This window comes from Sciurus carolinensis, chromosome 1 (genome assembly GCF_902686445.1).
Source record: "Sciurus carolinensis chromosome 1, mSciCar1.2, whole genome shotgun sequence".
In the NCBI taxonomy this organism is placed as follows: domain Eukaryota; kingdom Metazoa; phylum Chordata; class Mammalia; order Rodentia; family Sciuridae; genus Sciurus; species Sciurus carolinensis.
This window is the reverse complement of record NC_062213.1, coordinates 18,379,716-18,451,804: the sequence shown is the minus strand read 5'-3', so window position 1 is coordinate 18,451,804 and position 72,089 is coordinate 18,379,716. Positions and strand designations below refer to the sequence as shown.

The following is a 72,089-nucleotide window of genomic DNA, read 5'->3' as shown; positions in this document are numbered from 1 at the left end:
AAGGAGCAGATGCTCATTTTGGCTCGCCTCTTGGCCACAGCAGGCATGCTGCCTCCCTTACTTCTGCATCCTGTGCATGCCCGGGCATTACGTCAGGGAACCCCAGGAGCTAAGGCAAACCCTGTTCAAGTCGACCAGACACAGCTGGCCCTCCCAAGAGTCAATCCTGACATTCTGCCACCTTCTGGTCTTCTCCACCCAGGAATCCCTGCTCTCATTCCATACTGCCCCCTCCAGTGCCCACAAATCCCTGACTCCACACTTGCTTTTCCCTCATAGCTGTGGGTAAATCCTGCCACCACCGCAACCCAGGGCCAAGGCATCTGTTCCCTCCTCTGCCAGGTTGACTCCTTGGAAAGGACAGGAGTACTAAGGGCAACAGCAAATGGGAAGCATCTCCATTCAGCAGTGGGCATGAGTTCCCTGCCTTGGGAGCCCCACACTCTTATATATAGTCCAGCTGCATCCTTCCTTCTCTAGCAGACACCCTGCCATGCCTTGGCCAAACTTTCAGTTCTCTCCTCCACTCCCAGTACTGTCTCTACTTCTCCAAATATCCAGGGCTGGTGTGATAATCCCTCCCCTGTTATTCCACAGTAGTTTCCATTTATGTCTTAACTGGGTTCCTTGATCAGAGTTTGAGGTGGAAATTCATGTGCAGGAAATTTATTGACAGGTGCTCCCAAGATCAACACCTAAAGGATTGAAGGAAGTAGAATTGGGCAGAGAGAAGCTAAACTGTGATACAGTCACATAAAAGTCCCAGCCTGGTCCTATGAGGAGTTGTGGAGCTGAGATGGCCACTTAGTGTTGCCCCACATTGAGACATGGGAGCCAGGCCTCTGTGTCTTGCACTGACAGTCACAGGTTATCATTGGGGTGGGGACATGATCTTGATGGAGACTTTATTCTACCAATAGCAATCCAGAAGAAAGACTCATCTGGAAGCCACCAGCAGCCAATGCCTCTAGCAACTGGAAGACAGAGCACCTGGGTCCTTAAAAGAGATCTGTACAACCCACCTCAGTGTCAGCTACACTCTTACACACAATAAGGCAGAGTTTCACTCTTTCTTTCAACAAATATTTATCAAGAGTGAAAAGTCCTGAGACTACATCAGCAGGCGATGCTCGCTGGAGAGCCCTTCAAGGGCAGAAACCATCTCTTTTCTCTCTGCTCCTGATACATGAGGATCATGCAGTAAATGCCTGCTGGAGAAAGTGATTGATGACAGGACTGAAGAGATATTCATAAATGGCACCTCTTTCCCTGCCCAGGTTCAAAATCATTTGAGAGAGAGACAAGACCATAGCTTTGGAGGCCAAAATACCATCTTTATTACTAGCAACAGGTGCTACTAGACAATGTGGATTCCATTTGGGGGGAAGTAGAGGAAACAACAAGGAGCCCCAGAGTTAGGCAGACTTTTCTGCCCAGTCCTAGGTGATACTGGAAAACCACAGCCCTGCTCTGGGAAGAAATTCCCAGGGGATTCCTGGGAAGATCAGAGAAGAGCTATCTTCTCTGGGATTCCAAGAAAAAGAAGAAGCTGAGCTGAGAACACCACCTCATCTGTTCTCCCACAATTTATGGTCAGAGATAAGTTGCCCTCCTTCCCTACAAAAGAAAAGAAAAGGAAAATCCAGAGTATTCATAAGGATCATCGGGATTAGGGAAAACTTTTCTTCTAATAAAACCAGCCTAAACACACGGAGAGTTATCAATACCTGATTCCAATTATCAGTGAGCTCAGTTCCACCATGACCTTGCCATTTGCCTGAGCCAGTAACGCCCTGGCTGTAAGCAAGTGCTATTAGGCTTTTCCTATGACTATGACTTCTTACCTAATACAAAGGCAATAGCTTTAAGAATTAAACATATTTATAGAAATTTACAGCATAAATAATTTAGGCTTAAATCCACAGGTAGCAAATTTGGAGCATATGTGGTTGCTATGGAAATAACTCTCTCCTAACCTCTGGTACTGGATATGAGAACCGTTTCCTTGGGACCCAAGTTAGTCCCTGGCATAAGGCCCATAGCCAAATGCCAGGGAAATCTACCTATGTGGTAAGGATAGGATGATGCTCTTGACTGGACTGCAAGATCAGGAATTGACAGGACCCAAATATGAAGTAAACAGAATGAAGTCCATCTGCAGGTTGGTAAAAACAAAATCAGATTTCTCCCAGCACTGAACTGGCAACAAAGATCACACAGAAAGTTAAGTTTGCATGGATACTGGGGCAGAGAGAGAAGGCGATGTGGTTTCTGATCAAGCTTCCAAGCCTGAGGAGAGTCCCCGTGGACATCCTCTGGACATGGCTGCTCTGCTTACAATTAAGGTTGGCAAAGCCACGGTCTCCTGCTTGGGGAGTGAAGGCTGGCTCACAGATTTCTCCAGCTACTGCTTCCCCTTCCCAGAGTCTGGAAGTGCTCACTCTCCTGTACTTTGAATTACAGCTGAAAGAAGAACTTCTAGGATCCAAATTGTTCCCTTGCCTCAAACCGAATCAAAACCAGGACTATACGAACTTCTAGTTCAAAAGCACCCACTGGCATACAGCTTTCTAGAGCAAAATAGGCAGAAGGAAAGGCTACATCCCCTACCTTTGGGCTGTGGGCAGAGAAAATTAATATAAGGCATATATGAATAAAATACAAATTGAGATTAATCAGATATTCCTGTCCTTGCACACCCAACCCTCTCTGGAACTTAATTCTAGCCCTGACTCTGTCTTATGTAAGTGCCAAGAGTTTCGAGTATATTATTCAACCTGTCTGGGTTTCTCTATTCCATCATTTGTAGAATCATTTGACAATGATAATTCAAGTCACTATTCTAAAATATCATGCCTATGATATAGAAATGTCTACTGCCGAGCATAACTACCTGTTAAATGAAGTAATGAATAGGCAAGAGAAAGAGTGATTCAGTGAGCAATACATTATAAATGGATGTTCAGGAATATCTCTGCTTATATATCCATTCTCAATCGGGTTTCTGAAGGAGAATTAACTTTAGAGCCCTAAGGCACCGACTGTATTGTAATGAATTAACTTCTCTCTATGCCTCTATAATGGCACTAGTTATGTACTAACTTTGGGAGGATTGAGAAGGTCACTTGCCTCGTCTGTATCTGTAGGCTAGTTGAAAAAGGCTGTGTGACTGTGGAAGAGACAGCAACCCACTCCCACAGCAGCCAGCAATCACTGAAATGTCTGGGAATGTTCTCACACTCTCCATCGCCAAGCCCTACTCATGCTGTGTGATCTGGAGACTGGTCTATCCACCAGCCCTCTGATTATGTCACATTATAAAACATCCAACTTCACATCCTGCTGAGAGAGACGCTCCTGCTGGCTTGAAGTAGTAAGCCACCATATTGTGAGAGGACCATGCAACAGGGCTGCAGGCAGTAGACCCCACTGACTCCCAGCCAAAAACAGTTCTATTACTGCAAAGAACTGAATTCTGCCAACTTCCACAGGAGAATGGAACAGGACCCAAATCCAGATGGGAACACACCCTGGTCAACCCTCTGGTTGCAGTCTTGTGATAGCCCCAGAGGACCCAATTAAGCCATGTCCAGACTCCTGGTCACCAGACACTGTGAAGTAATAACTGTATATTGTCTAACTGTTGCCAATTTCATGGTAATTTATTTATGCAGCAATAGGTAACTAATATAATATTTAAGGGAAGAAAACTCATCAACCAAAGGTGTTAGAGAGGAGGATCCAGGGGATTCCTCATTTACTAAAGTAGTAAAAATGGTGTCTGTGGAGCAGGGTATCAGCTTTGGTGGGATGCTGAGATGCAATCTTACTTTGTGGGTCACAGCTAATGCCATTACAGACCCTCTCAATGTGAGGGCTTATTGGGACTTGAAATAATAGAAACCATGTAGCAATGTTGAACTATCAAAAAGCAAAGTATAGTCATCCCTCAGTATCTGAGGGGTATTTGTTTCAGGAACACCCCCCCATGGATACCAAAATTTGTGGATACTCAAGTCCCTATATAAAATGGCACAGTATTTGCATATAACCTGCATACATCATCCCATATACTTTAAATCATCTCTAGATTACTTAATACAATATTAATGCTATGGAAACTTTATTATACCATATTATATAGAGATTGATAAGAAGAAAAATATCAGTATCTATTAAGCACAGGTGCAATTTCTTTTCCTGAACATTTTCCATCTGCAGTTGGTTGAATCCACAGCTGTAGAACTCATGATACAGAAGGTCAACTGTAGTCACAAGTGTCATCATAAGTGGTGAGATTGGAGTGTCAGCCAGGGCCTGATCCACAGAGAATGACTGATTAATTGGCCATGGTTCCTAGAAGCAGGAAAGATGGGCACAGGACAAGAGTACTAATGTGTACAGTCAAAGGAATCAGGATGGCAGATCAGAAGGCTGAGGGCAGGTGGTCTGTAAAATCACAAGTGCTTGCCCAGTTTCCAGGCAGAAGCAATTCTCATTCTCAGAACCCACCGACTCGATGAGAGGTAAGCATCTCATGAAGAAAGGCCCTGTGACCTCGCCGAGGTGTAAAATGATGACTTTAGCCCTATCTTCAAAGGGTCCTATGGCCATTTACTTGGGTAGCCATACAATGGGAAAAGAGGAATTCTCAGAAATTTTGAGCACAGTTGGAAAGAGAGCTCAACCTGTTATTGATGTACAGGGATCTGAAATGTCATTGTGGCCCATCGACTGGCATGAAGACCTACAGGGGCAGGCAGGTAATGGAGTCCTGCCCCAGCTCCAATCACAGAGGATCTCCAGCATCCATAGTCCCTCCCAGTGGTCAGGCCCTTGGTCTCCCAATGTTCAATTAAAAAGAACAAACTTGGTGGTTGGCTTGATTTTCAGATTAGTTCCTTGGTCTGTGAGTAAAAGCTATTGAATGTGAGAAAAACCAAATAGAAGCCTCCTGCCTCTCCCTGATTCACGCCACCCGAGATGGTAAATTAAAAACCATATCACCTTCTGGGGGAATAATTTGCGTTAGTGCCACCCTCGATATGCAAGGAAAACAGAGGTGGTACCCCTATCACATTACTACTTAATTTGCCCATCTGACCCCTACGAAAACACCATGTCAATCCTAGACAATTACCATGGTTTAGTAGTCTTAGGCCAGCACTGCTGTTTTGAACGTGGCACCCCTGCCAGAGCACAGCCTCGGGTACATAGTATGCAGCCACTGATCTAGCTAAAGGGCGCTTCTATCTTCCTTTTACACAAGGTGTTTCAAATGCAGTTTATATTTATGCAAGATGGGCAAGGATAAGTATTTATAGTCTAAGTTAATTCTCCCGCTCTTTGAATTAATACAAGTCTGGAGGAGTATGGAGCTTCTGAACATTCCTCAGAAAATCACATTGAATGAGCCTCCTAGTAATTGAACTGAATGAGCAAGGAGTGGCAATTGTGGCAATTGCATGGAAACCTGTAAGTAAAACATGCAATTCTGAAGGTGGGAAATAAATCCAAGAATATTCCGGAAGCCACATTGGTATACTTTTTAGGGGCACAGTATCACTGGAAGATCTTCCCCCCAAGTAAAGGACAAATCATGAGTCCCACAAGTACTCTCACTAGGAAGGAAATGCAACCTCAGTAGATCTCTCCAGGGTCCAAGGGAAGTCTGTTGCACGATGCAGAATATTTGTGTGGTCCATTGTTAAACTGCCGGCTTACATCTGTAGTAGCCCACCGTCGTTGTCTGGGATCTTTGTGGTTTTTGTAGGGGTCAGATGGGTGAATTACATGGAAATGTGATGGAAATACCAATTCTATATTCTTTGTATGCTGAAGGTGGTGCTCTGACTTATTGACATGGTTGACAAAGACAGCAGCCAGTTTAGAGTAAGATTTAGAGCCACAGGTCCAACATGGAAGGTATGAAGCTCTGCCACTGGAGCCATATCATAGAGCAGACCTCATGGTTCCAGAGATACTTGCAGAAGAAAAAGACATTGTGTAGTGTTTATGACAAGGACAAATACAAAAAAATTGCAGCACAGAACACCCAGTGTTCTGTGGCAGGTTTATTCTATTTACAGCAAAGAACAGCACACGGTTCCAAAAACAATTTCTCACACACTAGTAGGGATGGAGCATGCAACCATGGCTATCTACAATGGTGTAGCCAGTCTCATCCTGAGCTGGGTTCTATCATACCCGTAAAGCCATCAGGTCAGCTGGCCCAGCACCTATTGCAAGGTGAGAAAGGACACAGGGTGACTAGCGGGATCAGAGGGAACAAAGAAGCTATACAACCAGCTGGCCCAAGCCCCCACCACGGTTGCAATGAAACCCCACCCACATGGGGAAGGAGTTTACCTAATGACTAGTGATGGAACAGAAAAACACTAAGCTTGGTCTCACATGAGTTGGCTTGGCATGTTTGAGCCAAAAATGGAACCCATGGCTGAATCACAGTCCCATTCAGATGTTGTCCTGAAACATTAGTGAGAGGAAGTCTTCCCTGGTGGCCAGAGCTTCAGGCAGTCTACCTGGTCACCCACTTTGTGTGGGTAGAGAAACAGCCTAAAGCAAGAATATGGGCAGTGTGCCTAACTGGGGAGAAGCCTGAGAAGATTAATACTGGAAGGCTGAGAAAAAGGAGGTCTGAGGAAGAGGCATATAGATGGGCCTATGGGGATCAAATGAAGTTTAAATATCTTTATTTTATACCTCAGTGCCACCAAAGAGCATCCACCATGGAGGAGACATGAAACAGCCACGTAAACAAAATGGCACAGCCAGGTAACCTCCGTCAATCCCCAAATCAGCCACTGAGCTGGCACAACGGTAGCAGGGATGAAGAATGTGCATGGTCCCAACAGTTTGGACCCATTCCCCAAGGCAACTAGCTATAGCCATGACCAAATAATCAACTTGCCAGCAAAAACCAGTGCTGAACTTCCTGTATGGCGTCATCCTCCAAGGGCCCTAACCAGCCTCTTTTTGACAAGAAGACTACATGAGATCCCTTCCACCATGACAGGGCAGGAATTCACACTGAATGGAATCAACAGTTTCCAAGCACAGATTTGCCATCACAGCTATAAGGGCCTGGACCTGTGCCACTATTCAAGGGCTTAGAGAGTCTTAACGAGATCTTACAGTACATCACTCCAGTTCAAGGGCCCCCACTTTACAGCAAAGGAGATGCAGCAATGGACAGATGACTGTGGATCCTCTAGTTCCCATTCATACCACACAACCCAGAGACAACCAGTCTATCTGCAAGAAGAAGGTGCAACTCAGAGTTGATCCTCTGAAGAGTGCCCCCTTCAGGAGGTGGTATAATTCCCAAATTAAGGCCACTTCATGGTGTTCTGTGTTTATGAACCAAGAGCTGGTGTTAGGGGTGGCCCCCTTTATAGTCACTCCCAGTGAAACACTTGCTGTGAATTGATGAGAAGCAAATGGATCTTAGCGCAGAGCAAGGAGTAAACTTTGGTGAATATTATGGCACCATGTCCAGATCCCCAGTTTCCAGAGGAGCCAGCTGCTGGTCCCTTATAGCTACATGCCTCTTTGGGATTTACCTTCAGCGTAAAGAAGTCACCCAGCCAAGGTCATACCCGCTACAGGCAGGTCTGCACTCAGTGACTGTTCTTTGTGCCCCCTGCCTTGAGGCCAGAGCACCTGATATTAGCTGAAGCCTCTGTGTATTTCCATCAAAGTGGAACTTTCCCCCCTGCCCAGTGCTGGTGTTTTCATTTGCTCTATCGCTTCCTCTCACTTCTTTACAGCTGTGGTTGCAATATATGTTCTCCAGTAAACCTCCCACATACACATTTCCTCCTCAGTCTGTTCCAGAGGACCCAACCTAAAACACAGGGTAAAGATGTGGGAAAGGGAAAAAGTCCAATAAAGATGCATCAATGAGCAGTTTCAGTCATCCTATGTATCCCGTGAGGACCTCCACAGGATCCGTCTCAGATGAATCCCCATCAGGAGTAAAGAAACTGGGGCTTGCAGCACCAGCTCCCTGCCTTCTTCATTTGAATCTTGCTAGTGGGAGTTAATCTCTGCTTCTCACCTGCCTCCCACAGGGACTGGGCAGGCTGCCTCAGTCCGCAATCACCCTAGGGCAACAAGACAATGATGCCTGTCTCAGGACTCCCTGGCCATGGAAGGAGGCTGCCAAAGCTTCTGGCAACTTCTTGGATGCTGAGAGCTATGGATGGAGCACAGACATCATCTCGCTAGCCCTATCTGCTAGCCGGTGGTGATGGTGCCCATTTCACAGGATTACCATGAGAATTCAACAAGGTTCCATACGTCGGAGTTCTGACTACAATGTCCCAGGGAGGGCAGGGATTCAGCAAAGGGCATCACAACCTCCCTGACAATTCTGCATCCAAATTTGGTAGTTTTTCCAGGGGACATTAGACATAATGTTATTTTGAGATAATGCCTCAAATAATTGGAGAGGATAAATCCTTTAGAGCAAGGACTCAGTATTCATGTAAAAATGATAGAATCTCAAAATGAAATCCCTGGATGAGTGATTTAGACTTGACTTTGTAAAAACAACTTAATCTCACTAAATCTCAGTTCCCTTGTCTGTTGAAATAAGATAACAATAATAAATAATAAAGCAGACCTTATCTGCCTTGCTCCACAGTTAATAGTACGTATGGTGAAAAGTCCTTTTTCTTTTCCTCCCTACTTTTCCTGCTGGTGCAAAAAAAGAACTTCTATTCTCTTTAAAATGATTCATACTGTCCAACTTTTATATACCACATCAAGGTAGAGAATATTCCCTGAGTGGAGAGAAAAGACACGCACTGAATTTTCAAGGCAGAGGTCGGGGTGTGGTTCAGTGGTAAAGTGCTTGCCTAGCACACATGAAGCCCTGGGTTCAATTCTAAATACCAAAAAAAAATTTAATTTAAGAAAAATTAAGAAGAGGAGGAGAAGGAAAGCTTTACTAAAGTAATAATTTAAACCCAAAATTTCAAAGACTTAAACCAAAGGTTTATTTCTTACTCATAGCACAGTGTTATGTGTGTTGAGTGTGTCAAGCATCCCTGTTCTATTGTGTAACTATGTCACGTGAATCACATGATCCCTAAACTCACTACATGGTGAGAAGATGGTGACCCAAGGATCTCAAAACATTTTTCGAAGCCACGCTTGGAAATCGTCTTCACATTAGCCAGATCCAGTCTCATGTGCCCACTCTTGCTGCAGGGGAGTTCTTTGGTAAGCACGAACACACCCTGCCCCAATGCTGTCACTCATTCTGCAAACTTGCAGGTGGGATCTGCCTACATCCTACACTTAGGACTCTTAAGTACTCTCTCTTCCTGCTCCATGGGATTGGTCACCTTGATAGAACAGTGATTCTCTACTGCATGCCTGAGAGGGTGAGTCAGACCTCAGAGGCTGCAGAAGAAGTGTTGTGGGGCCTGGATCTAAGTTAGAGTCTCCAAGGCAGGTTTACCAGTGACAGAGCTGGTGTTTCCATCCCCGTTTACTCCCTTGTCCGCTGTCAGGTCATTTTTGGTCGGGGAAGACCAGGAGAACAGACAGGAAGACATACCACTGGTACCTCAAGAATCAATCCCAAAAGAGCATGTGAGAAGCTTTTGCCATGTGAGGGTAGTATGATGGAGACATAGACAGCTCAGACTCTGGAATCTGACCACTGTGGTTTAGAATCTTGTCCCACCACTGACCAGTGACATGACCTTAGCCAAGTGAGATCCTCAGATTCCTAGCCTATTGAAAAATAGGCATATTACTTACCACTAAGGATTTCTTGCCAAGAATATCATAAATACCTTATCTGTGTCTTCCTGGTGCCAGCATGGTGCCTAGGACCAATGAATGATATGTACTCTGAATCACTAAACTATTAAGTGCTGCGTGCAGATGCCAGCAGTGGATATGTGACCTTGGGACAATCTGATTAATCAAGTCCTTTGGACCCAATGACCCAAGGAGACACCAGGGGTCCTCATGGAGGGGCAGCAGAGAAGATTTGGATTCTTGGAACTCCATGAGGATTCTTGTGACAGTTTCTTCCTTCCACCAGGGAAGTAGATGCACGTACTTCTTTTCTCTCATATTTTGGAGGTGGTGATCACAGACAGGGGTGGCCCAGTAGTGAAGCAGTGTAGACACCATTACCACTAGGAGCCCAGGGCAGTCTTTGGTTCCCCAAGGATCAAAAATTACCTGTCTATTTTACTAATTTGAATTAGTGACTCTTAAGAATAAAACCAAAGCAATGAAATGGAGCAAGTTCCAGGGCAAACTTGAAGTTGGTTTCCAGGATGCAATTCCCAAACCAAGGCTTCAGGAAGGAGCAGAACTAAAGACAGAGCTCCTATGGTTTTCCCTGTCTCCCTACGTACATCAACCCCTTGTATGAGCATACAACCTAATACATCATCATGCATTAAAAAGGCAGTGACATTTAATCATTCTGCAACTTCAGAATGTTAAAATGCCTACTATGTGCTAAGCTTTATACTAGGTTCCACTGGGGATCCCTTTTGTCCTTATTACATTTCTTCACGTAAGAGTGTGAACCTGTCTTTGTTGACCCGTGAATATGGCTGAGACACCAAAGTGGGAGGCATGCCACTCTCCTGCTCTGGCCACTTTGGGTCCAATATCTTGACTTCAAGAGTGACTTGAGCCCAGCCATCACGTATAACTGTTTTGGCCCAACTTCAGAAATTCAAACTTCCACTTCATATAAACACAACTGTTTGAATTACGTACAATTTTATGAACTTGAATTTTAAAACAACACTGCCAATCAGTGGGAAAAATGCAAACTCTAGATTAACCCAAAAAACCCTCAGAGGTACAAACCTTCAGAGCAAGTGTCCAAGATCATGAGTCCCAGCCTACGTTAGGGTCACTCCAAGAGTTCCCAGGAATCAGAAGAGATATTTATAAAATTTTCCCCAAGTTCTAAGCCCATTTAATTTGAACACATTGGTGATAGATATATAGAGATAATTAGATGATTGGATAGGTAGGTAAGTACATAAGTAGATATTCCTCTGTGTTTTTCCCCCCTTCATCGAAGTCTCTAAGAACAGAGGGAAAGATTTTTAAATCAAATAGCAACAAGGTATCACAGGCACTTCAGGGTAAAATTTTTCAGCACATATACATAAATGCAAGTGACACAGCCTCCTCACAAATAGTAAAGAGGCATCTAGCAGATGATCCCCCAAGGCAGCGTTCCTTCTTCCTTACCCAGCATAAATAGCACGTGCCCTTGCTGCTGAGTGATCAGCTCTTTGTAAGATTGTATCATAGCAACATTCAGCTGGAGAACTTCCACAGGTCCGAAGCATCCTTTTGGGTGGCTACAGTTATCCTAGAAGCAAGATGAAGCAGAAAGGCAACTCCCAGCTCAGTGGGTTAGAGACTGGATCTTAGAGACCTGAATCATCCACAAACTGGATGTAATTTGAACTTCATTCATTCATTCATCCATTCATTCATCCATTCATTTAGCAAATATTTACTGAGCATCTCTAGGTGCCAAACTCAGAGTCACAGTGCAGAGGTCAATCTCCAAAGTCTTTTTCCAGTCTAGCTGGGGACTTGGAATGGCACAGCTGTAGAGGTGTGGGAGCATTTATCAAAATTGGCATCTCCCAGCTTGGACAACCCCTTGATCCTCTGGTTAATGACCCTCGTGCAAGAAAAGGAACACGCTTGTTCTCAGCCCTCCCCTTGATCTCTGGGAAAAGGTCACCATGGAAATGAGTGAGGAGGGACATGTCCTTGTCGGGGGCTGCTGAGTCAGCCAGACCCCTCCTGGCTCCAAGTCAGGGCAGCCTCCTCTCCTGCCTCCGCAGAGGCACCCCCCTGCCACTCTGCTGACTGCTGAAGCTGATTAGCATTTTGCACAGTCCAGCAAATTGAGCTTTGGAATCTCACTAGTCCCCTCAGCAAAATATCAGGTGGAAGTGGAACGGATTTGAATGCAAAGGACGATTACATAATTTGCCTAAGTCCCAGGACAGGAACTCCACGTGACTCTGCTAGTTCACTTCTTCCCTTTCGCTCTTTTCCCTGGCAAGTCCAGAAAAATATTCCCACAGCCTAGCAACGAATCCCACACATGACCTTTCAGCGACTACATCTGCTTTCTTACCATCCTGGGAAACTTCATCATGGTTCCCAACTAAAATTTCTTTAGCTTCTCATTACCATGTCAAGGGGTTTGAGATTGTGAAATGAGATTGTACTTCGATTATGAAACAAAGTAATTGTTTTATTTTTTATTTTCTATAGCTGATCTAAACTTCCTGAGCCCCATCCCACAAAGAGCAGGGTTAGGTGTGGACTCGCCTACTGGAGGCGTCTTGGCCTCTTCCGGTTTCAAACAGCCTCTTCCAAGCTGAATTGCTGAGCAGTAAATGCTCAGTCTGTCAGGGGCTTCCCCATCGCCTAGTGCAGAGGACAGCTTTTATCTCAGGTACCTGGGGACAGAACCTCAGAAGTAGGCTTCCTCAGAGGCCAGCAACTCCATGCTGGGTGGCAGCTGAGCTGACAGGTCCTGGAACCAAGCACAGGTATCTCCACCAGCACAAAGAGCCTCCCCATCCTTTTAGGGGGATAAGTTGACACCAGTGACAACTCTGTGGCTGGCCCTTTGTTGCCAATTGAGAAGTCTCCACGTAATCAGCCCTGACACAGTCCTCTGCTAACTGAGCAGTTAACTCAGGCTCCTTGACTCCTCGGCTGGATCAAGTTCCCAGGGCTATCATAACAAATTCCCACAAACTGAGCAGCTTAAAGCAACAGAAATGTATTCTTTCACTGTTCTGGAAGACAAAAGTCCAAACTCAAGATGTCACCAGGAGCCCCACGCAACGGTGCACACCTGTAATCCCAGCAGCTCGAAAGGCTGAGGCAGGAGGAGTGCAGGTTCGAAGCCAGCCTCAGCAACTTGGCAAGACACTGAGAAATGTAGTGGGACCCTGTCTCAAAATCAGATATAAAAAAGGGCTGGGGTTATGGCTCTGTGGTTAACCCCTGGGTTCAAGCCCTTGTACCAAAAAAAAAAAAAAAATGTCCTCCCTCTTCCACCTTGGGACAGCACCTGGGTTTCCTAGGCTGTGGCAACATCGTTCCAATGCCTGGTTCCGTCTTCACATGTCCTTCTCCCTGTTTCTGTGTCTCCAATCTCACACTCCCGTTGCTTTTAAGAATTCTATCCAGGATGATTCCATCTGGAGATCTTTCACTCACTGACACCCATTAAGGCCCTGTTTCCACATAAGGTCACATTCACAGGAATAGGGGGTTAGGAGCTGGTCATCTTTTGGAGGCCACACTCTCCAAGAGCCACATGGGAACTAGTGAATCCCTTACCTTACTTCCTCCTTCACAGGCTGCCTCAGTGCTCCAGAAGAGCCACCTCCTCTCCTGTTTCTGCCCCACTGCCTGGACATCTCTATACATGCTGGGAAGCTTGAACAAGAACTGCTTCTGCTAAAAAAAAAAAAAAAAAAGACTAAAATCTTAGGTGGAGTTTCTAGCAAGCCCTCTGACTCCCTATTTCTCTACATTCCTTAGCTGCTGCTATGGTCTGGATCTCTAAAGTCACCCCAAAATATTCATATTTTGAAAGAATGGTCTCCAATACAGCAAGGTTCAAGACTTTTAGGCAATGTTGAGATTGTGAAGGTTGTAACATCAGTGGATTAATCCATTTGATGGATTCATAATGTGAATGGACTACTAGGTGGTAACTGTAGGCAGGTGGGGCATGGCTGGAGAAGTAGGTCCTATGGACATGCCCTTGGACTATATCTTGTCCCTGGCTCTTTTCTTGCTCTCTCTACTTTCTGGCTGCTAAGAGCCGCTTTCTTCTACCACGACCTTTGGCCATGATGTTCTGCTTCCCCTTGGGCCTAGAGCAATGAAATCAGCCAACCATGGACTAAGCCTCTGAAACCATGAGACCAAAATAAACTTCCTCCTCTAAGTCATTCTTGTCAGATATTTCGGTCACAGCAACAAAAAATTGACTAACACAGCCACCTTCTTTCCTGCACTCAGACCCATCTTGCCTCCTTCAGAAGAGTAAGGTAAAAATGAAATGAATTCAAATTCAGAAAACCTGAAGTCCAGATATGACATTTACTAATTATGTGTCCTTTGACAAACCATTGCTCCTATTCTGAGCTCTTCCATGCCACACTCCATCCATGAGGGAGTCACCCAGGCCTTCCATCTCCTCAGTCAAGTTGACAAGGCCCTTTCCACCAAGGAGAACCTGCTGCCCCACAATTTTCACTGAGCCACTGCTCCCAGCTGCTCTGATGCCCCAGCTAAGATACAGACAGGCCATTCCCAAGTCCTGCCCACAAGTACCACAGCTTGTGGGCTACGTACCTACCAGTGTCCTCTACCCATTTCTCATCCCAACCCTGTGAGCCACAGGACTGAGGAGCTCTGTGGTGGCCCCAGCTAAACATCAGTTCATACTCTTATATGATGATTACCCTCTTCAGAAGGATACCCAGGGTCAGCTCTGCAGAGACATGTTTGGGTAGCCCTAGGATGGCGGCTGGCATTGAGCTAAGAGGTGGCGCATAATTAGTGTTAACACAGCGTGATCTACTTTTGCCTGATTAATTAATGTCTCCTTTGTGCTAGTGATCAACAGATGTTCCTCATTCTTTCTTGATTGGTACCGTGGCGCATGCTCCAACCATGCTACTTAATCCTAAGCTGATTGGCTGCCTCAGGTATATAAGACACGCACCTATAGGAAGCACCTCTGATAAGCAGCACCTCTGATAGATCACAGAATGAAAGTTGCAGTTCGCAGAACACGGGACTAAAGAGACACCTCTAGATCACAGATCGCAGGACAGAGGACTAAAGCCACACCTCTAGATCGCAGATGGCAGAACACGGAACTGAGAACACACCTCTAGGTCACAGGTTGTAGGACGCAGGCCGCATGCCGCACCCCGCACCTCTAAGAAGCGACCCAACTTTAAGAAGCAGTAGAACTTTGATAAGCATAACCTCTCTGAAAGAGTAGCACTTCTAAAATTAAGCAAAGTCTCTCTTCCTCCAAGCAAAGTCTCTCTTCCTCTAAGCAAAGTCTTTCTTCTTCTCAAAGCCTCTCCTCCTCTAAAACTAAAAGTAAGCAAAGCCTCTTTTCTTCTATAAACTAGCGAACAAGTAAATAAGCAAGGAGAAGGCCCGGATGAAGATAATAGAAGTAGTTCAGTTCCAGTCCACCTCCGATAAATTACCACAGGATTGTTGCTGCAGGCAGCAACACAGCTCCATCATGCTTTACGTCCAGGATCATCTCGGACACCATTGGGAGCCAACATCACCAGATGGACACTTATTTTCACACTGCCTGGGCATCCACAAATGATACCTTCCGCCTCTCCTTGTCTTCCCTGGAACCTGTGCACAGAGGCTTCTGGAATTCAGGTTCCCACCAGAAAATGCCCCTCCATGCTCAACCTCTGAACATCCCAGTCCCCTCCTTCCTCCAACTGAAGTGGAGCCATCTCTGGTTGCTCCACAGGCCTCTCCAGCACTTGGGGGGACATACTTTCCCCCGAATACCCTTAAGCCTCACAGTATGGAGGTGGGGCTGGTATTCTCTCTGCTTTCTATTGTTTTCTTCCAAGCAATTTCTCCTTCTTGCTTCATTACAAAAACAAACTCCTCTGAAGTTTAGTTGAACCCACTTTATCATCTCTCACTCTTACCTTCTCATGATCCCAAGTCCCTCTTCATAATGCACCAGTGACTTCAGTGCTGGCTGACTGTCGCCGGCTCCCTCTTATCTTTCCTGGTGAATCTAAGCTCCAACACATCAGTCTCACACTTGCCAGGCTCTTTACCTCCAGTCTTCTTTCTCTCCCCACAGCCCAGTCTCCTACTCATGTGAAGTAAAAGAACAGGTCTCCGCAAGTCCCGCTGAGCCTCAGAAGGCTGACGCTGCTGCACGCTTGCTCTGTCGTTCAGCCAACCACCATCTCTAGGAAGCCCTTCTGCTTTCCAGGCACTGACACCACCATGGTGTCTCCATAAGGGTCTTACCCTTAAGGAGCCTGGAGGGAGAGGCTCAGGAAACAGGTGGATTAAACACATGGAGAGACAAAGCCTTTGCTCAACACACAGGGGGACTGCAGAAGGGAGGCTGGAGGGGCAGGGGTGAGGGCGATCCCAGAGGAGGCAGCACTGAGCAGAGCCCAGAGGCGTAAGCAGGAGGAAGCAGGGACACGTGAGGGAAAGGGTCTTGTTTAGCGACAGCGCACATGCAAGGCAGTGGATTAGGGCAAGTGGGTACCTGATCAGAGTGGGTCTGCGCGAACGGGAACTCAGTGGAATGAGGTTCGAAAGAGGTAGGGGTCACATCATCAAACGTCTTCAATGCAATGCCAAGGAATTTGATGCAAGCTTGGAAAGAATGGGAGCCATGAAAGATTTTGAGCACTACACCCGATCCTTTCCCATGATTCACTGGAGGGAACATCCCTTCCTTCCCTGTGCATGCCCAGAGCTCAATTCTCTGAGGGGCGGCCTCCCTTTCCCTTCCCCCTTGAATCTTTCCTGGTCTTATGACTTATCTTGTCCTCTAGACTGTGACAGAAGTGACACTGTGTCAATTCTGGGGTTAAACTGGAAGATAAACTAGGCAGCTTCTCCACCCCTGAGAAGCCAGCCACCATGCTGTGAAGATGTTCAGATTCCTGAATGACAGGACAGCTGTGGGGGACAAAGAAGCAGTGAGGTGCCAACATGTGCATGAGACCTTCTTGGACCACTCAGCCTGGCCCAGCTGCCAGGTGGATGCAGCTGAGTAAATGCCCCCGACCCCCCACAGGTACCACAGGGAACAGGAGGACCACCCGGGGCAGGCCCTGCCTGGACTCTTAACCCAGCCAGCAATAGAAATCATCGTTGCTTTAAGCCACCAAGTTTTCAGATGACTTGTTACATAGCATAAACAACTAAAACATGTTTTGTTTTCTTTCAAACAGTCCTACAAGAAAATAATATTCTATTTAGATGTGAGGAAAATGAGGCTCAGTAGAGCTTTCCCCTGTTCAAAGACAGAGCTCTCAGGGATTCCAAGAGACATCTAAGACGGAGCTCGGTGCTTACTGACTGCAGAGCCCCCCCGCTCTATTTTTTTTTTAATGCTTTTGAAAGCGCATTATAGTTATCCATAATAGTGGGGTTCATCTTAACGCAATCATACATGCATGAAATTTAATTTGTTCCATTTCAATCCCCTCTGACTCTTCTTCGCTAGACGTGCAGATCAGCCTCACATTCAGGTAAAATGTTGGGGACAGTCAGTCTCTGTTCTGATTAGTCTGTTGTCCATTCCAGTTATGCAGGGCCTTTTTTTTTTTTTTTTTTTTATTGTATATTAAATATTCAAGGCACTGCCCTTGCCTGGGAGTCCACCATTCTAAGAGGCAAGGACCATAATTATCTTTGGAAAAGGCTGGAAGTCTTTCAAGTTTATGGGAAACATCCCCCAGCCTTGCTTTCCTAGCTCTCCAACCTGGCTTGCTCTGGGTACAACCAGGACCTGAGGCTGAGCCACAGGAGTGACATCTGGTGTTCCCAGGTCCTGCGGCATCTCACTCACAATCAGAAATGACTGTCAGCGGGCGAGCCCCGTGGGCCAAACCCAAACGCACATGAAATAGATACATGTTTCATCTCCTCTCCATTTCCCGCCTTTTCCTCACTTCACTTCATAGTTTTTGCTGTCTGCTTTATTACTTTGGAAAGCCCCTCAGAGCATTATTCTGGAGTAAAATTACCTCATTTAATTCAATGTATTGCTCTTGGAAGCAAGTTTTACTCCCTGCACTTGATGTTGGACAGTAAATGAGATGCTTCTATTTTTCTAGCCTCTCCTAGTGTCTCTAGGGTGGAGGGGGATAACAAATTGGCGACATTCCCTCTCACTTATGGAGCCTTTGCCTGGAGCCTAAATGGAAGGAAACAGAGATTTCTGCGCAGATTTGACCCCACTTACTCAGAAGAAAAGACAGTGGACCAGTTAAGCTCAGGTGGTGTCTTCAAGGTTCCAGGTAGTTGTATTCTTAGGCCAAGTGACCCTAAGAATGAGATACACATGGACTTGGTTCCATAACTATTTTAATGGCTCCTGTCCATACATGACAACTGACTGCACAAACCAAGGGAGGCACTGAGTGTGAAATCAAAAGGACACGTGGGAGAGCTGACGAAATAGCTCATATTGGAGAGTGCTTGCCTAGCATAGGCAAGGGCTGTGTTTCGAATCCCCGGACCCTCAGACGAGGGTGGGGAGTGGAGGGGGGAAAAAAAACTCTTAAAAAAAAAAAAAAAAAAGAACATGTGGGCATTTACACCCCAATCAGCCTTTCAACCCCACCATCAAGGTCAACGATGACTTGTCAAGGTCACCGGTGCATCTGGTCAAATGTGACCATGGATTTTAATTCTCATCTGACTCAACTTCTCAGCAGCTGCCGACATGATCCATTTCATGAAACACATGTTATTCTGGGCTTCTGGACCATTCCACACTCTTTTCACTCTCCTCACAGTCCCAAATTTCTCCTCTCCTTCATCAGATCCTCCTCTTCTTTCTGACCTTCACATGTTGCTGAGCCCTGGGCTCAACCTCAGCCTTCTTGCTTCCTCTGTCTCCTCTCATTTTTCTGATCTCATCCAGCCCTGTGCCTTCAAAGGCAGACTATATGCTGACCACTCCCTAATTTCAAACTAAGACTCAATGTTACCTTTATAAGGAATCTCAGCTCTCACAGATCCAATACGGAATTACTATCTCCCCTTCACCTGCTCCTCCCTCAGTTTTTCTGACTTTAGCAAATGGTATCACCGTTCACCAGCATGTTCAGATGGAAACCCAGCAGTTTTCCTAACCCCTTTTTCTTTCACACTACACCTTATTGAATCATCAGTTATTTCCCCTGCTTCAACTGCTACCACCCTGGCCAAAGTCAGCTTTATATTTTAAAATGACTTCATGGTAATGGGTGGTAGATTGACCGTGGTTTCTAAGTACAGGTATCCTTGACTGATGATGGGGTTATGTCTCCATAAACCCTTTATAAGATGAAAATATCCAGAGTTGAAAATGCATTTAATACATCTAAGCCACTGCACACCATTTCTTAGCAACACAGTACCCTGTAAAGTAGAGTTGCTCACTGCCATGATCTCATGGCTGAGAAGGAAAAGCTGGGGCTGGCTACCACTGCCTATCACCTCAAAACATAACCCAACCCCAGGAAATGATCCAGATTCAAAGTACAGTGTCTACTGAGTGCAAATCACTTCCACACCATCACCCAGGCAGACACTGTAAGTCAGACACCACCTGTGTGCACTACTCCTAGTGGGTGAGGTTTATGCTTCCCACCCCCATTGATGTTAGGCTTGAGAGGTGACTTGCTTTGGCCAATTAAGTGTGATGTAAATGATGTTTGTCACTTCTAGGCAGAAGAGTTCAGAATCAGCATGTGATTCATGACATGATCTCTTTCATCTCTGCCATGAACCCAGCAATGATCCAGGGGGAGCTGCTCCATCAACCCAGATCCTACAGTGGAAGGATGTGGAACAGTAATGAAAATCATGAAGCCTGTTACTGAACCCACCTGACTAGCACCTTACCACTGGACTCCCTACCTCCATGTCAGCGACCCCCTACCACACACTTAGGAAATTCTCCACATGGTAGCCAGAGAGATATTTTGAAGAATAAATTAGACCATGTCATTTCCCCATTCAGGGTCCTCCCAAGGGTTCCCATCTAACTTAGAATAAAATCCAGCCTTCTCATCTTCTCATCTAAGCCCAGTGGCCGACCTCCAGCCCACCACTCTGAGCACATCTCTTACTTTCTTCCTCTGCTCTCTTTGTCTCTCCATCCACACTGACTCTGTGGGTGCTTCTTGAGTATGCCAATCTCCTTCCAGCCTCAAAGCCTTTGCCCTTACTCTACCCTCTGACTCGAGTGGGATTGTCTTCCAGGTATTTGTCAAGCTAACTCCCTCACGTCCTACAAATCTCTGCTCAGATGTCACTCTCTGAGAAGATCTCCGAGCCCCTGGTTGGCAGTAGCCTGTGCCCCTTCCCACCTGCTCTTCCACTGCTTTGTTTTACTTTTTAGTACCTTAGCAATCAGGACATTATATAATTGTCTATTGATCTATTGTCTGTCTCCCTTCTAGAATGCATGTTCCACAAGGTCAGGGATTTTGTCTTACTCACTATCAAATCCTTAGAACCTGAAACACTCGCAGGTATGTGATAGTTAATGTTTATTGACTAAACAAATCAATGAATGAATGTGATTCTTCTCTCCTTTACTGTCTGCATTCACTTTTCTGAATTAAGTTTCCTCTTCTGCAAAATAGAGATAATATTCCCTGAATTGCCCATTTTATAGGGCTATTCTGAAAAATCAGATTGTGAATACAAATATGCCTTCTGAACAATGAAGAGTCATGAAAACATTAGATCAAATTCTTGGTATCTTATTTGAGATACTAAATCATCTTTGATCAAATTCTGAGAAAATTAAACTTTGTCTCTGTTGACCTTTACCTCTACTTTCTATTACCATGTTCCCCCAAAAATGTACATCCTTTTCTTCCATTGAATCAATTGAATCCAGATACTTTCTCCTATTCATAGAGTACAAAGAATAATGCCAACCTGGGCGGGCCATCTCCCAGTCTTCCAGACCTGACCTGAGGAACATTCCTTAACCTTCCAAGACTCAGATTCCTCACCCGTTAAGCAGTGATTATGAAGTACCAATTCCATGAGCTGTCGTGAGGCTGAAATTAGCTGTGCATGTGAAGAGCTTAGAGATGGTGTGTCATAGTAAATGTTATTGTTATTCGTTTAAGTATTGACTGACTGCCTGTGCAGCTGAGGCTAACATCTGCTTCATACACATTTGTGAGTGAATCAAATGGGGCATCATGCCAGGTACTGAGATTGGGGCTTGAAATCTAATGAGTGCTAAAGAAATAGTGGCCATTGTAAGTGGTGGTGGTGGTGGTGGTGGTAATGATGGAGATAGCTCAGAGCTCTCATAAATTCAAAGATTTTTTTGAAAAATAGAGGTCCCTAATCCCTAGATATAATTTCATTCCCCTTGCCTGTATTGGGATGCTGATTGGGAAACTTTTACATAAAGCTCTCCCTAAGCATTTCAGCAAGTTACAGTTCCTGACATGCAGAAGTATAGGCTCAAAGACAAAATTTCTATGGCTGCAATCCCCATCCCATCCCTCAAAAAAGGAATAAAAGATCCATGGGTGTTAGGTATGATCGCAAAGGCCAAACCTGGCTGCATGAAGTCTGCAGGAGCCACGGCATTGTCCCCCACCTAGAGATCAAAGACCAATGGATCCCAGCTCCCCTGTAAATGCTACCTGGGCTCTTGGCATAGCATCTCTACAAAATTGCCAGTGCGCTACTACCTAAATGCAAATAATCCTCACTCCCTTCCTCTAACTACAAAACGGAATCCAGTCTTTGATTAAGCATTCATAAGATGTCCCTCTTGCTAATTCTCTTTAGGGCTCTCTGTTTCAATCCAAGAGAATAATAGGCAGCCGCGCCAACTTCCAACATCTGTTATCAATTCTGCAAATGTTGTTCCATTTCCTTAGAGTCAAATACTAAAACATCTTCTCACCCTTTCCATAAAATCCTTGAGCGCTATAAGAGGGTATTACAGACTTGCAGGTAAAGGTGGTGGATTAAACATACTCATTCTTTCTGCTCCCTCCAAAAATTCCAATAAAAATCACAGCAAAGAAAGGTTTTTTTTTTTTTAAGTCACTAAATTTTAATGACAAAGATAACAGGAAAGACCGTGATAGGATAAAATCTGGAGAGCTAAAAAGCAGAGGAACAGTGAAAACTCATCTAGCAGACCTAAGAAGCCTGACTCAAGCAGACCATGAAAACAACCCAAGAAGCAAACCAATTTTTATTAGAGTCCTGAGTGCCATCACACATTGGTGTGAAGTTGAGTCTGTTAACACATGATTGGTTGAAGAGATAGTCAACCCTCCCCAGGTTCCCATTCTGCCCCTTCCCCAACCCAAGGGACTGGAGATGTGCCACCTGGAATGGATGTGGGTCACATGAGGCATTGTTGGTGGCAGGGACGAAGCTCTGGAAATAGGAATATCCAGTGAGAATCCCCACATGGAACGGGAAGACCCCCTTCCTTAGCTCCCAGAATGCAGGAAACTGATCTTAACACCCTCTTGACGGAGACTGGGGACACCTGTTTTAGGAAATCTATGTACCCCAAGAAAAGACTCAGAAGTACTGACAGCAAAACTCCCCTGAAGAATCAGACCAACTAAATCTCCTTACAAATAGTGAAGTCTACAGTTAACAAGTTCCACCCTACGATTCCAATTAGCTTTTAAGTGCCCCCTGTCAAAATGTGAGCATTAGCCAGCGATCGTTAGTTCTCTGAGGAAATTCGCTACCTTGAAGAAACATAGAGGCCAAAACATTGGGGGTTGGACCACATCTAGAAAACTCAGCAGGAAGATAAAAACTTCAAAAGGAAAGATCCATTAACATCCTCAGCCAATAGAAGTTATTGTAGTTATTAAGTTTCCAACTACACTCCAGAAGAAAGAAAACAATTGTAGAACAAAAGAGAGTACTTGGAAATTCAAGCTATGATAAAAAGAAAATTTCAATAGGCAGGTCAGAAGATAAAGTTAGGGAAATCTCTTAGAAAGTAGAGTGAAAAGTCAAAGAGATAGTAGATATGAAACAAAAGACAAGAAACAGAAAATTAGACTGGGAGTCTCACAGCTGAATTATTGAAGTTTCCAAAAAAGAGAATTTGTAAAATAAAAGAGAAGATACAAGAAATAATCCCAGAAATCCCCCAATAATGGAGGACATGATTTCTAGAATGAAAGGGGACATTAAATACCTGACACAATAGATCAATTTAGATGCATACGAAGGCTCATCTTTGAATTTCCAGAACAATAGAGACAAAGTGAAAATCTTAGAATTTTCCAAAAAAATAAAAATAAAAATATTACTCAAAAGATAAGGATGACTATGGATCTCTCAATGGTTACATCGAAACTAAAAGATAATGGAGCAATAACTTCAGAGTTTGATAGAAAATCATTTCCAGCCTAAATTCTATATCTGTCAAAATTACCAGTTAAACATTAGGCTGGAATACAGACCGTTCTGACTACAGGTCTTGCGATGATTCAGATGTGTTTTGTCCCCTCTTGTGTTGGAAGCTTGGTCTCTGTCGAGGCCATGTGGAAGGGGAAGAACTGGGGAGAGGTGATGATGTTGTTGGGGGCACTGCCCTCAGTAGCTTGCTATAAAATGAGCAAGATGGGTCCCTCTCCAGACTCTGGTGTCCTCTCTTCCCTTGATCTCCCTCTCTTCACACATGTTCCCACCATGCCATCTGCCAAGTTGTCTGTGACACAGCCAAGGGGCCAAGCAGTTGCTGGTTCCTTGCTGTCGAACCTCTGGAATAGTGGGCTAAGTAAGCCATTTTTTTTTCTTATAAAGTATCCAGACTCTGGTATTTTGTTATAACAACCGAAAATGGACTAATACAGGCCTCAAAACATTTTCCTGCCATGAACCCCATCTCAGGAAGTTATTAGAGATATTGTTTACCTAAAATTAGGAAACACACAAAGAAAGTAGAAGGCATAGAGTCTGTGGAATAAGAACATCAATCCAAGAAAGACAGAGAGCAAATGGAGTCCCTGGGATGAAGGTGAAAGGAGATCCCAATGCAGGAAATGGCAGGGTGCAATGGATGCTGCTTTTCAATATACCCTTTGAAATTATTTGATCCTGAAAATTATGCACATGTATAACTTTGATGAAGATTAAAAATGAATTTTAAAGTGATGGTGCATCATCGATAAATTAAAATGATGATTTTAATTTGGCTTCCCTTTGTTATGTGCACACATAGACACATAGTGCCATTTGGGCAATACATTTTGCAAAGCATCTAAATGCATGAAAATGTTTCAGGGAAGTGTTAATGATGGCCTAGGCCAATCTGTCTTTTGTAAATAATTTCTCAAGCAAGTATACTAATTAGATCTAGGATAGGCAAATGATACGACAATCCATCAATCAACAGCACTTGCTGCTCATCTATTGAATATACAGTAATAGGCATTGCACATTTTGTGGCGTAAACAACCAAGTGTAAGACAGAATTCCTGGCATTAAAAACTCTTATCTTTCAAAGAAAGACATGGGACATAAACTTCTATAAAGTTAAATAACAGAACAAATGTGTAAGTGATGTTTCATTAAGAAGGAAAAGCATGTCACAAAATATCATGTGACTTTTACTAACTAAATGCCAAAAAACTACTGAAGTGTTATTGTTTAGAAGAAAAAGAGCTCATGGAGCAGAGAAGCAATCTCAGAGAAAAGAGATGAGAACAGGTTTTCAAAGACAAGCTGGATTTGAACACGTGGGAATAAGGAAGGACCCAGAGTGTGCACCCAGGAAAGTCAGGTGTAGTCCTGGCACCGGGAAGAGACTGCAGGGTCCACCCAGATGTGTGGGTGGGAGTCTAACCACCAAAATGTGCAGGTGGTTAGCTTTTGGTCAAAGGAAAACAACTTGTTTAGAAGCAAGCACTTCTGTCACCCCCAGTGTGGCCAATGATCCAGTCACGTGTTCTGCTGAGCTGCGTATCTATCATCGTGTGAGATCAAAAATAAAATCTCCCGGGTGGTTTCTGATCTACATTATAGGCCCAGATTCTCTGGAAACAGCAACTACCTCTTAACAAAATCATCGATTAGGGCATTGCATTGATTCAATTGTGTAAATTTTTTAAAAAATGTTTGTGAACCTCTGTACTTTGATGAAGGCATCAGAGTATGATTTATGGAGGAAGATGTTCTCCAGGGGAATATAAATATGTAAGCTTTACATATTTATAAAGTTCAAACACGTTAACTCCTCAACAGCTTTCAAAACCAAAGTGACCTCAGTTCAGATAAAAAACAGAATAGGTATGTAAGTTAACAAAAATAAGTGTTCTGACATTTTTGCAGCACTTAGAGCCCTCAATGAAAAATATTATATTGGTAGGAAGTCAGAAGCATCCTATACACCAGACAAACCCAAACACATGGTGGGCACTCAGAAGAAAAATCTTACTAATTTTTAAATAATTAAGGGGGATCTGGTAGGCCGATTCAAAACAGAAATCATAACCCAGGGCAAGACTGACCAGGGGGTTTCTGTCAATTCCAGAAAAGCAGGTGGCTGTATTCACTTGTTCCCAGAAGAGGGCAGCCAAGAGCTTCTCCGGTGGCCTTTTCTTTGGAAGGACACTCGGTTGCACCAATCAGGGGAAATCATCCTCTCCATCAGCACGCCAAGGCCAGAATCAGCTCAGAACTGATTGGTGCAGGAGGTGGAGAGGAGAAGTAGGTACTCAAGACAGATGCAAAACCAGAACAAGAAGGATCATGGAGAAGCCAGAAAGTAAGGCAGATAGCAGGCAGGGGTCAAAGGGACAGGCTCAGGAGCCCAGCAGCTCTGATCATGTCATTCTCTACTCAAAAGCTTTCAATGGCTCCCTGCTTTCCTCTGCACAAACTTGGTCTAACATTCAAGGTCCCACTATAATTTAGCACTAACCACCTGGGATTTGCTGTGGTTTCACACCCAAGACTGCAGCTGAACCAAAAGTCTTCCTCCGACTTCCTTCCTGTCTTTACCCTTCCTGTTCCTTGTCCCTTTTTTCATTGGTCCAGTGAATTAGCACTCTGTGCTGGTGATGGGCAGGAGGGATACAGGATTAGGCAGATAAGGTGTCAGGTCACCTTTGAGCTGCTGGGAGGAGACAGACAGCAATACACCCCGCAGGTACTGCAGTGAGGAGAAGTGAGGCAGGCTACCTACCCGGTGGAGAGAGAAGAGGCAGAGTCAGGCTGTCAGCAGTGTGTCTTGGGGGCAGGGCAGTCCCTGTCCACCCCTAGCCCCGCCCTCCTACCACGCGTCTCTGCCTTCAGTGCCGCTGGACAGCCAGCTGCTTCCACTTGCCCACCTGTCTTTCCCACTCCTGGGAGAAGTTTTTCCTCTCCTCCTTTGGGAAACTTCCCCCGACACACACACACACACACACACACACACACACACACTCCTGTTCCTGGTAGGCCTGGCCAGATGAGACCTGGCTGATCACTTTACCCGCTCCTTTTGTCCACAGGGATGGTTCAGGAAGTATCTATCCTTCAAGACATACCAATCAGATTTCTTCCCTGGATGCCACCCATTTGGAATCAGAAAGTTAGCTCCCAATTTCCTCCAGGCTGGATGCTGTCAGAGTAGATTCCAGAACTGCTCAGACCATGTCTCTTGACTCGTGGGAGGTTCTGGAATAGTAAACTGGAAAGAAAGAGCGAGAGAGAGTTTACGCTCTACAAATCTCAGAATCCAGTGGCCCTGAATTCGGCCTGTGCCTGTGTTCAGCTCTGTGTAACTACGGCTCAACTCCAGGCCATATCCAAAGAGTTTATTTTTCTTGGGTAGAAAGGGATCAAAGGACCAGCAGGAAAGATCTGGTTTGCTGGCTCCGTGATGTCACATGGCAATCACCAGTGTCCCCAATTACAGCCAAATGCCTCTAGGGGCAAAATCACCCCTTGCTGATTCATCCATGGGTGTTTGTCAAGTTCACCATAGACCATTTTTCACTGTCCTTCTCACGTGGTCCCAAGATGATTGCTGTATCTCTGAACATCATACCCACATTCCAGACAGGAAGAGGGAAAGCAGATGCCAGCAGTGAGTCCCTTTTCATCAGAAAGAGAATATATTCTGAGAAATCCCACCCCACGCAATTCTAAGTGTTCAGAAAAGGGCCGTGTAGTCAACACTAGCTGCAAAGAACTGTGGAGAGCTGAGTGTATTTACTGAGAGACAGAGGGAGCAGATAAGGGGCAGGCAAGTGGGGTCCACCGCCACCCCCACACTCCCTTCTTTGCCTGCGGAAACCCACAACTCCTCCTTTTGCACAATCTAGTTCGAGATAGTTCTTTGTACTAGTTGATCAAACAGCCATGGCTAATAAATCTGCCAAATATCACCACCATCGTAGAACCTTCCCTCCTCCCCCTAAATCTGAGTAGCCCTGGCGCCTTCGGTTCCAGTCACCGCAGGTCTTTCTCCCACCAGCAGCCCGAGTAAAGGGGATGACAAGGACCGGGACGCTCTCATGCAGGCATCCAAACTCCACCAGTGGACAAACCAGGCAGAAGATTCCTGCCGGTGTGCTTCCTGGAAACTAGCTCCTTTCCCTGCTGGCTTCAGAGTGATGGACCACGAAGGGCTGTTTCAAAGCCATCGACACCAAGAACTTCTACATACTCATTGCTATTGACCTTGTGCCCTGAACCGCACAGTGTCATCCAGGACTTGTTGCTGGCAAGAAGCGGGGAAGAGAGCAACAGCCTTGATTTGCCACTAGAACATACCATCATGGTACATCCACAGGAGGGAGACTGTGCAGCCATAAACAGAACACGGAGTGCATGCTGGGAAGCGATTTCCAAAACTGTTACTAAGTAGCGGGGAGAAAGTTGCAAATTATGTATATATATGTATATATAATATATATTACCTATACACACACACATATGAGAGTTGTTTCTGTTAAAGGAAACAATATAATAGAAATAGTAATAATGATACACGTCAAGCACTCGCACCCACAGAAGATATGTCTAAAAGGATGTCTAATGGGAGAGGATGGCACCACTGGCTGAGAAGCAAGAGTCCAAGAGGAGGAGGGCAATTTTTTGGTACATCCTTCAGATTTTTTCAAGTTTTCCCCGTGAGAGTGCATTCCCTATTTTTAAAAGACAGAAACAAATTTCTTTAAGTGAACACATTTACGGTTCTGCTGGCATTCCTGGCTCGTTCTTTTCTTTTGTTTTAAAAGAGGAAGGAGGAACTCAGCAGCCCCGGCTAAGGAATGGAAAAGCAAGGAGAACAGAAAAGTCCTGTCCCCTGGACACTAACATCGAGAGCATGGAGGGTGCTTTCCCCTGTTTTGCTCAAAGCACCTCCAAACACCAGCTCCGTCATCCTCTCTCTGCTGTGAGGTCCGGAAATACTGATCCAGTGCTGCAGGACTCAGAGCCGGGACAAGGCTGGAAGGCCGAGTCCTGGGTGTCCTGCCTGTCCCCCGCCCGGGGCAGGCCATCACGTCCTTCCTCGGGCTTCTTCTTCCTCTCTCCATTCAGAGGCTGCTGCATACCCACCCCTCGTCTACTGAAAGTGGCAAGGTAAAGATCCCAGGCGTTTTTAGTGTCCGTCCGTCTGTCATAACCACTCCACTCTGCTGTTGTACCCGGCAAGCCACGACAGACAACCCAGAAACAAACGGGCATGGCTGAGTGCCAACCGAAGTTCTCACAAAAATAGCCAGACCGAAATCCAGAGCACGGGCGGGGCCAAATGCTGGTGATGACGTGCCACGTCTCCATTGCTGCTGCTGGGCATGCAAAATGGTACCGCCACTCTGGAAGACACTGGGAAGTTTCTTATAAAACTAAACATACGCTTACCATATCATCCAGTGATCATGCTACTTGGCATTTAGTCAAAGGAGTCAAAAGCTTATTTCCACACAAGAACCTAAGCACAGATGTTTAGAGCAGCTTTATTCATATTATCAAAACTTGGAAGCAGCCCAGATGTGCTTCAGGAAGTCATGGATAAATAAACGGTGGTATATCCAGACAATGGAATATTATTCAGCACTGAAAGGAACTATCATGCCATGAAAAGGCAAAGAGGAAAATTAAATGCATACTACTAAGAAAGAGAAGCGAATTTGAAAAGGCTACATATCATGGCCTTCCAACAGCATAACACTCTGAGAAAGGTGAACTGTGGAGACAGTAAAAAGATCGGTGTTTGCCAGGGGCTAGTGGGGAGAGAGGAGTGAATAGTCAGCTGTGAATTTTTACACAGTGAACCGCTCTGCATGGTACTATAATGGTGAATACCTGTGATTATATATTTATCTAAACCCATTGAATGTACAACACTCAGAGTGAACCCTAATGTTAACCTTTGGGTGATGATGTGTCCTCAGATGTGACAAATCTTCCACTCTGCTGGGGGACATTGAAAATGGAGGGGGCCAATGTGGGGGCATATGTGAAATCTCTGTACCTTCCTCTCAATTTCACTATAAACCTAAAACTTACCTTAAAAATAAACTCTATTTTACCACAACACAATTATACTCAGTGACTTTAACACACCTCTCTCACTAAACAAAAACTAAACAAAAACTAAACAAAGAAAATTTAGAACTAAGTAATACAATCGATAATTTATACTTAACGAACATATATAGAGTATTTCATCCATCAATGAGCGAATAACTTTCTTCTCAGCAGCACACGGATCCTTCTCTAAAATAGACCATATCTTATGCCACAAAACAACTCTTAGCAAATACAAAATAATACCCTGCATTCTATCAGACCACAATGGAATGAAATTAGAAATCAACAATACACTAAAAAGTAGAAGCTACTCTAACACCTGGAGAGTAAATAATACACTATTGAATGATGAATGGATAGCGGAAGAAATCATGGATGAAATTAAAAAATACTTGGAGGTAAATGAGAATAGTGATTCAACTTATCAAAATCTCTGGGACACCATGAAGGCAGTGCTAAGAGGAAAGTTCATTGCATTTAGCTCATTCATTAAAAGAATAGAAAATCAATGAATAAGTGACCTGACATTACATCTCCAAGCCCTAGAAAAAGAAGAACAAGTCAACACCAAAAGCAGTAAAAGACAGGGAATAATTAAAATCAGAGTTGAAATCAATGAAATTGAAACAAAAGAAACAATCCAAAAATTGACAAAATAAAAAATTCTTTGAAAAAATAATAAAATTGATAAACCCTTAGAGATGCTAATGAAGAGAGAGAAAACTCAAATTACTAAAATTCATGATGAAAGGGGAAGTATCACGACAGACACTCCTGAAATACAGAAGATAAATCAGAAACTATTTTGAAAATTTATACTCCAATAAAATAGAAAATCTCAAAGACATCAATAAATTTCTGGAAACATATGACCTACCCAAACTGAATCAGGAGGACATACATGACTTAAAAGATCAGTTTGAAGCAATTAAATAGAAGGTGCCATCAAATGCCTACCAACTAAGAAAAGCCCAGGACCAGATGGATTCTCAGCTGAGTTCTACAAGACCTTCAAAGAAGAATTAACACCAATACTCCTCAAATTATTCCATGAACTAGAAAAGGAGGGAGCCCTTCCAAACTCATTCATCATGATACCAAAACCATACAAAGACACACCAAGGATAGAAAACTTCGAACCAATATCCCTGATGAACACAGACGCAAAAATTCTCAATAAAATTCTGGCAAATTGCATACAAAAACATATTAAAAAGATAGTGCTCCACAACCAAGTGGGTTTGTCCCAGGGATGCAAGGTTTCAACATTCAGAAGTCAATAAATGTAATTCATCACATCAATAGACTTAAAGACAAGAATCATATGATTATCTCAACAGATGCAGAAAAAGCATTTGACAAAACATAGCACCCTCTCATATTCAGAACACTAGAAAAACTAGGGATACTAGGAACATGCCTCAACATTGTAAAAGCTATCTATGCTAAGCCCATGGCCAACATCAGTCTAAATGGAGAAAAATTGAAAGCATTTCCTATAAAAACTGGAACAAAACAGGGATGCCCTCTTTCACAGCATCCTTGAAACTCTAGCCAGAGCAATTAGAAGAAAGAAATTAAAGGAATACGAATAGGAAAAGAAGAATTCAAACTATCCCTATTTGCCAATGACATGATTCTATACTTAGAAAATCCAAACAATTCCACCAGAAAACTTCTAGAACTCATAACTGAATTCAGCAAAGTTGCAGGATACAAAATCAACACCCATAAATCAAATATGTTCTTATACATCGGTAATGAATCCTGTGAAAGAGAAATTAGGAAAATTACCTTATTCACAATAGCCTCAAAAAAAAAATAACTATTTGGGAATCAATCTAACAGAAGAGGTGAAAGACCTGTACAATGAAAACTACACAACACTAAAGAAATAAATGGAAGAAGACCTTTGAAGATGGAAAGATCGCCCATGCTCTTGGATAGGCAGAATTCACATTGTCCAAATGACCATACTACCAAAAGCATCATACAGATTTAATGCAATTCCTATTAAAATCCCAAATAGAAAAAGCAGTCATGAAATTAATTTGGAATAATAAGAGACCCAGAATAGCCAAAGCAACCCTTAGCAAGAAAAGTGAAGCAGAAGCTACCACAATACCAGACCTTAAATTATACTACAGAACTAGAGTAACAAATCAGCATGATATTGGCACCAAAACATACATGAAGACCAATGGTACAGAATAAAAGATACAGAGACAAACCCACATAAATACAATTATCTCATACTAGACAAAGGTACCAAAAACATACATTGGAGGAAAGATAACCTATTCAACAAATGGTGCTGGGAAAACTGAAAATTCATATGTAGCAAAATTAAATTAAAACCCTATGTCTCACCCTGCACAAAACTCAACTCAAAGAGAATCAAGCATGTAGGCACCTGTGCCTAGTAGAAGAAAATGTCGACCCAAATCTACATCATTTTGGCTTAGGATCTGACTTCCTAAACAAGATTCCTAAAGTGCAAGAAGTAAAATCAAGAATCAATAAAAGCGATGGATTCAAACCAAAAAACTTCTTCTCAGCAAAGGAAACAATCAATAGCATGAAGAGAGAGCCTACAGAGTGGGAGAAAATCTTTACCACATGCACCTCAGATAGAGCACTAATCTCCAGGATCTATAAAGAACTGGAAAAACTTACACCAAAAACACAAATAACCCAATCAATAAATGGGCTAAGGAACTAACAAACACTTCACAGAAGAAATATGATCAGTCAACAAGTATATGAAAAAATGTTCAACATGCCTAGCAGTTAGAGAAATGCAAATCAAAGCCACACTGAGATTCCATCTCACTGGTCAGAATGGCAATTATCAAGAATTCAAGCTAGGCATGGGGGTGCACCCCTGTAATCCCAGCGGCTCCGGAGGTTGAGGCAAGAGGATCTCCAGTTCAAAGCTATCCTCAGCAAAAGTGAGGTACTAAGCAACTCAGTGAGACCCTGTCTCGAAATAAAATATGAAATAGACTGGGGATGTGACTCAGTGGTTGAATGCCCCTGAGTTCAACCCCTGGTACCCCCCACAAAAAGAATACAAGCAACAATAAATGCTGGTGATGATGTGGGGGAAAAGGTTCACTCAAAAATTGCTGGTGGGATGGAAAATTAGTGCAACCACTATGGAAAGCAATATAGCGATTCCTCAGAATACTTGGAATGGAAACACCATCTGACCCAGTTATCCCACTCCTCAATTTGTACCCAAAGGACTTAAAATCAGCATATTACAGTGAAGCAGCCACATCAATGTTTATAGCAGCTCAATTCATAATAGCTAAATTATGGAATCAACCTAGATGTCCTTCAACAGATGAATGGACAAAGAAAATGTGATATACATATACAATGGAATATTACTCAGCCATAAAGAAGAATGAAATTATGGAATTTGCCAGTAAATGGATGGAAATGGAGACTATCATACTAAGTGAAAAAAGCCAATCCCAAAGAATCAAAATCAAATGTTTTCTCTAATATGCAGGTGCTAATTCACAATGGGGCAGGGGAATAGAGGTACTTTGGATTAGACAGAGGGAAGTGAAGGGAGAGAGGGGGTATGGAGTAGAAATGATAGTAGAATGTATTGGACATTGTTACCCTATATGCATATGACTACATGACTGGTGCAATTCTACATCATGTACAACCAGAAGAATGAGAATTTATACTCTACGTATGATATGTCAGAATGCATTCTACTGTCATGTGTAACTAATTAGAACAAATAAAAAAAACTTTAAAAAAAAAAGTATCTTTTAAAAACAAAAATACAGGCAATGGATCATATTTGCCCCGGCAGGCTGCTGTTTGCTGATCCTTCCTTTGGACTCCATGGAAACTTGCCATAGGCCCCCATCATGCTCTGATCTCTATGACACCCCCAACAACTCTGTGAGGACAAAGCCTGCCTCTCTTAGGGATTCCCATCCACTAGCCTGCAGGCTAGGTCAGATGGTCTGGCTTCCAAGGACAGAACAGAGTCCATAGCTTCCCCTTTCCTGGGACAAGTCTGTCCCATCCAAGAGTAACTCCTATATCCATTTGCTGTCCATAGGCCTCAAAAGGCAATGTCCCTGTCTGCCTCACTACCACAGGTACTCTGCTTCCAGAGGAGTCCCGAGTGACACACTCAGAGCACCCTAAGTGTTGGGTGGAGATTTTTGTTGCTTTGATTTTTGGTTTTTGGATTTTTTGGTACCTGGGATCGAACTCAGGGACACTTAACCACTGTGCCACATCCCCAGTCCTTTTTTATGTTTTATTTGAGACAGGGTCTTGCTAAGTTGCCTAGGGTCTTGCTAAGTTGCTGAAACTGACTTTGACCCTCCTTCCTCAGCCTCCTGGACCGCTAGGATTACAGGCCCCGCTGGGTGGAGTATCTGAATAAAATGAGTCTCAAAGCAATCAAACGGCAAAGCGGCTCCGCAGGACCTGACTCTGCACCTCCTCCTGGGAACCCCCCGGCCAGTCCCTCACCTGGCTCTCGGTGTTAACAGAATGTTTTATTGCTGTTAGTTTTATGCCACACCTTCAACATTTATCTATAGCAAGCTAACATTTATTGAACAGCTAGTAAATGCCAAGTGCTTTAAACATTTTAAAAAGTTGTCCAAGGGAGGAAGAAGGGACTTCTACTTTCCATTGCATAACTTTCGGTACAGTTTGAATTTTTCATCCTGTCCATGATGGCTTTCTGTTTTTCGACATTTTAGAAGAGCCTCATGAACGGACTGGACGTATCACTTCTGAAAATGTACATTTCACGTGTGGGGTCTTTCTGAATATGGTCTTGGCAGATCCCTACCAAATATGTGTTGGCTGAGTCCAGACAAAAATAAATCACTGTTGTTTTGAGTTTGAAAACCGCAGAACTTTATTAAATAATCTTACTCTTGCTTTCTAAGATTCCTTTCTGCCATAGCATTTCTATGCTTCAAAGTTATGGGACTCAAGGGACTCTGTGTTCCAAGACTTGGAAACCCACAAAGCATGCAGCCTTTCTCGGCTCCTGCCCACCGCCTTCCGCCAGGCTCCTGGCGCCTCCCTGCACAGGAGGGGAGCCTTTAAGGACAGGCTGGCACCCCGAGCCTCCGGCCCTCCAGCCCGCGTGCGCTGCCGTTCCTCCAACTCCCAGTAGGGGGAGCATCTCCGCTCGCTGGCCACTGAATGGGCTCCCCACCATCCTACATCCCTTGGAGTTCCTCTCCCCAGGGTGTCAATCTCCAGGTGCCCCCAGGACGGACTGATCGCAGAAGTTCCCCACGCTGCTGAAAATGCAGAGAAGCCAAATCTCACTGAAGACTATGGAAAGCTGGCTGAGCCTCCACCATGACTGACCCCTGCTTTCAGGTCCAGGAATCCTGAGGAGAATAAGTGAAATGTGTGCGAGGACGCGCAGAAATGCTGGGCCAAGCTGCGCCCGCCTGCAGGCCCACCGGGCTTTCTCCCCTCCCTCCCCTCCTCCCTCCACTCCCACCCCACCTCCTAGAGTCTGCAGCCTCTCCAGTGGCTGAGGAGCAAAAGTCTTCATCTCAATTCATTTAGATGTAGATTTTAAAACAGACACATTTCTGTTATTGGAAAACTCTGTGTTTGGAATTTGGAATACGGACTGCAGTTTTTTCAACTGCAAATTTCATAAAATCGAAATCTGGGTCAAATGTTTTCTATGAAAATTTAGAGTAGCGATTGAGATGTGCTGTAGGTATGAAATAATATCATGTTTTGAACAGTTAGACCAAAAGTGCAAGATATTTCATTCATAATTATTGTTTAATTGATGACATGCAGGAGTCATAATTTTGATGTCTTAGGTTACATATATTATTAAAATTTATTTCACCTGTTGCTTTTTTTCTTTTTATAATGTGGTGTTATGGCTTGTGAGATGTCCCCCAAAACACTCATGTGTGAGAATGCAAGGTTTAGAGGTGAAATGATTGGGTTAGGAGAGCCTTAGCCCAATCAGTGGATTAATCCCTGGTGGGATTAACTGAGTGGTAACTGAAGGCAGGTGGGGTGTGGCTGGAGGAGGGGGGTCCCTGGGGCATTTCTTTGGGGAACACATTTTATTCCTGGTAAGTGGAGTCCCCTCTGCTTCCTGGAGCCGAGTTCCCAGCCACTTCCCTCCGCCACACACTTCTGTTGTGACATTCTGTCTCACCTGGAGCCCCACAGAATGGAGCTGGCTGTCTACAGACTGAGACCTCTGAAACTGTGAGCCCCAAATAAACTTTTTCTTCTCTAAAATTGTTCTTGTCAGGTCTTTTAGTCATAGTTAAAAAGCTGATTTAAAATGCGGTAACTGGAGAATTCAAAATAACTGGTAGTTCACATTGTCATTTTTTGGATAGCACTCTCCTAAACTATGTTTTTCCAGTTATACTTCACACAGCAAAACTGGTCAGAAATTGACCAGCCCCCTCCTAGAACTAACAGGGTGGCATTCTCTGCAGAAACTGCTCGGGCTTCTGACACTCAGGGAGATGGAAGAGGAGGAGGAGGAGGAAGAGGAGGAGGAGGAGAAGAGGAGGAGGAGGAGGACTACTAATGGGAAGAGCCAGGTATGACTTCCAGCCCGGATGCCGTAGCCCTAGCTCTACCCCAGGACCCTTATGGTCCCACATGGGGCTCTCTCCTGGTGTTAACGGTGTAGATATAGGTGTCCCCCAAAGTTCCATGTTAATGCAGGAGTATTCAGAGATGAAATGATTGGATTGTGAAAGCTGCAACCTAATCAGTCCATCCTAGTTTGGTGGTGCCCGTAGGCTGGTGGGTGTGACTAGAAAAGGTAGGTCACTGGCAGTGTATCCTGGAAGGGTTCATCTTCCCTCAAGTCCCTTCCTCTCTCCTCCTTCCTTCTCTCTGCTTCCTGGCTGCCACAAATGAGCAGCTCTTCTCTGCCACACCCTTCTGCCATGATGTTCTGTCTTACCTTGGGCCCAGAGCAATGAAGTCAGCTGACCATGGACTAAACCTCTGGAACCATGAGCCAAAATAAATTTTTCTTCCCCTAAGTTGTTCTTGTCAGATCTTTTTGTCACAGCAACACAAAACAGACTAACACAGAAAATGGTATCAAGAAGTGGGGTCATTGCTGTGACTAACCTGACCAAAGAAAGGTTCAGAGGCCTTTGGAAATGATTTGCAGGGGGAATTTGGAAAAGTCTGGAGATGCAGGCTGGAGAAGCCTTATAATGTTATAAGCCTAGCTTAATGGATGATTCTGCTGGGAGATCAGAAGATTAGAATGCTCACAGGAATGCAGACTGTGCTCATGATGTTTCAGAGGGAAATGAGGAATTTGTTGGAAATTGAACTAGAATTCACTCATGTTATATTCTGGCAAAGAACTCATTCACATTTTTCCAGTATTCTGAGACTTTATGTGAAGCTGGATTTAAAGGTGATGAACTAATTAATCTGAAAGAGGATATTTCAAGACAGCACAGCATTCAGAAGGAGGCATGGATTTTGCTATCAGTGTTTAGCCAGGTGTACTGTGAGAATTGGGAACAGAAAGATCAGCTGAAGGATTTTTAAAACTTGTTTTTTGACCAGAAAATTGAATGTAAAATTGAGACCAAGAAAGATGTGGTTGTTGAAGAGATCGCCACCATGAAAGAGATGCTAAGTACTTTGCACAGAAACAATAGAAAAGATGGTTCAAGAGCATCGGAGTTTGCAAGAAAATACTCACCACTCAAAGAAGTGTAGAAGGGAAAAATTCCTTTGATAAGAGACCATGGGACACCCTGCTTACACAGGGGGTCCCAGGGAATTATTCTACCATACCCAACTGCCCAGGCACTCAAAGGCTGCTACAGTTGTGATTCCAAGAACTACTTGAACTGGCAGCAGGTCTTGGCATCATCTATGTGGTGCTAGTTCTGTGGAACACAGGATGCTGGGGTTAGATAGTCATAGAGGCTTCCATCAGTATTTCAAAGGAAGGTCTAAGAGGCCAGGCAAAGTATAGCAGTATCCAAATCTACTCCTGAGGGCAATGTGTGAATCTGTGAAGGTAAAGCTGAAGCTGGAATGGAGACTTCAAAAATTAAGAGATGCCAGTAATGTGGCAGAGAAAAGCTACTGACTGTGGAGAGAGCCAAGCTAAAAGAAAGCCCATGTGCACTGCAACTGGCAAGGTCAAAGGGGCAGGGTGCCCAAACCCTTTGGAGAACACCCCACTCCACTATGTCCTAGAAGCTGTACATTGAGTTATAAGTAGAATTACAGGACCTGTTTACCTGGCTGGATTTTGGTCTTGTTTTGGTCTCTTCACTTCTTTATTTGCCCATGTTTTAGTCAGCTATTTCACTGCTGTGACTAAAGGACCCAACCAGCACAATTGTTCAGGGAGGAAAAGTTTATTTAAGACCTTATGGTTTCAGAGATCTTCATCCATAGAAGGCCAGCTCCATTTCTCAGGTGAAGCAGGACATCATGGTAGAAGAGTGTGGCAGAAGGAAGCAGTTCACGTGGTGATCAGAAAGCAGAGAGAGACTCCACTGGCCAGATACAAATACATACCCAAAGTCATGCCCCAATTCCCACCTCCTCCAGCCATACCCTACCACTTCAGTTACCACTCAGTTAATCCCTGGGTCAACTCTTAAAACCCAATCATTTCTCCTCTAAACCTTCTTGCATTGTCTCACATGTGAGTTTTTGGGGGACACCTCACATCCAAACCACTATAGCCCACATTCCTTCCTTATGATATGAAAATGCTTACTCTGTATCACTGAATATTGGATATTTGCTTGGCTCATAGCTTAGAGTTGGCCTTGAGTCTCAGATGAGACTTTAGACTTAGACTTTTGGAAAATGCTGGAACTGTTAAGACTATAGGACTCTTGAACATAAACTAAACATTTTTGCATTGTTAGTTGGGCATGAGCTTCTGGGGACCAGGGCAGTTGTTATGGCTCGGATATAGGATGTACCCTAAAAGCATCTGTGTTGATACTGGAATATTCAAAGGTGAAATGATTAGACTGTGTGAACTGTAACCTAATCAGTCCATTCATTCTAGTTTGAATGGACTAACTGGGTGGTAAGTGTAGACAGTGGGGTGTGGCTGGAGGAGGTGGGTCACTTGGGCATGCACCAGAAGGTTCATCTTCCCTGTGGCTGGCTCTCTCTCTCTCTCTCTCTCTCTCTCTCTCTCTCTCCCTCCCCCTCTTTCTTTTTTCCTCCTCCTCCTCCTCCTTCTTCTTCTTGGTCACCATGAATGGGGCAGTTCCTCTCCCATGCCCTTTCACCATGATGTTCCACTTCACCTTGGGCCCAGAACAATGGAGACAGCTGACCATGAACTAAACCTCTGGAACCATGAGCCAAAATTTGTTTCCTTCTCTAACTTGTTCTTGTTAGGGATTTTGATAAGAGCTACACAAAGCTGACTAACACACCAGATAACCCAGGATGATGACTACGTAGTCCTAGTGATCTAAGGACACACAGCTTCCTGGAGGGCATGGAGGAGCATCTAACTCAACTGGGAGACAGGGAACTCGCCAAGGTTAGGTGGAACCTCCCAAGACTGGAGTGGATTTGGACCTCTTTCCAGCTGGCCCGTGTGGTGGCTCAGCATAGCCTAGTCTACTACTAACCCAGACGCATAAACTAGGGCATCATTCCCTTCCCTGAGCCTTGGTTTCCATCCATAAAATAAGAGGGTCTGAACAGTCTCTTGTCCCTACATAGCACTGGCAGAGAAGTGGGGCTCCAATCAGGCCCGAGGGCAGGCCTTTGCTTTCCTCGCAGAGAGCTAACTTCCACACCCAGCATCCAAGCCCAGGTTTGCGTGAATCATGAGCCAAAAGCTCATTAAAGCCACTTGTGAGGGAGGGCTGCTGGACCAGGAATGGCAGCCCTGCTCAGCAGGATGGGCGTCCAGCAAGCTGCAGCCATCGCCTTGGGCTGCATTTCTCCCTGTCCCCACAGAGCACCTTGTTGCCAGGAGCTTTGTGTTGGAACTACACAAGATGACTTTGGTCACACATCCCTAGGCATGAGTGTCAGCAGACCTGGAATAGCCAGCTAAGTGCCCCCCAGGCTTCTGGTGCTCAAGAGACCTAGGAGGCCAGAGTGGTGAGTCCAAGGAGGAGGTGGTGGGTGCCCTGTCGTCAAAACCCAGAGACCCAGTCTGTCCTGACTCAGCCAACAACTCACTCAGTGGCTTGGACAAAATAATAGTAAGAGTAACTCTGTGGGTGTGTGCATGTGTCCCTGTGAGTGTGTGTCTATGCGCCAGACCCAGAGGGGACCATCACTGTGAGTGAACAAAGAAGTCCTCGCCCTCCTGGATCTTCCACCCAATTACAAGGAAGACAGGAGCCACAGAGGAGTAGATGACAAGTTTACCTCCAGTCACAGGGATTTGGGACACTGGCAGGTGGCATCTGGAAGAACAAGAAAGTGCCAAGTGTGCAGGAGGAGAGGCTGAGGAGGCAGAGAGCCAGGCCAGCTTCACCTCCCACATCAGCCTCCCCTTCGTCCAGTCCACATTGGCCTCCCCTTGGCAACGTTTCTGCAGCAGCGAGGTGACCCCTCTTTATTTCTGGGATGTAAAGCTCATTCCTAAGTGTTTGGTCCTTGATCTTGTCTACTTATGGTCCTTGTACTTATGCATGTCAAGAACATTCGCACAGGCCTACCACCATGATGCTTTATGATGTCTCGTCTCCCCAGCAGCAGCGGGGAAGGATCCCTGTAGGTCCTTCTCCACCCCTCCATCTTCGCTCCCCCAGGGGCCTCTGCGGGACTAAGGAGCGCGCCATCTGCCTCTTGATTCTGGGGTGGGGCAAAGCAGGGGGATTGGTTTGTTTCAATGTCAGCAGAGGCTCCACCACAGTTAAAACCAACTGCTCCCCATTTCTAAGCCTGGGAAGAGACCACCAGGACTTAGAGAGGAGGTAGCTAAGAACAGGAGTTAAGACCCCAATCTCTGCACCTACAGAATCTTAAAGAAGTTGGAGAGGCAGAGGAAGGGGTTGGTGTGAGGGATTGGGAGACAGAGCTGCCAGTGACTAGACTCCCACACTCCCCATGAGGAGGCAAAGGGGATTCAGTGAGACCCAGAAGGCTTGGTGCATGTTCCCCAGAACATGGGGACTCAGGACATGAGTGTTTTGCTCATGTCGAGGAATCTAAAGGGCAATAGATGGTGGCCAGCTAGACGCACTGAGACTAGAGTGAGACAAAGATGCAGTGCAGAGGGTGGCTTCCCGGCCCAAGTTTATCAGGGCAAAGGATATACGGCAGCTTCCTGTGAATCAGAACTGGCCTAGGAGGTGTGCCACCACACCAGGTGAAGAGGGAGAAGAGATGGAGGGAAGAGACTCCCGGTCAAGCAAACTGCAGGTGCCCCACCAACAGAGGAGAAGAGGATGCTGCCAATTACCCATGAAAAAACCACCATGGAGAGAAACAAGTCAACTGTCAAACCCAGAGGCTAGAAAACCTCAGCAGGGTAAGTCCGTTCCCACCTGATCCTCCAAACTTCCGCTCCCCAATCCTGGGCAGGGCGTGGGGTGGGGCAGAGGAAGCGCAGGGAGCAAGGAACAGGAACAGAAAGCAGAGACCCAGCAGCCCCTTGACCCCTTCCCACCTCAGGGGCCAGCCGCATGCCGCCGAGCTGGGGAGGCAAGAGATGTTCCTTTTCAAAAGAGCCTGGAGCACATGGTCCTGCTCCTGAGTGGACATAATAATGACTAAATGGGGATCATGTTTTTGTGGAAGGAGGGACCAGTGACTTTTTCTTAGATATCATTGACAGAAGAAGTCCTGGGACTTGCCCCACATTTATGAAGAAGCAGCATAGAAGCTACAGAGCAAGCAGCAGGAGACCAAAAGAACAGCCGACTTCTATTGTAGCCCACAAGTCCAACTTGTTCCACATCATGGTGACGCATATACACAACTTCCAGAATTGGGATCATATGCTCCATGGTATTCAAATCTTATTTTTTGTTGTTTTTTTCTTTTTCTCAAAGAATAATATTACATGGAGCTTTTCCTTGGAAAGAAACCTTCATCTACAAGTTGAACACACCACCATCTGGAAATGCTGTAATTTATTTGCCCAATATCTTATCCAATGTTTGCTTTGGTAAATCATGCTAAAATCAAACATTCTATGCATAAATCTCTGTATACATATTTGATTCCTTCCTAAGGATAAATTCCAAGAAGTGGAATTGCTGGGCTCACGGGTGGAAACCTACTTCAGGCGTTCCATCTCTATCAGCAAAGAGGCCTGGAGTCCAGGAGTGCATCCTTGCTGGGGTGACTGAGTTGTCCAGAAAAGTCTTCAGAGACTGAGCGAGCCCTGCAGACTGGGCAGCTTCGCTCAGGTGCCAGGGAGACACCAAGTGGGGGATTCTCCCCTAGGGCACCATGTAGTAGGGGCAGGAGTCGCAACTGAACAAGCCCACACTGTGTTCTCTACTATACACACACTCACACACACACAGAGAATCATCCATGCATCTTTTCCCGGATCCCTCGTAGATTGACTTCTGAGGGAGACAGAATGGAGAATGTTCAAAAGTTAGGGTGCTGGAGTCACATGGCTGAGCCTTGGCTCCATCGTGTACCAAGTGTGCCACGAGCAAGCCACGTCACCTCTGGGTCCTGAGTTTCTCCTTCGCCGTTTCCAAATGCGATGGTTTCCCGAGAATGCTCAGTAAAGCGCCTGTGCTTCATTAAAGGCGACAGTAACAGAACAGTTAAAGCCACGTCAGCGAAATCAGTGACTCTCAAGCGATTTGGGCAGCCAAGCACATTTGTCTAAAGACATTTTTTATCGTCACAACTTAGAAAAGAGGGGCGTGCTACTGTGCTGGGGGTAGAGGCCAGGGGTGCTCTAAGCTTCTGTGCAGCAGACTGACCCCCCCAAAACACAATGCCAGTGTGTTGAGGTTGAGAAAAGCCAAGCCTGGCATTCACCGTGCCAGACTCAATCCCAGAGGAGCCCACGTCCCTGAGGGTCGAATACCACTTCAGGTGGCACTCCCCGCCCGCTGTCCCTGAGGCCATCCAGGGCTCCGATGGTCAGGTGAGTATTGGGTCGGGTGGGCCACAGCCCCGTCCAGCACCCAGTGTGAGGGGATAACAGGGATCCGATGACCAGGTGTACAAGCAGGTGTTGCTCAGAGCCTTGCCAGGTGGCTGGGGCAGTTCTTTAGGTTACCCGTCTGCCCGTGTATCTCATTCTGGAATTCAGGCCAAAGGGGGCTCAATAACCGGGTTCTTCCCCTGATAAAGGTCCCAGTGGGATAAACAGGAATGACTGGGCCCCTGCGGCTCAGAACTGGCCCATGGTCACTTCAGCCCACGTCCCTTAGCTGAAATTCACACGTCATTCCCTGTTACCTACGGGGAAAGTCTACACATCTCAGACGGCTCCCAGTCCTTTAATGGAACCGGGTGGACCACGCGCGCGGGTAGACCAGGTCTTCAGCAGAACACGAAAGGGTCTCCTTGCCCGACTTAGCTCTTCAGCTTTGCTCTGCTGCGCTGGCAGTTCCCAAACAGGTCCTCCCTTGTATTTCAGTCCCACAGGATCTGTAGGTGCTGCCAGCCCTTTCCCCCAGGGACCCTACTCCTCCTGTCCCAGGCCTCCTGCCCTCTCGTGCCAAGGCTCCCAGCCCAATCAGCCCTACATGTTTGGTTTGCCCCCACTGTGCATCTCTGAGACCACTCCCCACACACTGCTACCTGAGCTCTGCCCACGGAGGGTCTCTGGGGACAAGACTGCACCTTGTCCATTCTCAGATCCCAGGAGCCCGAGCAAGTGAATGATTCCCGGACAATCCTGGGAATGAATGGACACTGTGTCCTGCTTCCGGCATGCACGATTTCTGTCATTTACTCTGACAACCAATTGTCTCCCAGTAGCCGATTATCTCCCGGTAAACATCTCCCCTTCTTCGTTAGGAAACAAAATCCAACCTTTACACTGAGAACATGATCATTCATTGCTCCTTCTTCCTTGCAGTTAGGTGTTCCCATGCAACAAGTTCTGGGCAGTGATACATAACACGGATGTTGTACGGGACACAGCACATGGCTTCAGAGCAGGAATAGGATAGGTCTTCCATTTCTCCTTTCTGCTGCCTGGAATCCAGACACAATGGCAGGAATTTTAGCAACCACCTTGGACCATGAGGATGGAAGGTACACCTGAAAGAGTAAGAAGACATATGGCTCTTGGATCTCTTGAAATTCACAGAACTGCCTTAGTAGCCCCACACTATCTCTCTCAGGTTGTTTCCTAAAAGAGTCTAGACTCTTCCATGTTTAAACTACTGTAGTTGAACCTCTAATATATAAGCAAACTAAATTCTAAAGCATGTCCCCAGAACTCCTGAGTCTGCTGGTGAACTCATCTTCATCTCAGTGTGCCTCACTGTCTATCCTATCAGTAGGTCTGGCGTCCCCTACTCAGCCTTCAAAGGAAGACTGGAGGAAATGCCTCCCCTCCAGCTCAGCCTCCGCAAGGCCACCACAAGCCTCTCTTTCCACTGAAAACTCAGAAAGAGGAAATAAAGTTCTGCCACTAAATTAGTGCCAGGAAAGGCCACTCTTTCAGTTGCCAACTCCCCTGGTAACAGGTGAATTCTGTCATCCTCCTTCCAGGCAACATTAATATTTGACACTTTGAAGCCAAAGTCCTTGGGCACAGCTGTGATTCTCCACTGCTTCTCTAAACCCCTCTCCATCTCACATGAACGACAACCCTGGAACCCCCAGTCCCACCAACCTCAGTGCTCGGGGCTGTCCCTTGTCCCTTTTGCCTGCTTGGTAGATGCCGGTCTCCTCTGGCTGGTGTCCAACTGTAGGACTTCTGAGCTCAAAATGAAAAGTCCCCCCCAGATTAGCAAGCTCTCACCCTCTCCACCAGACCTGATGTGTCCTTGGCCACTCCCCCATTCTCTGATCTACCCCTGCCTCACACTGATCCAGGATCTCTGTGGAGCAATGGGGCTTCCAAGAAGAGGTCATTTCTTCTGCTGCCCGTTCTCGTCATGGCCAATGGTCAGCGGAGGCATAGAATAACGCGGAGATTGAGGGTTCTTCGAGAGCACTTTTATTTTAAACCTGGAACTCTTTGTTCACACGAAGTCTGAGGTGAAGCAGATCAAGTTAGAGGCCCTGAGGTGGAAGGGGCGGGGGTGGAGCCAGGTCGGAGGGGATGCAGAGCTTGGCCTGGGGCAGCCCCGGCCCCTCAGCAGCCCAATCTCCAGTCTTGACAAGTGCTTGTCCTTCCTCCTCTGCCCTGGATGCTCCTCCTCAGCTGTATGCACAGGCTGTGCCCTGGCTCCAGTCAAGTCTCTAAACAAATGGCACCTGCCCCAGAGGCCTTTCCTGGCCACTTAGCCCTGCTCCAAATGGCTCTCTGCTTTCTGGTCTTGTGTCAGCTCAGATGCAAGGACAGAATAGGAGAGGTGACATGTTATTGGAGGAAATGTACAGGAGAAGACAAAGGGAGAGGGTGGGGATGGCTGTCAAACTGCAGCGGAGACCTGCCCCTGGGTGAGAAGGAGAGGAGGAGAGGAGGAGGGGAGGCAGGAGGGAGGAGTGGGGACTGAGGCACACGCAGCCAGTCTCCCGTGGACGAATCTCAAGCGTGCTAATGTCCCTGACCCTCTGGTCCAGGGCAGGCTACAGCCCCTGGGCAGGATGGTCCCCAGAGCGAACACAGTGACCGATTCTGCTATGCAGCTATGGAGACGCTCGGTCACCTGCCCAGCCTGCAGCTTCAGATCTGGGAGGCTCGGTCTCATGGCCCCTGCAATTTTTCTCCAAAACGCTTGCACCATCTGACATTCTGTTTAGTATTTCTCAGTTTGTTACTGGGCCCCAAGATAAAATGTCCACTCACTGACAACAGCGGCATGCCCCACTTCTTCACTGCTGTGTCCTCAGCCTGGGACAAAAGTCGACACACACAAAGAGCCCAGCACACGTCTGTTGGAAGGATGGGTGGGCAGCTGGCTGCGGAGGCTGGATCGGGAAAGAGCTGGAACGTGGAGAGCAGAGGAGGGATCTCGGAGTTCTGACGCTAATCGAAGAGGAGGACGAAGACAGCCTTCCAGCCTGGGTTACAAGGAAGGGGGAAAGACTGCGACCGGAGGGCGTCGAGGGGCCTGGGGAAGCGGCAGGATCCAGGGAAGCCCCAGAGCGGAGGGGAACTCTGCCCAGAGCTTGAGGACGGGGCAGAGTTGGTCGCGGGTTGCAACTCGTCCCGGCTGACAAGCTGAAATCTGCTTTTCTGAAACTAAATGGAAGCAAACACGGCCACGGAAAAATAATCTAATCTTCCCTCTGTGGACAGCACACGCACACTGGCCTTTTGTGTGCAGGCACTAATCATCTAGGTCTGACGTCATCCTCATAATGTCCTCCAGCCCAACCCACGCAGACCCTCCTCCCGAGAGCGCGGTGTGTGACTCTCCTTCCTGGCAACAGAGGTTCCCGACCCTGAGCCCGCACGTCACCTGGGGATCTCATTTCACTACCTACATTCCAGTGTTAAAAAGAGCTGGGGATTAGGACGCAGGTTAACATCAGCATGGAGCTGCTCTGTGAGTCGGTATGGGAATCTAAAGTGATTTTCCCCCTGATTAGTGAGAACAAAGGGGCCCAAAGTCTGTGTAAGAACGCCTGCTCTTGGCTACAGGGCTTCCCAGAATGCCCAGGCTCCCCTGGTATGACGAATTCAGCTGATTTGTGTAACAAACCATAAAATTAAATGTATGTCCGTAAGGGACTGAGACTGCCAAATGGATGCTCCCAAGTAGCCTTGCTTTGCTGATTTGCTGCACCATTTTTAGCCAAAACTGCTGCAATGCTCTGGATCTCAATAAAAACGGGATCTCACAAACCTTCAGAGGCTGATGGTGACTCCCAGCATTTGATAACAGATCTCAGGACCGAGGGAAGGTCAAGTCGCTAGATAGATTTGAAATCATGGCAGCAGTGATTATTGTCTGCCCTGCCGACAGAGACGAAGGTGCCAGAAAAGGGGCCCCACGGACCTCGCGGGAAAGGAGAGAGCCCCACAGGGACAAGGGGTCTGTAAGCCCCCCAGGACCCCTCAATCAACGCACCATGCTTTTATTGACATACATACCGGACCTTGTGGTAAGCTTTCATATAAATAAAGGCCTGAACAAACTCTTTCAATAGCACGAGTTAAAGTCGCTGACATGATAAAACATCTGTATCAGGTCCTTCATTCCCATAAATCCCCACAGGCTACTCGTCTAAGGTTCACTGACAAACACTCAGGGGCATCTCCAAAAATGGACAGAGGATGTCTGGCACACGCCCTTTACCGTAGCTCTTAATAGGAAAAGTATGGAAAAAGAAATACTTAGATGAACATTTACTGAACTCTGACTCTCTGTTAACCACCAGACATAAGAAGAGCATCCTTACACACAAATAACTTAAAGACTAATGGAAGAAAAATACATATAACCGATGTGAGTGTAATATGCTAAATCATTCAGAATTTTTCACCCACAATAGAATACCCCAAAAAATACAACTTAGGCATCAAGGGGACTATTACTCTATCTCATATCAACCAAAACTGGAGGAGAAAATCCCCAGGCTGATTCAGCATGTCAGGAAAAGCAGAGATCGGATGCACCCTCTCTGTAATTCTCTTGGCTTATCCCTCATAGCTGCAAGATGGCTGCTGCAGCTCCGAACATCATATTAAATGAAAAGGATCACTCCTTTGCTGCCAAATCTTTCTCAAGAATCCCTTGGTAGATGTCCTTTCTTTTTTTTTTTTAATTTTTTTTTGTTCTAATTAGTGTTACATGACAATAGAATGCATTTACACATTTTCATAGATCATACAAAAATGAAGGGTAATCTCTCATTTTTCTGATTATAAAAATTGTAGGATCACATCAGCCATGCAATCATATATGTGCCTGAGGTAATAGTGTGTTTCACTCTACTATCCTTCCTACCCTCATACCCTTTCCCCTCCTTTCATTCCCCTCTACCTAATATAAAATACCTCTATTCTCCCCTATCCACCTTTATTGTGAATCAGCATCTGCTTATCAGAGAAAGCCTTTGACTTTGGTTTCTTGGGATTGGCTAATTTCACTTAGCATGATATTCTCTAACTCCCTCCCTTCTTGTTCCTTCTAGCACGATTAGCAAAGGTCCCTAGACCTTCGCAGTGAGTCAGGCTGGGAAAGAGAGTACTGATTATTTTCTGACTCAGTTGACAGAGGTGAATTCTTCCAGCAAGTAGAGAGGAGAAGGAATGACTGTGGGTGAGAAATCAATAAGGTCTGGAGTAGGTGTCAGATGCAACGATAGAGATGCACACAGCGAGCTGCGGGAGCGTGGAGGAGGCACATCTTAGGTTAAAATTGAAGAACAAATGGGATTTAGCGAGACGAAGACGACAACTGAAAGACGGCGTGGGGGGGGACTGTGTGTCCAAGTAGAGGACCAACATGAACAAAAGCATGGGACATGGGCACTCATTAGTGTGCCTGGAGCATCTGGTCCCTTCCCATGCATTGCGGACCTGGTCACAAAGCCTCCAGGGCTGTGTGCAGGAGCTTGAACTTGCAAGGTAGGCCTGAAGACCCAATTGGAGGCTGGAGGCCAAGTCCAGCCTCCTGGTGTGTTCTGCTTGGCTGACACACAGTGTTTGCATTCTGAATGTGAATGTACGGAGGAGGGCGCTGACTCTCTGGCCGAACAATGTGACTACTCCTATCTACTGTCTCACACCTGTCCTGATCCATGGAGGCTTTGGAGTTTGCCTCCCTGAATAGACTTTGGAGATCCACAGTTCTGCATCTTATATGGATTCTCTAGTGGCAGTGAGGAAGTTGTATTTACAAGGACCAGATCAGAGATAGGAAGACCACATAGAAGGTACATCGTTCAGGAATCTTGGTTACAAACATTAGAAATGCAACTGAAACCTGCTTAAATTCTTTTAAAGGCTATATTAGTTCACATCACTTTAGAGTCCAGCATTAGCTATAGCTAGATCAAGAGATACCATTGTGACCATGGGCCTGTCCACTCTACATCCCCTGTTTTAATTCTCAGGCAGGACCTGTGCTGCTGGAGAGCATGGTCCCTGGCAGCTTCAGCTGCTGTGATTCTTAAAGCCATTGTCTCCAAGAAAAGAAAGCTTGCTTCCTGATAATTCTAACAGAAGTCCCAGGGAAGAATCTGATTGGCCTTGCTGGATCGTGTGACCATTCATGATCTGAAACACAGCACTCATGTAAGGAGAATGTGTGGAGCAGAGCAAAGTGGTCAGAGGATGGAACTCCAAATACCCCCATTTAAAAGGGCAAAGAGGGAATAGAAATCTGCAAGGAAGAGTGGTCAGAAAATTAGGAGAAGAATGAAAATCAAATAATATCACGGACACGAAGGCAGGAAAATTTGAACATCGAGTGGGCAACTCTTTTAAATGCAACTACGGCATATTTCATTAAAGTACAGCATCATATCTGGTATAATGTTGCACTTTAGGGGCATCACCTTGGGTGGGACTTAGGGTGGGTTAGGTAGTTGGCAATGGATTGAGACAGGCATAGAAAAAGAGAAAATAGAAACAAAATCATATATGATGTAAGAAATCTGGCTAAATGAAAAGCAGAAATTGCAAGATTACTGAGCAAGAATCAGGATCTATGCTACAGAAGACTTGAATTCACAGGTGGAAGGGAAGTCAGAAGATAAAGAAAGGGAAGGGAGTTGCTTTTTTAAAAGGGAAACTAACAGGTATAATTCCAAGAAGCGTTGAGTCGGTGTACATGGCAACTGAAAATATCTGCAGATTGTCTAAGTCCCCTATTTTTGAAGTCCTACGCCTTCATGGTGATCAAAGAAATAGGAAGCCCAGCCACATCTGCTACATCCATTCATTCTTCCATTTATTCAGCAAATGTCTGTTGAGCCCCAACCTGGCCAGGCACCAGTCCAGGTGCAAGTGACCCAACAGCCCACAAAAACTGGCAAAATCCCTGCTCACAAAGGTGTCGAATGTCCTCTGAGATCTGCCACCTGACTCTCTCCTGACTTCTTGGAAACCTGATCCATCAGCTTGGCTTCCAGCTCCTCCCGGCATGGACAGATGTACCCAGGACACAGGGAACCATCTCTGACAGTTGGGAGTTTGGATCTTTGGATGACTCTGAACTTTGCAGCTTGCAAGTTGCTCCCCATCAGTGAGAAAGGTCTAATACAGTCATTTCCTTCTCATCCTCTCACCATCTTTTTCCCTCTCTCGCAGAACCCAGAAGAAGGTAGAAAATAACAAAATCGCCACCCCATGAAGCTGCCAAAGAATTTCCAAAATAAGATTAATTTACCCAGATGACTCAACTAAAAAATCCCTCCACACCTCTTTTAGGCCATTGAGAGAAACACAGTCAAGAGCAGCTATTGTTCTGGGCTGGAGATGGAGAACAAAGGTGGACATGAGACTTGTCAGAAGGAGAGAGCAGGAAGAGTTGAGTTTGCGGACTCTGGAGTAGGTGGGACCACCTGGGTCTCTATCCTGGGGTCCCCACCTATCAGTTTTTGACACCAAAATCAAAGAGACAGATGCCTCCTACCTGAGAAGCAGTTTCCCCACTGGCAAATTCTAGTGCTGATGGTAACACACCTAGGTCAAGAACCGTGAGAGCGAGATGCAGTCTTCCAGCAAGGGGCTTGGCACGGGGACCATGAGGGCTGAGACGGGGTGGGCAAAGCATTCCCTCCTGGAAGCTGGGAATTGTGGCCAAAAGACAAAAGGATGAAGAGCAGATATCCAATGCTTTCACTGAACAATCTTACAAAATACTCCACCTAACCTTTCACTCTTCTCTGTCCCACGCAGCCTGAATGGGAAAGGCAGGAAGCATACAATGTCACTGTCCACTTCAGAAATTGTGATTGGTGGAATGGGTTCCTAATTCTTTGTGTCTGTAGCCAATGGTGTATGTCATATAGTTCAAGAAACTCTTTCTTTTAAAAACATAATTCAGTGCAACCATTAGGTCAAAATCATTGCTACAGATTGGTTCCTCCAAAATGTACAACACAGTGTCTTAGCCTTTAGGACAGGACACTCTTTGCCTTTTCTTTTCCAAGAATGAATCAAAGGGTCTTATTACCCTGAACAAAAGTGACTAACGCATGATGATTTTCCTTCTCATCTTTTTCCTCAGTGGAAATTGACATGCGATGGAGTCGCATCCATTCCTTTCTAGCCGGCGTGTGTCAGTCAACCTCCTTGCTGGGATCTCCATGGCAGCAGCCCCCAACCTGACCCAGAGGTTGCTGTGACCCAGGGAGTAGATTTGACTCTTTTCTGGTAATTGCAATCAACATAGACAAGCACGCTGGATGACTCAAACTCCGGGTTATTTCTGGGTTTGCATTCCACGTGTGTTTTGGCTCCACAGTGGACAAATCCACCAGTTGAATTCAGGTCTGTCTATTACTGTGCATTGCTGCAAAATGACTGAGAAGCATCCTGGAATTCTGAATGGTGATCTTGGCGATCTCACTCTATACTGATGAGGGTGCATTTGCATGCTTCTGAGAACGGGCTGAGGCCACGGACTTCCTTTCCAGGTCAGTGAGGACCTGCCCTTCGAGTTGCTCCATCAGAAGTGGACCACTCTTTTTATGATGTCCTGAAACACACCCACCTGCAGCCACCAAACAGTCAGCCTCTGGTGTGCAAGCTATTGCAAAGCTGAGCGATTGTACCCACATGAGAATGAGACCATGATCTGTCCTCATGAGCAGTAACCAGTGGAATGAATGACAGTGTCCAGGGATCCCAAGGCGAGGCCAGGCCTTTCCAAATTGAGAATTTAAAACCTCTGTTTGCTTTGTGCTGGGAAAGACTCTGTTGAGAGCATGAAAAGACAACCTGCAGACTGGGAGAAAATGTATGTAAGTCACACAGTTGACAATGTGTTGTATCTAAGATATGTATAAAACTCCCAGAATGCCAGAGTGAAAAAAGTTATTTTAATGGTCAAGATGGGCATGGTGGCACATGCCTGTAATCCCAGCAGCTCAGGAGGCTGAGGCAGGAGGATCATGAGTTCAAAGCCAGTCTCAGCAAAAGTGAGGTGCTAAGCAACTCAGTGAGACCCTGTCTCTAAATAAAATACAAAAAAGGTCTGGGGATGTGGTTCAGTGGTCAAGTGCCCCTGAGTTCAATCCCCAGTACACCCCCCACCAAAAATAAAATAAAATAAAAATGATCAAAAGACATGAACTGACACTTCACCAAATAGAGACAAACACAAGAAAAGTTCTGCAATATTAGCCACTAGGAAAATGTGAATTAAGACTACAATAATATAATCCTACATATCTCTTAGTATATTTAAAATAGAAAATAAAAATAATGCCAAATGCTGGTGAAGAAACTAGATCTTTCATACATTGCTCATGGGAATGTAAAAAAATACAGCCACATGTCAAATAGTTAGTTACAAAATTAAACAAGCAGTTACTCTATGACCCAGGAATCACACTACTGGGCATTTATCCCAGAGAAATGAAAAATTTTGTTTATACAAAAAGAGCTACATGCAAATACTCATAGCATCTTTATTCATAACAGCAAAATACTGGAGGAAAACCCAAATAGGTGAATGGTAGAATAAACTCTGATTCCTCCATATAATGAAATACTACTTAGAAAAAAAAAAATTATTGGTGCATGTAACCTCAAAGGCATTATGCCTACTGAAAAAATTAGTCTCAAAGGGTTACATACCTTTTAGATATGATTGTATTAGTCCACTGTCCATTGCTGTAACAAAATACCTTAGTCTAGGAATTTTACAAATAAATGAGGTTTACTCAGCTCACATTTCTAAAGGTTCCATGTTAAGCGAAGGATTCTGCTTGGTTTTGGTGAAGTCCTCAGGCATGGCATAACAAAGGAGAGATCACATGGCAAAACAGTAAGTGGGAGATCAGGGAGGGACCAGTCTTACAACCTGCCTCTAAGTTCATCCTCTTAAAAGTCCCATCCTTTCTCACATCACCACACTCAGGGCCCACCCTCCAATACATGAATCTTTGAGGGTACACTCAAACCATCCCCCAAAACAGCACACTTATTAACATTCTCAAAAGTACAAAACCACAGAGGTGAGACTCAATTAGCAGTTGCCATGGGAGGGAGAGAATGGGAGAGAAGAAATACAGAGAGGGAGGAGTTCTTTTATGGTATCGAAGCAGCCCTGTGTCTTGATTGTGACAATGTTCACACAAATCTATACACAGTATAGCACACGCACATATGAATGCACACTTTAAAATGGTGACAAGGAATAAGATCTGCAATCTAGTTAACATTAATGTGTCAATGTCATTTCTTGGTTTTGACATTGTGAGGGTTCAGGAAACTCTACTTTGCAACTTCCTCTGAGTTCATTGTTATTTCAAAATAAAAAGTTACCAAAATCCTTCTACTCATCATCACCTACTCACGTCCCTCATTAGTCACTTCAGCATTGATTTGTGATATTAACTCTAAAGATAGCCATCACTGTCAATAAAAGAAAAACAAAACTCAAACATACAGCAGATCTCTTTTGTTTATTCTCTAAACTGTGCTGAGGCCTGTCCGGGGTCTCCCATGACCTGTACTCTCATCTGACTCTCTGCCTCTGGCAGAAGCACTGGGGGTGGGCAGGACAGTCCGCCCGGGTGAAGCTGTACCTGCAGCAACAGTCCCTGAAGACTCACTCTTGCTCTGTTGGACATGAACTTATTCAACTTCTTAGAGGAATCACCTTTTCAAACAGTGCGACTTCTCAAGGCAATGGAATTCATGTGCTTGCCACCTCTGTTCAAACACCACTCACACTTCATATTGTATTTTTTTAACTCTTTTTTGAAACTTATTGGATGCCCCTTCTTATTTTGGTCTATTGGAATTTGGTGAACAAATTTATTTACAGACATCTTTTCTATGCCCTTCATGAATTTCTAACACTGACTTATTTCTTCAAAGCTTTTCTTCCCTTACTTAAGTCCATATCCTTTGAACTCTTGTTCAATGTAGGTCTTTATTAATAATTTAGTTGGCCTCCTCCTATGCGTTCTCTAAAGATCATTCCTTGATCAGGGCAGCAAATTAAATTGTACACATCCCTGCAAGTGCTGACCCATCTGGGTTTTGTACAAGATACAAGGAGCCCACCTGCTTAGGGTCTAGGACCCCAGCCTCCCTCACGAGCCAACAATGTTAGAGGCATATATTTTCCCCTAACTCTTTCCTTGTTGTATACATTTCTACCACGTGAAGTCTGCATAAAATGGATACCAAGGGCAGCCTCTATCAAAGGAACTGAGAGTCTGTGTCCCAGAAACACCAGACAGAGGTGAGAATGTTCCCAGGTTCCCATGGCAGGCCATGCCAGTGAGGTGCAAAGGTGAAGGCAGTGGACCCTTATGTGCTAACATCGTGTCATCTGGCCACCATCTGTGAACCATCTCCATTTCTTCTTTCACGTGCTCCTCAGAGTGTGAAGCCCACAGTAACCCCTCAGTTTGTTAACTCCAAAATGACTCAGAAAGGGATACAACTTCTGATTTGTTTCTAATACTCTTCTGAGTAATGGGCAGAATTTTCTGGACCTGATATGAACACTGAGCATATATTTTTGGCAAACAATCTACGGTATATAATATATCCTTTTTCTGATTGGCAACTGATGGCCAGCATTTTGTGGATAATTTGAATTGTCCCTTTTTTGTGTGTTATTATACATTTTCATATAATGCCCTTTCTCTCTCTTTTTCTTTTTGTTCACTCCCTTATTTTGTGACAATTCCCATATGCTTATTATGGGCAAGTCCCTGGGGTGTGCTCTGGGGACACACCACAAACAAGACTCTGACATAGTCCCTGAACTTGAAAAGAAGCTTGCATTCTTTGATCAGGTCACATGACCCAGCCCAATCCATCACACACTCCTGGCTCCAGTGATTGGGTCACAGATGGCAATATGTCAAAAGACAGTCCAATCAGAGTTCACGGAGGCTTCCATTAGCTTCACCATGAGGACACCTTCCTCCCTGCCCACTTCTGTGTCCTCAGCATATAAAAGAGGGCAGCTTCTAATAGAACCTCAGTAAATACTTCTGCCATCTTGCTACCAGGGAGAGGCTGAGACTGGAATCAACAGACTACAAACCAAGCAGGAAAGGGGGCGTGTAATTATATCATGTGATCCCTAAATCTCTTTGTACTTGATCTTCTCATTTACCTGTACTGGGAAGTTTCCATTTTGCTTATGTCATGTGTGGTTGGGTGTATGTCACTCCATTTGGACCAAGTACTCACTGAAGAAATGAAAAGGATCTTGCCCCAACCCTTAAACCAGAACATTTCAGACCACTGGACAGGAAAAAGGAGCTTACACCTAGGGGATCAGAGTTCAGTGGAGTTGTTTTCCATGACCATTTGCTCCTGATTGAAAGTAACAGCAAACTCAGACAGTGGGTGTTATGGTTTAGATATGAGGTGTCCCCCAAAAGCTCATGTGTGAAACAATGTAAGAAAGTTTAGACATGGGTCACTAAGGATGTGCCTTTGGGACATATGTTTTGTCTGTGGCGAGGGGAGTCTCCCCCCCCCCCTCCTTCTTGGTCATGTCCTGAGCCACTTTCTTCCACCACACTTTTCCACCATGATGTTCCACCTCACCTTAAACCCCAAGGAATGGAGCTGACTATCTATGGACTGAGACCTCCAAAACTGTGAGCCCTCACATAAACTTCTCCTCCTCTAATTGATCTTGTCAGATCTTTTGGGCACAGAAGCAGTGGGGCTCTCCATAGCTCAGCCTCCAGAGCCAATGGGCTATGATGAAGTCGTGTTGGCCCATAGAATTCTTAACATAATACCAAAAACAGGAGCTTAGACTCGGTTTTTCTCTTTAAAAGTTCTATGGCCTTGAATAAGCCAACTAACCTCTCTGGACTTGAGTTTCCCCTAATATGAAATTAAAATAACGTGGTGTAAGTGATCTAGTTCTGAAATGTGTGTGTCCACCCACATCTCCATGGACGGGCCTGTTCTGCCGTGGCTGATGCCACTGTAGTTGCCCCTGGTGGTGGCAACAGGGGTAGAGAGGGCAAGGGTGTCAAGAATCGTGCCAGTGATGTTGGTGAGGTTGGCTGAAGGCAGCAGAAGTGATCTTAGCACATCAAGAAGGGCTCGCTTCCAGTCTTGTCTAACCCTGAGAACCACCTTCAACTGACCTTACCAATGCTTCCTGAATCATAAATCTTAGAACTGGAAGAAACCCTCAGAAAGCACCTGGTACAGCCTCTCCCTCGAAGACAGGCAGAGTCCAAAAATCCTCACTTTGCCTGCAAAACCACAGAAACTCAAGTCTGAAGGTGGTTTTTCCAAAGTCACCTACTGGTGGAGGCAGTGGGGTGCCAGGTGTGAGGGTCTCACCTCAGCCAGCTCTGCCCCCTTCATCCCCAGCTCTCACCTCCAGTAGCCTCCACTGGACCCACAGCTGGTGGTTCTCATTCCTGGGAAGTAGAGCTTCCCACGTGAAAGCCAGCCTCAGCCCCATTCCCAATCACCCCAGTCGGTCTCTGGGGATGGGATCCATTATGGACGGAACTGAAGTCCCACAATTCATATGTCAAAGACCTAACACCCAGCAACATGGAATGTGACTGTTTGGAGACAGGGGCCTTTAAGATGGGCATTAAAGTAAAATGAGGTCATACACGTGGCCCCTAAACCACTACAACTGATGTACTTGTATGAAAGGGATATTCAGGTGGGGCCAATGACAGAGGACAACCATGTGAGAACACAGGGAGAGAACATTTACATGCCAAAGAGGAGGCTCAGGAAAAAAAAAATCAATGCTGCCAACACCTGACATGGTACTTTCAGCCTCCAGAACTGAAAAAATTGATCTCCTCTGTGAAGTCTCCCTGTCTGCACCCAGACACCCACGCAGGGTCTGTGCATTAGCTAACTCCCCTCCCTCTAACGAACAGGGTCAGGATGTGCACCCTGTGAAGCGAGCTCCCATTCCACAGTCCTCGGCCAAGACACTGTCCACATCCGCATGTCCAAACCCAGATTCCACTTCTCATCAGAGTTCCTCTCGGTGGCCAGGTCCCTCACCACAGCGTCTCCTAAGGACACCACTAGTGTCTGACACAACTCGTTCTCGCGCTGGCTCTTCTCCACCCACAAGGTCTTTACCTCTCCCTTCCACCAAACCAAATCGGATTCAAGCCTTTATCAAGCATTTGCTAGGCAAGGTGCTACGATGCCCCCTAGGAAAGGTAGTTTTAAAGAATAGACTGTCAGGGCCTTTTGCTCCTGAGGGAGACAGGAAGGAATGAGGGGGGAGATCCAGCTTCCCACCCCAGCCTTTGAGTTATACCAACCAGGAACCTATCTACACCACTAGTGGGCAAGGATGGCCGGTACTGGGTAAGAGCATGGTCCCAGACTTGGAAGAGCCTGGTTACAATTCTAGCTCCTCTATTTCCTTTCTGCTCAAAAGAGTGTTCTAAAGCTGGGAACATGCAAAAGAGAAGCCTGGGTGTTCTTTCAGCACAGGGCAATTTTTACTTCTGTAGGGGCAGAGGCTCACTTGCAAATTTTGGTTCAGTAAATAGGCAAATAATTTAGCTCTGGCAGACAGGGTATGGATTACGGTCTATTAGATATTAACCAACTTTCTATCTAACCCTGTAATCTTTCTGAATTAACTTCCTATTGCTGATGTAACAATTGACCACTTTTGAAGGTCCAAAACAATGAGAATTTATCATTATAGAATTCTAGAAGGCCAAAGCCAGATACACTGGGCTAAAGACAGGACTAGTTCCTTCTGGAGACTCTAGAAGAAGATCTACTTCCCTGGCTCTTGCAGTCCCCAGGGGTCACCTGCATCCCTGAGCTCCCGCCCCTGGCTGCATCCTCTCAGCCCGCCACTCCAGTCTCTGTTTCTGTTCTCACATCTTCTCTCTCTCTGACTTTTATGCCTCCCTCTTCTAGGATGCATTTGATGACCCTGGACTTACCCAGATAATCCAGAATAATTTCCCATCTCAAAACCCTGAACTCCATCATATCTGGAAAGTCCTTTTCACTTGTAAGTGAACATATCCACCAGTGCCGGGTAAGAAGGCGAGACCTCTTCTTTATTCAGTCTCCTGCATCTACCTTCTATTTCTTTGCTAAATTATCAGCATAAACTTAGGTTCTCTGATGTTCTTTGGATACTTTTAACTTCTCATTGGTTCCCTCATTAATTAATGAGTTAAATAAAATCTTTGACACGAGATTCATTTCTATTTGTATGAGAGTCATGATTCACATTTTGAAACTTACACTTTAACGGAGCCCTGTGACCCTAAGTGAGTTGCTTAACCTCTCCAAGTTTCCATTTACATAACTGTTAATGAGGATAATAATAATATTAACTTTGGGGGCTGTTTTTGCAGAGAGCAAGTGAGACAAGGTATATAACACAATTAGCCCAAGACCTTGTGCATCTTAATCCCACAATGAATGTTGGATGATGATTCTGCTGATGATGCTGATGAGACCTGGATAAGTGCTCTTGCCTCAGCATCTCCACATCCCGAAGATGAAAACACCGCACTCAGTGTGCTCTGGCTTCCTCTGTAGCTCTTTTTACCTTTATGATCAGAGCCATCAAACATGAGCTGCCTTTATTCAGTTTGCAAAACGGCATCCCTCCAGGTAACAAAGATAGTGCAACCCCAAATCTTAGCAAAGGGGTGCTGGCTGCTTTTGAGTCTCCACTCTCCAGCCTAGTGGGTCCCTCTGTGGCATGCACAAATGAACAGATGGCACAGGAGGCCATGACTATGATTTTAAACAAACTGGTGATGATGAATATCACAGGAAACACTGCACACTATTCGCTAGACAGAAGAAGTGGGATGGAGAAATAACCCAAGCAGAAGGCGGGACTTGTCTTTGCATTAATTTCAACCACATCGTGGCAAATTGCATCAATGACTGGGAAACCTATTAGCATCAATAATACTACTCTTGCACACACACACACCATAACTGGACAGTCCTCGTGTAATAGCTGAACGCCAGCACTACCTCCATGGCACATGTAGAGATGGATGGGTTTCTCTGTACCAGCATTGTAACCTGCAGTCACAGGGCACTTACCACAGGGTTGCTTGAACTCAGGATCATGTTTACAGTGTAAATATGTAAATGTGTTGTGTGAATAATTGTGCTCACTCTTTTATTTTTGCGGGGGAGGGGAGTTACCAGGGATTGAACTCAGGGTCACTTGACCACTGAACCACATCCCCACCCCAACCCCTTTTTTGTATTTTATTTAGAGACAGGGTCTCACTGGGTTACTTAGCACCTCGCTTTTGCTGAGACTGGCTTTGAACTCACGATCCTCCTGCCTCAGCCTCCCAAGCCACTGGGATTGCAGGTATGTGCCACCATGTCTTAATATAAGTAAAGCAGCTTTGCTACTGAAAGTACAGTTGGGATCAATACAGTTCATATCATTTGGGAACTTTGTAGAAATACAAGACATTAGGCCCCATCCAAGACTAGCTCAATCCTGATCCACACTTTCACAAGATCCTCCAGTGATTCCAGTGCACACTAAGTTGAAGAAGCATTGCTCTAGAATCTTCCAAGCAGGAGCAGTGTGTGGTAATGTCATTCAGCAGTTGTCCCTCTTTGTGAGGAAAAATCACACCACTGCAGTAAACCAGTAGGAATATCAGGAAAGGCAAGTTGCTGCACGGTTCTTCCAATAAACATTCACTCAGGCCCTGAGAGTATTCTAGGTGCTGAGAGTAAGCAGTGGGAAGGAAGGAAGGAAGGAAGGAAAGAAGGAAGAAAGGAAGGAAGGAAGGAAGGAAGGAAGGAAGGAAGGAAGGAAGGAAGGAAAAAAGGAAGGAAGGAAGGAAGGAAGGAAAGAAGGAAGAAAGGAAGGAAGGAAGGAAGGAAGGAAGGAAGGAAGGAAGGAAGGAAGGAAGGAAGGAAGGAAGGAAAGAAGGAAGAAAGGAAGGAAGGAAGGAAGGAAGGAAGGAAGGAAGGAAGGAAGGAAGGAAGGAAGGAAGGAAAGAAGGAAGAAAGGAAGGAAGGAAGGAAGGAAGGAAGGAAGGAAGGAAGGAAGGAAGGAAGGAAGGAAGGAAGGAAGGAGGGGAGTTCCCTACCCTGGAGGATAAACAAAATAGTGTGTACATCTTATCAGGTGGTGATAAGTACCATGACAAAAAATAAAGTGGGATTAGGAGGAAGTTTTGCAATTTTGAATAATATGGTCAGGAGGTAATATTTATGTAATAACCCTAAGGAAATGAAGAGACAGGCTATGTGGATACTTGCTGGAATAGCATGGCAGATAAAAGGAACAGCAAACACAAAGGTTCAAGAAGGACAAATCCCATCATGTCTGCATGCTGATGATAAGGAGCCACTGGTGGCTGCTTAGGGGAGAGGGAAAAATTGCTAGTGATAATCTTGATAGGTGGGTGAGGATGAGCTCTAGCACACAAAAGGAGAGCCCGGCACACAGGAGGAGCAAGAAGAGTCAACCATAGCAACATGCTCTTCAAATCTGGAGAGCAAGAGAGAGCTGAAAGCCAGGCTTACCTAGGGCTGAGGTTTTGTCAGGCGCCTGCAATGAAGGGAAATGAGAAAACTGGTTGAGTCTGCACGCAAGGAGTGATTGTACTGAAGGACCATGACATTATCTAAATAGAAAAGGATGTGAAGACTCAAAGAAAATATAGGACTATGAAAAAGTAATAGGATCACTGGATGGTGGACCCCTGAAGCTAGCCAACACTGAGGTCAGGGCTCTGAAAGAATTTATCCAGAAAGTTGGAAGGTCCCAGAGAATGGGATTCTTAACACTGGGATTATGAAAGGCACACAGTGGCCATTCCACGGTCCAGGCTGGGTCATTTCCAATATGGTAGGCACAGCCACGTGAGACTTTTATATTTTATTTGATTAAACGAAGTCTAAAATCCAGTTCTTCAGTTTCACTAGCCACGTCGCAAGTACCCAGTGGCCACATAGCAACTGGGAAGTGCAAAAAAGAACATCCTCATCACAGAAAGTTCTGTAGGGCAGCACTATTCTAGGCTGTGACCATGATAGTTTGTGACCATAGTCCTGCTAAGATCACTGGAGGGCACTGAATTTCCTACACAGATGTGCAAATCTTCAAAAATTGGGAGAGGAGTAGTTTTGGAGACAGGGGGCCAGGAGCTAAAGTTTTCAAAGATTTCTCTCTCTCTCTCTCTCTCTCTCTCTCTCTCTCTCTCTCTCTTTCTCCTTCTCTCTAAAAGTGGGGCATCAGACAACAGGTAGTTGGATGGCTCAGAGCATACTCTTTGAGTGAGGAGAGCATTCTTATAGTCTAGATGGACCACAAAGGGAGCAAGGAGGATCCCACCCAGGTCCAGGCCCAGGGGCCACCAAACCATGGGCAGTTACAAGGTAAAACAATGTCCTGAGGTAAGATCTAACTACTGGAGGAGGAAGAAGGTAAATAGAACATTCAAAGGTGATTGAGGACTCCAGAGATTTTGCTGATGGTTGATCATGGGTCCCAGAGCAAGATCTCTGTAGACTGGGAACAGTGAGAGACAGACTCATAGAAAGGGATGTGCAGAGCTTTATGGGATCAAGGGTCCAGGAGACGAGGGATGTCCTAGGAACCTGGGCTTTGTGTGAGGACTGCTATGAACAGCAGAAATGGGCACAGTGAGATTGATCCCAATGGCCCCAAAGCAGGAACTGGGTGAAGCTGTGAGTGTTGAGGAAGAAACAAGGCACTTTCCAGGAGTACAGAGAATTCTGGAACATCCTCTTCACTTCCTCCATATGCTTACTCTGTATGGAAGCTAGAAAATGGCCCCGAGTTCTGGGCACCTCCTGATGCAGGTGAAGGAGCTGGAGGCCTAGGAGGGGTCGTTCTCTCCAGAGAATGTGGACTCTTGACTCCCAAAACCAGTCAACTAGGAAGCCTTGCTGGAATGTTCCTGGAGGAGGGGCCGACCATAAGCAGAAGCCCAGATGCCTCAGGGCCCAGCTCTGGAACCAAGCTGAGTGAGAGGCTGACCCTGACTCTGCCTGCTGGTGTCTCCACACCCCACCTGCAAGTGTGACACATTCTGCCTGGAAGTCCCCTCTCCCTTTTCCAAGCCAAATAATGGCCATGGTCTGCTGCTTCAAGAGGCACCTTTTGCCAACAGGACTCAGGTTGGCAGTCCTCACACAAAGCCCAGGTTCCTAGGACATCCCTCGTCTCCTGGACCCTTGATCCCATAAAGCTCTGCACATCCCTTTTAAATATTCAAAGTTTGAGATTATGCCACCAACAGATTCAGTGTCTCATGACGCTCTGCTTCCTGAGTCATAGATGGTGCCTTCTCTCTTCTATCCTCACATGGCAAAAGTGGGGAGCTCCCTGGGGTCTCTTTTATAAGGGTGCTCATCCCATTCATGAGGGCTTCACCCTCATGAGCTAGTATCTCCTGAAGGTCACCTCCTAGTGCCACCACCTTGGAGGCTAAGATTTCAACATACGAATTTGGGGAAACACATTCAGTCCACAGCAGTGACGTCCTGTGTCATTCCCAAAAGGAGAAAGGAGGAACACCCAGGCTGAAGGGACAATGTGGTGCCTTGAAATGATGTGGCGTGTCTATGAGGCCGCAAGGATCTGCAGTGATGGAAGCACAGGGGCTCGGAAAAGAGTAACAGCAGGTGACGCCTGAGAAGCAGAGTCCCAAATCAAGACAGGCGCATTTGCCACACCAGCCCTTCTGACTTGACCCCCTGAGCTTTGTGCAGTCATGTTCAGATTTTTTAAGCAAAAGAACAACTTGATCAGGATTGTGGCCTTCTAGTGGAAAGTAGGTTGAAGGAGGAGCCAGATTGAAGGTGGAGAAGCCACCCAGGGAGCTGTTGCCGTAAGGATTTGAGGGAGGTAAGACACTGGACGAAGGCATTGCCGGGGTGGGGGAGCCGGGATGGGAGAGAGGGCCCAGTAGCACATCCACAGGACTCAGGTTGGCCAGGATGCCAGGCTAGAAAGACAGGGGAGGCGTTCACCATCAGCTCATACATGCATATGGCTGAGGACTGCTGAGACAGACCTTTAAAAATGCTTTAGCAAGTGCAGGGCCCAAGTCCAGGGCTGCTCATAAGTTACTTGAAGCTCTCTTCTTTGACTCACTGCTGAACACTAGAACATTTCCTGAGAATCATGCAATTGTAAAGTAAATACTTTTTCATTGCCCTCAGAAAAGCCTATATATCACTATGTGTCTGCAAGGCAAATACAGCATAATACTGCCATCATGTTAACCATCATGCAATTTGCATGATACCAGAGATGTCAAACAAAGGATAGAAGACTTCGCAGGGGAAAAGGTCTACTTTGTGGAGGTGTTCATCCCTGGAATGGGGCTTAGGCGAGGAGCAAATTTTCCATGGGTGGAAAGGGGAGATGACTGAGCTGAGACAGGCGAGCAGGAAAGCATTTCTCAGGTGTGTTTGGGAACCCCCCTCCTGTGAGATGCTCCAGGACAAAAGGGCCTGAGGTCAGTAGCCCTGGGGATGCTGCTTGCTCTACAGCCCCTCCCGCGGAAGTCCTCAGGACTCCACTCGCTACAGATTCTGAGAAGTCCTCTGCCTAAATACAATTTGTCTTGCTGTAAAAAGCAAATCAGTAGTTGCCTAGCACTGGAGATGGGTATAGAAGGGTTGATGTCAAGGGGACATGAGGAAACGTTTTGGGTTCATGGGATGGTGGGCTATGTGTGTGTGTGTGTGTGTGTGTGTGTGTGTGTGTGTGTGTGATGTGTGTGTGTGGAATGTGTGTGTGTGTGTGGAATGTGTGTGTATGTGTGTGTGTGTGTGTGTGTGTGTGGAATGTGTGTGTGTGTGTGTGTCAAAACTCTGTAAACCATACACATGAAATATGAATGTTCTGTTGTATTTAAGTTATACCTTATTTAACATCATTAAAAATAAGAATACTTTGTCTTTTATTTGACCTTGGAGAGGTTTTTTATTATTTTCATTGACATTCCCTCAAAAGGCCTATTTCTTGGAACACCACGTGAAGAAAGGCAGCTGTGTCAGTTTCCATTGGCCACTGTCACAAATCACCTCACGTAGTAGCTTCAGATACCAAACTTCGCTACCTTATAGTTCTGGAGGCCCCAAATCTGAAAGGGCTCAGCAGACTCATTAGCAAGGCCAGGCCAGGGTCCTAGGAGGGACTCTCTTCTTTCCTTTTACAACTTCCAGAGGATGCCCACATTCCTGGGCCCACAGCCCCTCCTGTCTTCAAAGTCCGCAATCGCATCACTCTGACCTTCACTTCTACCCTAAGATCCCCTTCCCTGGTTCTGACTCTACTTCTTTCACTCATAAGGACGTTTGTGATTACGTGCAGCCCCACCCACCCACCCAGAAAGCCCAGGGCCATCTCTCCATCTCCAAATCCTCAGCCTAACCACAGCTGAAAGTCTGTTGGCCCAGATAACATGTGCTGGCTCCAGGCACGGGGATGCGTATGTTTGGGAGGCCACCAGTCTGCTCCCCACACTGGACCCTTGTATAAAGAGGAGCCTTCAGCAAACCTGCGAGTGAAGGCTGAGGCTGAAACACGCCATGGAGGATCTGGATTGTCCAGGCAAGCGGTGGGATGATTTGAATCGGTACATCCACATGTTTTAAAATTTGAAAGCTATCATAGGATATTTAGTTTTAAACAAATCTTCCCCTGTTCCCAGCCATCTTTCTTTCTCTGAAACCAACAAATGTCACCACTTTCTTATATATCATTCCAGAAATGATCCATATATCTATACAGAGTTTTTATACAAACAGCAGCACCATATAAAAATCGTTCTTCACTTCCTATGTTTCCCTCACCAGTGTGAACCTGTAGATCACCCCAGAAGAGAACAGAGCCTTTCTATGAAAGCCTAGCATTCAATTGTAGAGACCACTGGCTCTCAACATGGTTGTCATTGAATGACTTGGAGACATTTTGGAAGATCCCCAGGAGTTCCAGTTATCTATTTCTCTGTAACAAACCACCCCAAAACTTAAGAGCATAAAACAATAGCTATTTTATCATGCTCACAAAAGAATTCTGTCATGCTACAGCAGGGGCAGCTTGTCCACTGGGATCAGGGCCACAGTTAGGGAGGCTCGGACAGCTGGGAGATGGTGGAAGAGCTCAGTCAGAGCCATGCAGCTGTGGCCTTGGTTCTCACATTAGCCAGGGTCCTTGGTCATCCTCCTCAGCACGTCTGCTGATGCTGAAATACCCAGGAAGGCTCCCCAGCCTTCCTGCTACCCAGCTGAGTGAGCTGCAACAGCTGGCCTGGAAGGAGTGATTCTCTCTCTCTCTCTCTCTCTCTCTCTCTCTCTCTCTCTCTCTCTCTCTCTCTCTCCCTCCCCCCCTCCCCAGCTAGCTCAGGCCTCCTCATAGCACAGTACTTTGAGGGTAGTTGGGCTTCTCACACAGCCGCTGATGTGCCCCAGGAACTCAGACTCCAAGAGGCCCTGCAGACTGCAAAACTTCCTACAACTTAGCCTTTAAGGGCCCAGACCATCTCTTCCATCAGATTCCATCAGTCATCAAATCCCCAGACAAACCCAGACTCAAACTAAGGCAAATTCGATTTTACCTCTCAACAGGAAAAGGCATGCAGTCATCTTAATGTGTCACATTCAGTGACTGATGTGTGGCCAGTCTTAAAAAACTGTTATGAATTTGCTAGACTCTATTAACCAAGCCTCTGTCTTAGTCCACTTTCAATCATTGTGATGAAATACCTGAAATTGTCAACTTTTAAGGAGAAATCTTTATTTGGGGTCATGTTTCAGAGGTTTCAGTGCATGGTCATGTGGCCCTGTTGCTCTGGGCCTATGGTGCCAAGGTACGTCATGACAGTAATCGTGGCAGAAAAGGCTTGTTCACCTTGTGGCCACCTACGAGGCCCCACCTCCTGAAGAGTCTGCTACCTTCCAGTAGCAGCACAGGTGGGGGCTCAAACCTCGAACACAGGGGCTTTCAGGGGACATGCAAGATCCAAACAATAGCAGCGCCACTGATGGCTACACAGGTCGCTTCAGATGTTTTGCTAGTAACACAGCGCTTAGGAGGTACCGCCACCATCACTTCCCATGGGCAAGTCTGGAGAGAAAATTCTGGAAGTGAAATTGGCAGGTGGAAAATTGGCTACTGAAGGTCTTTGAGTGACACAATCAAGGCCGAACTTTAGAAAATTCAACCCGGCTGCACTACCGAGGATGCAGGAGAGGGAGGGAGGGGGCAGCTGCAGACAGAGCATCCAGATGAGGACACAGCGCAGTAGACACCTTGCCTGCAACCATCTTGGACCCTGAGCAGAGGAACCTGTCAAGCCACAGCTGGACTCCTGACCCCCAGAAAGAGTGAGATAAGAATGGGTTCCTCTCGACAAATGGGCTAAGGAAATGAATAGACACTTCACAGAAGAAGATCTACAAGCAATCAACAAACATATGGAAAAATGTTCAACATCTCTAATAATAAGAGAGATGCAAATCAAAACTACCCTAAGATTCCATCTCACCCCAATTAGAATGGCGATTATCAAGAATACAAGCAACAACAGGTGTTGGCAAGGATGTGGGGAGAAAGGTACACTCATACATTGCTGGTGGGGCTGCAAATTAGTGCAGCCACTCTGGAAAGCAGTGTGGAGATTCCTTAGAAAACTTGGAATGGAACCACCATTTGACCCAGCTATCCCACTCCTTGGCCTATACCCAAAGGACTTAAAATCAGCATACTACAGAGATACAGCCACATCAATGTTCATAGCTGCTCAATTCACCATAGCCAGATTGTGGAACCAACCTAGATGTCCTTCAATTGATGAATGGATAAAGAAACTGTGGTATATATATACAATGGAATATTACTCAGCCATAAAGAATGATAAAATTATGGCATTTGCAGGCAAATGGATGAAACTGGAGAATATCATGCTAAGTGAGATAAGCCAATCTCAAAAAACCAAAGGACGAATGATATCGCTGATAAGTGGATAATGACACATAATGGGGGGTAGGAGGGGTTAGTGTTAGGGTTAGAGTTAGGGTTAGGGAGGGGGCCAAGAATGGAGGAAGGAAGGACTATATAGAGGGAAAAGAGGGGTGGGAGGGGTAGGGGGAAGGGAAAAAATAACAGAATGAATCAAACAACATTACCCTATGTAAATTTATGTTTACACAAATGGTATGCCTTTACGCCATGTACAAACAGAGAAACAACATGTATCCCATTTGTTTACAATAAAAAAAAAAGTGAAAAAAAAAAAGAATGGGTTCCTCAAATCTCTGTTTGTCACCATTTGTCATGCAGCAACAGAAAACTGACACATCCCCGCGGACTTCACACTGTGTGGGCAGGACCACGTCATGTTACCCCCTCCCCTCCCAGCACCTCACACTGTGCCTAGAACACAGTGGGTGCTCAATGAATATTTGTGGATGACTCACAAGTGAATGAAAGTACATCATGCCTGCAATATTTATGATATTTACTCTGAAAGGATGATTTTAATCTGATTTTACTAAGATGAAGAAAAAATAAGTGACATACCCAAGATTCACAGAAAAAGAGAAGACATAAGACTGAAATTAGCCTCTCCTGGGTTCAAATCCTGAACTCATTCACTAAAACCAAAGGTATGAGAGCTGTACAGGCTTCCGGCCCAGCCCCTCCCCCATACCCAGGGCAGACCCCACTCACCAGTCCCAGCACACATTTGGACTGAGTCCATCACAGACCTTTTCCACTCAGCATTTCAGTTGCCACAAGCCATTGATCACTGCTGGCCCAAGAAAAGAAGCTGATTTATCACCCCACCTCTTTGCCTCTCATTGGAATCCAGATCACCCTGCCTAGAATGAATTCAGGATCCATTGCAAGCAACGTCTGGGAAAGAATATGAAAGAAATAAAAGTGTGAGCACAGGGAAAGAGGGAACAGAAGAAGGAAGACCAGAGGAGAGGGTGGGAATAGGAAAGCAAAAAACAAAAGTCCTGGAACTTTCTGTACAGAGGAAATCTTCTCAACATTTCCAGGCAGGAAATTCCACTAAGGACACTGAGAACTGGCCTCTCCTATGGCTGAATCCCCATGTCAGTTGACGGACTCTTCCTTATGCAGTGATGGAATGCAGCAATTAGAACCCCTTTTTATCATTGTCCCTGTCATGCCAACCCCCCACTGCTCCCTACACACCCACCGGATGTTGGTGCCGGGGCTGCGCTGGATGGAACATTTGCCACAGCTGATATTTTTATTGTGTTTGCAATTAATGTGTATGTCTGCCTGAGGGACTGCAGGTATGATATTTTAAACATTGCTCTCCAGAAAGGAAAGCTGACTATTTCGACAAGGGGTATGTGTGCTGCCGTAAACCTGATGGAGCCTTGAAGTAAAAAACAGATTGAAAAGCCAGGAACAGTCAATGAAAGAATTGTTTTGTTTTGACTTTCTTTGTTAATAAATTGATTAAATCCTCTGTGCTCTAGGCTTTGCATAGACCAGGGTTACCAAATACATCGTGCCTTTCCTGCAGGCATTACTAATTAATCACATCGTTCTTTTCTCCCTGAGTCCCAGCTCGGTCTTGGAAACCATCCACTATGGAGTTCTAGGCAGCCAATGCCAATCTATCATTTCAGATCTCAAGACAAAGCTACTTGCCATCCAAGTGTGCATGCTGCCACATGAATGTGACAGGGCCTTAAAGAGAAAGGAGACTCCCTGCCTCAACCCCATCCCTGTTTCCACCTCACAAGTTATCAAGCAAAAACCATCAAGGGAAGCTCTAATGATTAGGAGAAGCCCAGACCCTACACTCGGACTGCCTGGTTTTGAAGCCCACCTCTGTTGTTCATGGGTCCTTTTGCACTTCAGTGTCGTCACCTGTAAGGTGGGGCTAATCACAGCACCAACCTCATAGAGCTACAACCATGATTAAAGGAGTTCCGTTCAGACCTGGGAGGAGTACTTGATCAGCGTCAGCATTGGCTACTGTTTCTGAGGTTTAGGTAGCTTGAGTCCCTCTGTTATCTGCGAAATCTAGCTCTCTGACTAGACTGCAAGTTGTTGAGTGCTTTCTTCTTTGCATTTCCAGCATTGGATACAGAACAGGAGCCAAATCAGTGTTTATTTAACTGCTGACCCCCTTCCCAGCCCACAGTGCCTTGCACATTTCTGTCCCCTGTCTCGCCCATCATTCCCCAACCAACCCTCCATCCCATTAAGCTCCACTTTATCTTCTCCCTTCTTCTGTGTGCCCACTTCAGCCCCACCCCACCAATATGCACCCCATCTTCCAGACCCTGCCCAGCTGGAGGAGTCCTTCATTTGTACCCCAATAAATATGTTCAGCTCTCTGCCTTCTGGGGACATGGTAGAACTGTACCTCCTGCACTTCCTTCTGTTCTGGGTGGAGCCATATGAACGGTGTGCTCGTGGCTGGAGGGCTTGGTGGCATGAGGGAGGCCTCCCCATCTCAGATCCTCCTTCCTGCCACAATGTCCAGCGTGTTCCACCTGCAGCTGCTCCACTGGTCTGTTTGCTGTGAAAACAAGATGGACCAGGGCCCCCAGGTGGCCACGATGGACTAAAAGCATGGATGAGAAATACATCTTTGCTAAGGTGCCACAGTGTACTGTCACACCCTCACCGAGACGTCCTGACAGATACGTTACCGGAAGTTCAGCATCCTCCTTTGAGCCCGCTCCAGCCCCTTGACCCATGATAATTTATTCAAAAGGAAAGACAAATCTCTTTTTCACTTTTATCTTAAAATCTGACACAGCCTCTTATACATAGTTAGTGCTCATTAAATGACTGTTGAATAAATGAGCAGTCATTCATCTCTGAGGCTCTGGCTTCCCATCTGTGAAACAGAATCCCAAATTCCTTGACCCCCTCCTTTGCAGGCTCTTGGAGGATCCCACTGTAATTCTGGATGTGAAAGAGCTTTGTGAAGTATAAAATGATGAACACAGGTCAAGCATCATCATTAGACAATAAACTACTAGGGGAAATTCTCTGAATTCATTTCTTCAATATAGCTGGTGCTATTCCAGGCTGATCGTTAATTGCCCATGCACCTGATCCTTGAGTTCCGTAGCTGTTCTTAAGTTAATATCTATCAATGGACAATATATACCAGGCACTGGACTGGGTGAGTCTATACATTATCATTTATAATCCTTATTCATAGGATATATATACTATAAACCTAAAGCACAGATGGCAAAATAGGTTCAAAAACATTAAGTAATGCTTAGTGTCAAAGGACTAGCCAGTGAGCCCAAGTATTTGGACAACTTGGAATGTAAGCCCTAAACCTCAGCACTACACTACCTCCAAAGAAGGCATAAATTAAACACTCCTCAGATAGGACATGGGGAAACCCTGCAAGCTCAAGTGTGCTTAGCGTGGCTATGAAAAGGACAATAAGAACTCTGAGAAATAGACTACCTGGACATTTATTCTCCAAATCATACAGGTTGAGCTGGTGGTGGGTGTTTTCAAATGCACACCCATCCCAGTTTTAAGAAACTCAATGTAGTCATGTGCTACATAATGACATTTCTACCAGCCATATAAACTGTGGTCCCATAAGGTTATGATGGAGTTGAAAAATTCCTGTCACCTGGTATTTTCACTGTGTCTTTTCAGTTTAGATCTGTTTGGATGCACTAATATGATGCGCTACAATTGATGACGATATTCAGCACAGTAACATGCTACGCAGGTTTGCAGCCTGGAAGTGACAGGCTCGACCCTGTAACCAGGTGTGTGGTAAGCTATGCCATCTGGGTTTGCAGAAGCACACTTTATGATGTTCACAAGATGGAACTGCTCACAATGCATTTCTCAGAACTCACCTCTGTGGTTAAGTGACACAGGGTTGTATACAGGAAGAAACACTCACACACAAGAGTATTTACTTCTCGCTGTAGAAAAGTTTTTGCATAAAAACATGGAAACACCACCAGCTTTGTGAGCATTCCACCAGTGCAGTCACGTGGGGCCCTGTGCTTAGAAAGTCCCATGCTTGGGTTTTGATGCTCTGAAGTCACCACATTGAAATTTTTAAAATTCTATCTTAGAGTTTGTGTCTTACAAGTCAAACATAAAGGTGGGACTGCTGTGGAGTCACCTTCCCATTTCCCAAAGGAGGACTCTCAGTTTCCTGCACCCCATCCTCTTCAGCCCCCTTCCCTTGTCCCCACCTGAGCAGGCATGGGGAGGGTCTCATTGGGAGGGACTGATTGCTGGAACTTAAGCTCCCTGCTGTATTTGCCAGTTACATCATCTTAGACTTTTAATTATCCTCTCTAAGCCTCAGTTTCCTCATCTGTAAAATGAAGAATGATGTTTGCTTTGTGAAATTGTCATGAGGATTAAATTAAACGCCCCTGTACAGCATTCTGCACAGTGCCTGGCACCCAGGAAGGACTCCGTGGGTGGCAGCTCTTGCGTTTCTCACAAGCTGCGAGGTGAGTATTGTATTCCAGTTGACAGATGAGAAACTGAGGCCCCAGAAGATAAAGTTATGTACCCAGGAGGTTGCTAAATAGAAGAGCCCAGATGCAAACCTGGAGCTGCTAATTTCTCAAACGCAAGTGCCTGCCCATCATGCCACACTTCCTCTCTCAAAGAGGACCTCTTCTGATGGCTTGAGATCCTACCCCAGGATTGTTTCTGAGGTCTTCAAACCATGGCCCTCTGAACTTGGGATCTGACAGGTCGTTGCAGCTCTTACAGTCCTGTTGGTGATCAAGATCGCCTTCCCAGGTAGCGACTATGGCCGTCATTATGTACAAACCCCAAGACCCCTCATGTCCATTTAACTTCCCCTCCACAGAGCCTCACACAGTGCCATCCAGACAGGCACTTAATATGTTCCTTTGATGAAAATCTATGTATCTGCTAAGGCTTGAAAAGCATTCATTTTCTTTGCCCCTACCTGATATTTGATGCCGAGACTGAGCAGCAGGAGACAAGCAACAAGAATAATTTAATAAAAGCACAATTGGAACTAAAGGCAAAGGAGAGAGAGCAAAAAGGGCACGCCACGCACCTTTGAAGCCCAGGCTTTTATATCTTTGAAGCTGAATCCAGGGAAATTGCTGCAACCCCTGTAGATGGTTGGAGGGCTTTTTCCTCCTGGGTTGTTGCATAGTTTGGAAGCCTCCGATCTGTCATGTCACCAAATGGGAGGGGAGCCCCAAAGTCTCCGCAGCAGGGCGTGTGCAAGGCAGGCTGGGGAGCTGGCACAGCCCTGGGCCTCGAGTGGAGTCCAGGCCCGCCTCTGACGCATGGGGGAGAGCGAGACAGGAGTGGGTGTTTGCTGACAAGCAGCTTCATGGGAACGCTGCCTTGGCATTTCTCACTGCTGAATCAGGGAGAAAATTTGGGCAGAGTGCCCGTGGCGTTGAGAGAAAGGGAGCCAATCCTGGGCTGGAGAGCAAATGCCACACAAAGCAGTAATAGCAATTGCAAGATTAT

At 45.5% G+C, this 72,089-nt stretch overlaps 1 long non-coding RNA gene across 1 annotated transcript; it reads right to left on the bottom strand.

The window, feature by feature from the left end:
* Positions 1-41,387: 41,387 nt before the first annotated feature.
* LOC124958999 (uncharacterized) lies at positions 41,388-71,812 on the bottom strand. Its single transcript, XR_007103956.1, has 3 exons — positions 71,662-71,812; positions 44,306-45,694; positions 41,388-43,596 (listed from the first exon to the last, which is right to left on the bottom strand). It is a non-coding gene; the product is annotated as an uncharacterized LOC124958999 (long non-coding RNA).
* Between the last annotated feature and the right edge of the window lie 277 nt (positions 71,813-72,089).